We start from the raw sequence: 72,089 nt of genomic DNA, 5'->3' as shown, positions 1-72,089 counted from the left end.
CAGTAATTACTATGGTGCTTACAGGCCAGACTCTCACGCCCGCCAATGTTTTTATGCTGCTTTCGTTTATGGGCGTTTTAAAATTGAGTGGCATGTTGAGTGTGATCACTGGTTTAATGCTAACGTATGACGCCTACGTTTCGCTCGGAAGAATCGAAGAGTTCCTTCTTTTGGAAAATCTGTTGCAAGCCTCGGAGAGTGATGACAGCAACGAGCCCCAACAAAAAGCGAAAAGTACCTCAGGTAACGAAAGTTGCAGTTACTTGAAAAAAGAAGAGGGAAATACGGACGAAGTTTCCCTCTCTCGTGAAGCAACAGAATTAGGGCCTGCTATACTGTGTGTGTCAAATTTAAGCTACGCAAAAACGCATCATGAAGATGAACTTATTCTTCAGGATATCAACTTCTTTGCACCTTCAAAGAGTTTAACAGTCATCACTGGCCCGGTTGGAAGTGGAAAGTCTACTCTCCTCTCAGCGATCGCTGGTGAAATTCCGAACGCCAGTGGGACGATTGATTATCAAGGTTCTGTCATTTACTTGCCTCAGATTGCTTGGGTGTTCTCGGGAACGATAAAAGAAAACATTCTGTTTGGTCAACCCTTCGAGGAGTCCAAGTACGAAAGAATAATTGACGTCTGCGCTCTAAAAGAAGACTTTCAGCGGTTACCTGATGGTGACCAAACAGTTGTTGGAGAACGCGGCGAGGTTCTGAGTGGAGGACAACAGGCGAGAATAAGTTTAGCTCGCGCTGTTTATGCTGACGGAGATATTTATCTATTGGATGATCCACTGAGTGCTGTCGATGTTAAAGTTGGCCAACACATCTTTCACGAGTGCATCAAAGATCTCCTAGGCGAAAAAATCGTTTTGTTTGCATCTCATCAGCAACAGCACATGGAAAATGCTGATCAAGTGATTGTGTTGTACAAAGGGCGTGTCCTCGACAAGGGACGTTTTACTGAGCTGCACGAAAAAGGTGTAATCAATTCAACTGTTGACCCACTCTATAAGGCAGCTCTCAAGGACAAAACAGACTCATCTTGGCCGTTCGGCTGCGAAGATAAGGAGGAACACGATGTTGTTGAAAAGTGCCAGAAAATACATGCTCTGCCCAATGAAGCAAGGAGTTTGCAAATAGCAAAGGAGGATCGCACAATCGGAGTTGTGACAACCAAGCTTTATTGGGACTACTTCAGAAGTGGAGCACATCCTTTGATGATAACTGGAATGGTTAGTTTAAGCCTCATTATTCAAGGTAAACTTATTGTTAGAGTGAGTTACAAACCTTGGGTCAGGCCCTAACAGGGAATACAGCAACCTTTTTTTTCTATATTTCCTTCATCCTATTTCTTGCAAATAACTTCACAATGGCTATGCTTTTAACCAACAATACACGTTGTTTTTAGATTACATGGCAAAGGTAAGAGACAATGCACAAATTTCTGACCATGTTCCCGATATCGCGCTCTCTCGTAGAATCGCGAGGCAAGCGCAAGTGAATGGAGAGTCACGCGCGAAAGGAAGAGCTGGTGTTTTTCTCTCCGCGTTTCCCTTGCACTTGCCTCCACTCGCCTGAAAAAGGTTAAAAAACGCTCGCTCTACAAACTAACTTCTGAAATCAAACGCAGTTGTCTAACAATATCTATGGGTAACATGGTTGACTGCTTCATCTATTCTGTGACGTTGTGGTGCTTACATAAACATCCCTAAGATACTAACGGTAGTGGCTAATCCAGGCGAGTTGTGCCTTGGCCCAATAAATCTTATAATCTTCAACTGAGTGATTATATAGAAACACATTTCAACCACTACATATTAAAGATGTTTTTTTCAGCCATCATAGCTGCTCCAGACTTGTGGCTCTCGTTTCTTGCAAGGCTAAACCCAGAGGATCAGAAGAACAAGACTTATATATCTGTCTTCGCCTGTCTGGTTGGCGTGTGTTTAATATTTACTATCGTTTGGGCTTATGGATTCTTCCATGTTTGTCTAAAGTGCGCCGAGCGTCTTCACGATAAAATGGTTGTAGCCATTTTACAAGCACCTGTCCTGTTCTTTGATTCAAATCCAGTGGGAAGAATCCTAAATCGCTTCTCGAATGACATTGGCTGTGTAGATGAGATGTTACCCAAAACATTCCTGGCGGCAATGCAGATGCTCTTGGTGATATTTACCCAAATTCTGGTTACAGTTTCCACAAATGTTTGGCTGATGTTTCTTGTTGTTCCAATTTCCGTGCTGGTCGTTTTTCTATCCGACTATTACTTGAAGACTGCCAGAGAACTAAAGAGGTTAGAGTCGATATCCCGAAGCCCAGTTTTCGCTCATTTTTCGGAGACCCTGATAGGACTTGACACGATTCGAACGAGAGGAAGACAGACAGATTTTGTGGATGCACTTTACAGGTATGTTGGGGACATTGATCCAGTCTGTGGTACCAGAGCCAATAAATGTACAGGGCACAAATGACTCATGATTGCCTATTTTTTGTGAGCCATTAATTTTCTTATTTAGCGGCAATACACGACAAGCGGAAAGACTACAGTAATTGCTCTGTGCGGTTTTCGTCCTTCTGATAGGATTTCAACAGAACCATAATAAGAACGGTAAATCAACAAGATCGCGTGACGTAGAAATTTCATGATTTGTCAAAAATGAAACAAATGTATCGAACGTGATTGGTTATCACCAGCCCGATTAGAGCACTAATAGCACAGTGTCAGTGTCGTGCTTATAATTGGACAGTGTAGTAGGACAGTTGACAATTCATGTCTGCGTGTAAGTGTATGCCCGCGCTGTTGTCGGGAATTTCGCCGAGTTTTTTTTATGAAAACGTATAACTGATGTCTAGTTTCTTTCTCTAATTTTGTCATAGTTTTGATCAATTAGTAAGAGAACGTCATGTCGTCCAATTCTGTAATAACAGTACCACAATAATAACCACAATAATACGCGTGGTTTAAAAAATCAGACTCCTGCTTCGCAGTCGTCCGCTTTTGTTAATCGCTCTGATGATTTCTGACCGAATTGGACTCCATTATGAGTTTCACAGGAAATGCAGATAAGTGCCACTCTTGTCTTGTGAACAATTAAGAGCTGGCTTGTTTTGGAGAGTTTAGCATTTTTAATGAAAAAATACCCATATCGTTAACAAATTCGGCTCTAGCGGCTCTTACGCTATCTGGGCGAATGGAGAATACCTAAGAATGCTATTTGGTTACGGAGGTGATCTTTCGGACAGTTAGCTAGAAGCTTACGGATGCTTCTTCTTGTTTCTACCGTTAATAACATGTATGATTACGGACCGAATTGGACTCCACTCAGTCCTATTATCAATATGAGTTCAAAGGAAATACAGACAAGTGCCACTCGTCTTCTCCTTCTGATAAATTTTATCCTTAGTATACAATATGTAGTTGCGATAGTGAACAATTAAGAATTTTTTTTCTTTGAGGTGGCAGGGGGGGGGGGATTTATCATTTTTAGTGGAAAAGTACCCATATCGTAAACAAACTTGGCTCCAGCGGCTCTCACTTCATCTGGACGAATGGAGCATACCTAAGACTGAGATGTGGTTACGGAAGTGATCTTTCGGATACTTAGCTAGAAGCTTGTGGATGTTTCTCTTGAGAGTAATATCTTTTTGAGAGGGTGGGGTCGGGCGGAATTTCTTGAAAGACTACGTTATATTGTCAGGCCAAAGGAGACACTGGTCTCACTTCAATGTGCAGACCCGATGTAATCTCCTTAGAGTGTTTTTTGGAGTGATTGTGGGAAAAAAAACAGTTTGAGAACAACAAGCCAGTCGGAACAAAAGAAAAGATTACAAGTAGTGAAAGAAGACTTAACATAAAAACAAGGAAACGGCATTGAGTGCGGGAAAACGCGCACGACCATTAAGCTGTTTGTTTTGCGCGAGTTTGTCGGGCCCATCACGAACTAAAGTAATACAAAGCTTCTACAATCCGGTTTATTTTCGACAGTCAGCTAAAAAATCACTCCATTATTATAACACATTGTGATAAAAACTCATCCCTTCAGATATGAAGATGTTCATAATCAGGCGTACATTATGGTGATGGCCAGCGGTAGGTGGCTCGGTGCACGTTTGGATTGTCTCGCTTCCTTGTTAGTCGGTGCAGTTGCTGTGGCTGCAATCTTGGTATCTCAAGATGCCGGTAAGCTCAAGATTCTTAGTAACGTTTTTGGTTTTCTATGTAAAGTAAGAATTTATATAGTCGTGTATTGACACAGCATGAACTAATAAATAAAAAATAAGTGTGAAAATACGTGCACTCCTATTATCAACGGGTGGTTTCTATATGCGACAGAAACGTGAGAGTCACTCGGGTAGCTTAACTGCTAAGCAAACGTTGAAGTGTCTATTATGATTCAAGTTGGGAAACTTGTGTTGATAACTCCTCTGCACTTACTTAGCCAGGAGTCAAAACAACAACACTAAGAAAGACGTAAAACCTAAGTTTTCGTTATATGTTTTGAGCCAACAAGAGAAAACTAGTCCGGAATTTATAAATTCAAGGTCTAGTTTTTTTTTCAGCTTACGCTGGTCTCGCTCTTGTTTACGTCATCCAAACTCTGAGCTCCACTCAATACGCTGTTAGAAAAACCTCTGAAGTGGAAAACTACATGACGTCAGTTGAGCGAGTTATAACCTACACCAAACTTGACCGTGAACCTGGATACGCGGAAGAACGAACACCCCCACAAGACTGGCCTCGGAGAGGAAGTATTGTGTTTAGAGATGTATTACTGACGTACTATCCGGGAGGACCTCAAGTGTTGAAAAACATCAATATTATCATCAAAGGAGGAGCGAAGATTGGAGTTGTCGGCCGTACGGGAGCTGGGAAGTCATCTTTTGTAGCAGCTCTTATGCGCATGCCTGATGCTGATGGAGAGATAATCATTGACAATGTTCCAATTAAAGACATAGGTCTCCAACAAGCTCGACGAGGTATCTCGGTTCTTGGCCAAAGTCCTGTTCTTTTTAGCGGATCATTGAGGAAAAATCTAGATATTTTTGACAAGTTTCAAGACGCTGAATTATGGCAAGCTTTAGAGGACGTGCAACTGAAAGATTTTGTCGAGACACTTGAGGCCAAGCTGGATCACGAACTGCTGGAGCATGGCGCTAATGTCAGTGTTGGAGAGCAGCAGTTAATTTGCTTGGCTCGTGTGCTGCTACAGCGAAGTAAAATTGTCGTCTTGGACGAGCCAACTGCGCATGTTGACCCAGACACAGAGCAGACGATTTGGAATGTAGTGCGGGACAAACTGAAGGAGTCCACTGTCATCACTATAGCTCACCGTTTGAACACGATAAAAGACTGCGAGAAGATTTTGGTCTTGAAAGGTGGAAAAGTTAAAGGATTTGACAAATCTGATTCAATAATAAACATCAATTGAGACGCGGTCTAAGGTTAAAATATCTTGATTGTAACGCAGTTTATTCAGAAATAGGAAACCGTTCAACGGCCTCGGTATTTTCAGATTTAGGGTCTAATATTAGAGAGTAACAGGTTATCATGTCAACATTCACGTTGAGTATAAATTTAGATTTCGGACAAGCAGAAAGAATGAGAGGAACTACAGGCCTACAAGATAGCGGCACAGCTTAATTAAGTTCCATGTAAGATCAACAACTCTATAACAGTCTCTTCCAAACATATTACCTCGTAAAGTAAAGTAAAGTAAAACCTTTATTTAAATGTCAATGTGTTAAGGCCAGATGGACTAATTGAGGACACCAATAAAATAGCAACACTAATTAACATATGATACTTATATTATATGGTATATTATACTACACTTATATATATGGTACCATTTAACAATAGAACTAATTCTATTGGTTACAAAGATTACAGCCCTTGCTGTTGTTGGTTAAAATGTCTGCAAGATCCAATTTTCTATTTTTGTCAATAAAAACGGGTAAACAGGGGGAATTCCTTTGATTTACGGTAAGTTTTTGCCATAAGAATGGCCCAAGATATCTAACAGAGTGTTGGTAGCGTGTAGTCACACTAAAAACGTGGTAATGCGAAGTCACGATTCCGCAGCGAGTAGAACCTTTGCGCAAAAATATATTGGAAACGCAATCAGGTACGAGACCATGTTTAACTTTGTACATAAGTGCAGTGATATCTTGAAGCCGTTTGTTATATAAAGAAAGTATATCAGCACGTCGTAAAAGTTCTTCAAATTTGTCAGAGTGGGGTTTATATATCACCCTTAGGGCTCTTTCTTGTATTCGTTCTAGCTTCCTTTTGTCGGATGACTTGCAAAAATGCCAAGTTAAATGGCAGTAAGTTAAATAGGGTATTATAAAAGATTTATACAGTGGCAGCGTAGCCTTGCAGGGTATTAAGTTTCGAAGACGAGAGAGTACTCCGACTTTCTGTCCTGCCTTATTACATAATTTGCTAATATGCTCAATAAAGTTAAGATTATCATCTATGTGAACTCCTAATAATTTGATTAGTTCCGTGTTCACAATGTCCAGATCGATTATATTCAGCATCTTGTCTCTCTTGTCCTTATTGAGTTTCCACGGATAAATGTTCAGAGACTGAAACTTGTCTGGATTAGCCAGTAGAAAAATAATTGTAAACCACAACAGTGTTTGCTGGCCATGAATTTTCATTCTACTTACCGGGGGTGAAGATGGGAAATTTGAACCGGTGTCACAGCGGATTTGGACTCCCCTCCGCAGATTTGGACCCCCAGAAAAACTGAGTGAAACATCATCCTTGACGTTCTAGTAGAAATATTTGACGTTCCAGTGCGTATCAAAGTACGTTTTTGATTTAAAACATGCAATTGGCAGCTGGAAATGACCCTTTTTGCGAAAGTCGAACACCGTTAGATTCAATAATAGACAAACTTTTGACTTTAATTTATTTTGTTATTGTTCAGTGCCCGAGTGTTTGGACGACATGGTACAGTGCGAGTTGTGCGAGGAATGGTTGCACATGAGCTGCGAGGGATATAAGGCTGCCCTGGAGGGCAAGTGGCTCTGCATTGTCTGCAAACCGCTAGACTCTAAACGTCTTCGTAATTGTTAAGGTGTTATTTCCTAACGGTTAATATTCGTTGAAATTAGAAAGGAAGATTGAGTTCGATGTAATAGTCACCACTTTTGTTAGGACGTAGACATTAATGTTGATTTTCCTTTGAAAATAAGCTGAGAGTTCCAATCGCTCAGAATAGAAACATTTTTACTTACCATAGGCTTTACGAACGACTTTTAGTAGGAGTTGTTACTTTGTTCTTGTTCAGAAACTGTTTAATGCTATTTAATTAGAAAATCAGACTGAGTTATTTTTGTGACGGGATGCAACAGTCTCCACTAATGTTATGACGTTTCGTATTAATGTTGATTCGCATCAGAAGAAGCAAAGATTTACTGAAACAATTTCAAGAGTTCGAATGCAGTAGTTTGTTCGCATTTCATTATTGCGTATACTGGACGACTCGCTATAATACATACGGCGGAATTGGAACGAAATGGCTGTTTTTCTTTACCTTTACTGAGGAATGTTGTTTTGTGATGGAAAAGAATATCGGCAAAAAGCTTCCAAATAGAATTAGTGACCAAGTATGATACAAACGATACTTAAAAGGAACTTTTGGTAGGGGGGGTTCAAATCTGCGAAGGGGGTCCATATCCGCTAGCGGATTTGGACCGGGAGTCCAAATCCGCTGTGACACCGGTATTCCAGGAGAGAAATCAGGGCTGAAATACCCAAAGCCACTCCGATCTTTGCTTTCCATGAATTAAGTAAACCTTTTTAAAAGTTAAAATTCTCTTTAAAATGTAATTCAGTCCACTTTAATAACTTTCGATTCTAATTCGTTACACAAACTAATTTTGGTTTCAATTTGTAGAACCCGTGAAACAGGCTATAAGGCAAGAGGAAAAATTTGCACAATCACCTCACGTAATATATCAAGCTGGGTTTGTCGAATTGATTTTGATGGTCGCAGGGGAATGTCGAGTTTGTCCCTTAAAACCGTTGTGGTCCATAAGAGCGTTAAACATCATTAGTGATGAAAAAAAATCTGCGGAAAGGAGGGTTAATTAGTTCATCGAGTTTCGTATACTAAATCTCGGGAGAAACTGCAAGAATGATTTCATAGTGTATGTGTGTTGTTTTGTAAATATAAACACTGTAACCTATTAAACTTGTTTTTGTGTCCTTTTAAGCGACGCGGCAGGTCTGTTATGACCAGTCTGCCAGATTTTATTCTTTAATTTTGATCTTCTCCACACTGTGCATTGTTCGTGACCTGATATTTCAACGTAAATTATCGAGAAGGCGCCTTCCGATCACCTTTGTCTACTTTGTAAGCGTTACGACCGATCACGTTTACGCAACGTTTTAGGAAAACTCGGCATCTAATCTCTATTCAGTTGCTGTGAAAACGTAAAATCCTCAATGTAGAGGATAAACGAACGAAGTTTGAACGGTCAAAAGGAGATCTTGGTCAATTCTAAGAATCATGCAAATGATCTTTGACACGAGCGCAATTGAGCAAACACGTGAATTTACGTTGTTTTTAAGAAGTTGGTGGATGGAAGCTAGAGATATACCCGCGGGTTTGAGACAATCCGTGACCTCACTGGTGTATAAACTATGCACTGATATGCTTTTTCAGCCCGATTAACGCCTGCATTTTGAGAATTCTTTCGTACAAAGCAAGGAATTTTTGATATGCAAATTAAGGTCGAAGAGAAGGGTCTCCTCTGATCACGCTAGTATGAAAAATATTTCAGCTGAAGTTTCCATATTTTGTCTATGAACTAACTGAATACACCTTGTAACTTGTTGCAAGATAGAATTCCGTGAGCTACATTGTTGCAGTTGTTGCGCGCCAGACAAAATCTTTGAAATTTACACTTTCGATCGCTGTTCACAAGGGTGGTCTGGCCAAAAATCATTTTTGGCTTGTGGCGACGCAAAAAAAGAGAATCGGAGAACAACTAATCTATTTTTGAAACACGTGTCCTAAACCCTTTTCATGGGCAAAAAATGAAAGAAAACTTTTTCCCGACGGGAAGTCGAGAGGACCGCTCTTAGCGAGAGTGGCACTTAAATAACATAATTCAGTAGGCCAATGGTTACTACCAACAAACCTGACGTTGAGTGACGCATGAGTTAAGTTACCGAGTTATCAACACTATTTTGCGACCTGAAGGCGGTACTCAGAAGTCTTATCACGATAGGAAAAAGGTCCACTATGTTTTTTTGGGTTTTCATCCAAAATTTTATTTCTGGCGACTTCGTGATATTTCATAAATTCAGAAGAAAGGACCTTAAGATAAATTAGTTCGCGTGGTAAAATATTATTTGATTACATGTCACATACATCAACTGGAAAGGACTTCACTTCAAGTACCACGAGTACGAAAACTTCGACTTAATGTTATTCTGAATAAACTTGAATCTCGTCATAGCTATCCTACCTCTGAAGTTTTTTCCCTTTCCTCATTAATTGAGTGATAAACGAAGCAATAGGTCACCTAGAGCTAAGAGTCTACTTTCGGCGGCAGTATTTTTTCTAGATGGAGATAAAGATTTTTCGTTACTTAATGATGTTTTATCCCATTGGGAGTTTTAAAAAGGCTCTTTTGGACTCAAATCACTTGTTAAACTTAAGTTGGCCGTATAAGTTTCGTTATTTTTTAGATCGCTCCATGTTAATTGTAAGGTCGAATTTTCGAGTTTTCGAAAATGCACGTAATTTGATGGCCGGTTATTCTAGAAGTTCGCCGAAACCACATCATGTTTTTATGTTTTTATGCCCTTCTACCCTATTTTAGTCAGACACTTCACACTTTATTATTTCACACTGTTTACAGAAAAAAATAACATAACATGATTTACAATGATATAGAAAAAATACAAACAGAAATTAACTAGAAAAAAGAATATTTCATCGTGAACAGTGACCAATGAGCTTTCGAACTGGTTACTGTCATGTGTAGATTTTAGTTGGGGTTAGCCGCATGTTAAGTATAATTTAAATTAATAGTTACATTAAAGACAATATTGTTATCGTAAGAGAAGAAAGACATACATAAATGCAAGTTAGAATAAAAGGAAAACTGCATATTGTGAAGCAGTATCTTATATCGCTAACAGTTAAACTATATGGTCAGTTCTGAGGACTCAATAAGGATCTTTTATAACGCTTTTTGAATAGCATGTATGGAAAACGTTTAAATTCAGGTGGTACTGATTCCCAGATTTTTATTGCAGAGAATTTAAATATATCTGTTAGAGCATATGAAAGAGCATTTATCAGTCTGGATAAAAATATCGTGGGAAAGAAGTTGGAATTTTTGCGCTGAGCCGAGATAAAAAAGTTGCATATTTCCGGTCATGACGGTAGCGTCAAAGTGGGTGTCAAACAAAATTGCATTGAAAAAAATCGTTACCTGCTTTGTTCTCGTTTAGATCAAAGGGTTTATCTAAATATGTGAAGCAAGAAAAAACCCTCGAACTCGAATTTTGTGAAAAGACGAGCTCAGCAATTTGTGCCAGTTTTGATATTCGGTGTTGATAAAAAACTAGCGTTTGAGCGCTGAAGCGATTTTCGCTTAGAAAAAAATTATTTTGCTATACTTACAAATACCAAGGTGGTCTCGATTACTTTTAGACTTACGTAGATTCCTGGGCAAAGTTTGAAAGAAATCGATTTTTCGACCCGAAACACACCGGACCGTTTTTAGAGAGACTGCGTCTTAAATGTGGAGCCTGCAAAGTTGGCTTGCTCTTGGTAAGTTTATCATCATTAACATTTTGTTGAAGAGCCCTCGCCATAATGGAAATTATCGTCGCAGGCATTAATCAAAGGGATGAATTAGCGCTTAAAGTTACGAGTCTTCTAAGTGCTTGGTTTCTAATTTGTACATTGAATTCACTTCACACTCAAGGTGCATCCCAGCGTTAGGGAGTACAATGATGTCTATGGTGTCACGGGGAAACCTTAGGAAAAGCGTTGGTTGAATTACAATCGCTCTCATGGAAAGCAGTGATACGTCTTGAGGCTCATGTCACTTTTGAGGAACGTTTTTGTTTTATGCGAGGTTAAGAGTCTCGAATCAGTGCAAGTCAAGTTAAGTGCGATTGAAATTAAGGTCCAGTTTACTCTACTCCTAGAAAGCTTTGAGCAGGACATCAGACTTTTAATGAATGATTTGTCAAACTTATTAAGAGCGAAAGAATCGATGGCGCAGAACTATTCAGACAACAAATAAAGTCGAAAATTTGAATATAAACCATTAATTGATGTCATACTGCGGTCCATTCTTCATTGGACAAAATTTCCAGACAACATTTCCAAATTATTTGTATACGAAAAAACCGAACGAATGTTTTCCGCTCACAGCAACGTTCGTCAACGGCGGCAGACAGATTTGAGTGAACCCTAATCATGGGCATACAAAGAGCTTAATTAAACCGCCAAAAAATTGAAAGAGCATTGAAGTTATCTTTTTCACTAGCTCGGAGAATTTGTCCACCAAAACACCAAGTTAATTTTTAGAAACGCTTGACACTTGAAAATTAAGTCATTGTCTGCGACATTTGCCCATCCAGTGGGTCGCATGACCAGGGAAAACACAAAGAAAATTTTTTACACAGGAGTAGCACTGAGAGCCTTAAGGCTTTTCGAGTCATAGACTACGTTTTCGAGCTCAGTGCTTTCGAGGTCTGAGTTTTCAAGGTTTGCTTTTTTCAACGTCTTACAGAAGTCAATGGGACACCAGCAGGTAGTCGGAGATTTAATGAGGTTGCGTAAAATAACATCAGGGGTGATGTGTTTCAGGGAAATCCGAGTAATCCTAACCATCTGAAATTGCTTCAAATCGGGCTGCGGAGCGAGCGTACAACACAGAAAAATAAAACAGTTTTATAATAAGTTGGTACATTATTCAGAGAAAAAAATGAAATTGACTGAGAATAGGAAACCACGGAAAGCACAGTGACATTTGGAGCGATGTGTGATAAACAGAACTTGCAAATCTCGCAAGATGCATGTAGCTTATAGCCTCCCTAAAATTACCGCACTTAAAAGCGGCATCCTTACGAGTCCCAAACGTGAAAAAGATCGAGTCAATCAGCTCTCGGAACCTACGACATGCTGGCATTAATTTGTTCCGATTTTAGTTCTTGGCTTACCCTATTGTCTGCCGTGAGTGCCAGAGGTTTTTCATGCGCGGTTTCCAGTTTCGGTTAGTCTTGACCCGCGCGAAAAGCCTGTGGAAAGGAGCGCCGTTCATTCGACGGAGGGCGCTTACCAGTTAATATTTCAAATCGATCGAAGGCTCAAGTATTTTCAGAAATTATTGATTGTAGGTGGTTTTAGGTGGTTTTAGGTCACCCATATTTTAGTGCTTACGCTTCTCGAGACCGTGTCCGGCTACCGGGCATTTAGTCATAGCGTTTTCGAAAAGTTCCTTTTTCAACTCGTTTCTGTCCCCAGAGTTTTGAAATTTATTTTGAAAGTGCGCTTTCAAAACTTCCAAAATAAGTCCCCTTTAGTTCAGCGTGGTGAAGACAGGACTCTTGGGAAATTTTGTTATCCTCTCGTTTCAAAATACGATATCTGTCTTATTATACAGGAACATCGTTTAGTCGATTTTTCTTTTCTATATTTAGAATTCTCTCAAAACCTATTCGCTCGTGCAATAGATATGGCTTGCAAATAGCAAGGAACGGCAATATTACTGGTGTCTTGGTGAATTCCTGTTTAATGAGACAAAGTTGCAAGGTAAGCTAGATAGAGTTGCAGCTTCCTTAAATTGTTATCGCACGACCACTTGCAAACGTAATACTTTTTACACGAAATTGTCAGTACGATTCCATCCACATAGATTTTAATTACAAGGTCGATTACAGGCTGTGTTGACATTTTGTATATGTATAGTTTCGCTAAAAGCTTTGATTGAGTGGGCTAGATCACAGGAGATGTCGTGATAAAACGCAGACTGCAGACCGTGAAGACCGTGCAGAATGTGCAGACCGTGCAGACCGTACAAACCGTGCAAACCGCGCTCTGTTGGCTCGAGAATTTCGACTGTTACGTTTTGTGAGACACTGACGAGTTCATTCATGACCTACCACGCAATCCACTTCGATAGGTATCCAATTTTTATAGTATTATGCGGTTTTTTTCAACCTAAGAAAAAAATGACGTTTTCTCGCGTTTGAAATTTTATTTTACGTTTCGGTGGCCGTTAAACGACCAATGAAACCTATTCGGTGTCTGTGGCTTCTCAGGTCAAAAGTGATTCGAACTCGTGGTCCAAGGTGAAGAAATAGAAGACCAGGTGTCGACGCAGGAAACAAAAAAGTTCAATGTTTGCACTTTATATTAACAAAAAATCAAAAATTCTGGTCCGCTCTTCTCCTGGTAATGTTCGCGTTGATTGGTTACAATTATTGATTTTTTGACCATTCTGTTTTAGGCTACATAATTTTAGGCTATATAAAAGTCATGAGGTTCTACAAAACACCATAACTTATTGGATTTTATGCAAGTTTACAATCCTTAGAAGACAACTTGGTTCTGGAATACTGGAACAACATGCGGAGACGTTTGACAATTGCGTTGAACATGCTAGTAACGGTTAACTATTTTGTAGGTCTGAAGTGATGGCATCAAAAGGCGGTTACAGGAAAATCTCTGGTGATGAAGATAAAAATTTCAGTTTTGGATCTTTCCCTTTTTTTTTGGTCATCATCATTTTGATGGGGAATATATTGTCTACAACTTCTCACCTTCTCTTTCCACTGTTTCTCGGGTATCTTGTTTCTAAGCTTATGTCAACTGAAGCAGAAAATACTTATCAGCTCTACGCCTGCGCATTAGCTATGTGTCTCAATGGTTTGATCGGTGGTCTTGGTATGCACCAGCAAGACTACAGATATGAAATATTGGGGATCAAAATAGCAAGCGCCATGAGGGGACTGGCGTACCACAAGGTAGGCACGATCTTAAGGCTCGCACCTTTTACACATTTAAAGAAAATTCGGTAGAGGTTTCGATGCTGTCGTCTCGAAACGCAATCACGGTTATCTTTATGCCGGAGATTTAAATCGTATGGTTTATGGAACAAACTTCTTCTCTTATGTCTAATCTGTACTCTCTTTTAGACGCAGATGCTAATACTAAGCTGCGCTTGGGCACAGCTACAGTGTCCGATCAGCGAATCTCCCTAATGAATCAAGTAGTTTCGGGGATCGGCACGTAGGAGGACGAATATGGACAAAAGATAAAACATATAAGAAGGTAAGGTAAATTATCATTTTTATTCAGAAGTAGGCTCCAACAACTAGCATTATATATTCCCGTAATTGTTGACCCAAATTATTAAAAACTCGGAAATAGATAACCACATATCGTACTGGGAGATTTGTTAGCTAGGCCGTTTAAACATACCCTCCCCCCCCCAAAAAAAAGGTCTAATCTCTTTACCAGTACTGATCAGTAGCCCATTTCATAACCGGAGGACTGGCCGGTCGATTAAACAATCTCAGTATATACTTAGTCGATAGTGTTAAAATGAGGAAGGGTGCGCTTGCTACCCGCTCACCTCGTTGATATTTCAAACTAGAGAGAACACTGACGACGAGTCGGTTCGACAGAATGCCCACATAACTTATGATAACCCTTTATCTTCAGAAATGAAACCAGCGTCATTTCGAGGAGGGCAGCCATTCAGTCAAGCATCGATGCCTTGTCATACAGTGCAACGCCACTGGCCACACTGGTGTCAGTAATTACTATGGTGCTTACAGGGCAGACCCTCACGCCCGCCAATATTTTTACTCTCCTGTCGTTTATGGGTGTTTTAAAAGTGAGTGGCATGTTGAATATGACTCCTGGTTTAATGTTAACGTATGACGCCTACGTTTCACTCGGAAGAATCGAAGAATTCCTTCTTTTGGAAAATCTGTTGGAAGCCTCGGAGAGTGGTGAAAGAAACGAGCCCCCACAAAAAGCGAAAAGTACCTCAAGTGACCAAAGTCGCAGTTACTTGAGAAAAGAAGGGGGAAATATTAGGAATGTTTCCCTGTCTCGTGAAGCAACAGAATTAGGGCCTACTATACTATGTGTGTCAAGTTTAAGCTGCGCAAAAACGCATCGTGAAGATGAGTTTATTCTTCAGGATATCAACTTCTTTGCACCTTTAAAGAGTTTAACAGTCATCACTGGCCCGGTTGGAAGTGGGAAGTCTACTCTTCTCTCAGCGATCACTGGTGAAATTTCGAACGCCAGTGGGACGATTGATTATGAAGGTGCCGTCATTTACTTGCCTCAAACTGCTTGGGTGTTCTCGGGAACGATAAAAGAAAACATTCTGTTTGGCCAGCCTTACGAGGAGTCTAAGAACAAAAGAATAATCAACGTCTGTGTTCTGAAAGAAGACTTTCAGCGGTTACCTGATGGTGACCAAACAGTTGTTGGAGAACGCGGCGAGGTTCTGAGTGGAGGACAACAGGCGAAAGTAAGTTTAGCTCATGCAGTTTATGCTGACGGAGATATTTATCTATTGGATGATCCACTAAATGCTGTCGATTTTAAAGTTGGCCAACACATCTTTAACAAATGCATCAAAGATCTACTAAGCAATAAAATCGTTCTGTTTGCCTCTCATCAGCAAAAGCACATCGAAAATGCTGAAATTCGGGCTTATGGATTCCTCCTACTTTTTCTAAAGTGCGCCGAGCGTCTTCACGATAAAATGGTTGTGGCCATTTTACAAGCACTTGTCCTGTTCTTTGATTCAAACCCAGTAGGAAGAATCCTAAATCGCTTCTCCAATGATAATGGCTGCGTAGATGAGTTGTTAGCCAAAACATTCCTGGGGGCAATGCAGAGCCTCTGCATTGCCGCCAGGAATGTTTTTGGAATGATAGTAACTATAAAAACACGCGCAAACCAGACAGGCGAAGACAAATAGATAAGTCTTGTTCTTCTGATCCTCTGGGCTTAGCTTTGCAAGAAACGAGAGTCACAAGTCTGGAGCAGCTATGATGGCTGAAAGAGATAAGATCAAGGCGTGGTGGTTGAAAAGTATTTCTATATGATCATTCAGTTAAACATTATAAGATTTATTGGGCCTAGACACAACTCCCTTGGGTTAGCTACTTTCGTTTGTATCTTGGAGATGTTTATGTAAGTATCACAGAATAGATTTCAGGGAGTAGATGAGGCAGTCAACCATGTTACACATAAATATTGTTAGAAAACTGCATTCGGTCTCAGAAAATTAGTCAGAAAGGAGTTTTTTGGCCTTTTTTAGGCGAGTGCAGGCAAGTGCAAGGGAAACACAAGGAGCAAGGCTTCAGCTCTTCCTTTCGCGCGTGACTCGCCATTCACGTTCGACTCGCACTTACCTCGCGCTTGTACGAGCAAGTGAGATATCGGGAACATGGTCAGAATTTTGTGAAGCGTCTCTCAACTCTACCATCTAATCTAAAAGCAAAGCGTATTGTTGGTTAAAAGCATAACCATTGCGAAATGATTTGCACGAAATAGAATAAAAGAAATGTAGAAAAAAGATTCCTGTCTTCCCTTTTAGGGCCTGACCCAAGGTTTGAAACTCACCCTAACAACAAGTTTACCTTGAGTAATGAGACTTAAACCAACCATTCCAGTTATCAACAAAGGATGTGCTCCACTTCTGAAATAGTCCCAATAAAGCCTGGATGTCGCAACTCCGATTGCACGATCCTCCTTTGCCATCTCCAAACTCCTCGCTTCATCGGGCACAGCATATGTTCTATAGCACTTTTCAACATCATTGTGTTCCTCCTTATCTTCCCAGGAGAGTGGCCAAGATAAGACTGAGATTCAGAGCTGCCTTATAGAGCGGGTCAACAGTTCAACTAATTACACCTTTTTCGTGCAGCGCAGTAAAGCGTCCCTTGTCGAGGACACGCCCTTTGTACAACACAATCACTTGATCAGCATTTTCCATGTGCTTTTGCTGATGAGAGGCAAACAGAACCATTTTATCGCCTAGTAGATCTTTGATGCACTTGTTAAAGATGTGTTGGCCAACTTTAAAATCGACAGCATTTAGTGGATCATCCAATAGATAAATATCTCCGTCAGCATAAACTGCATGAGCTAAACTTACTTTCGCCTGTTGTCCTCCACTCAGAACCTCGCTGCGTTCTCCAAAAACTGTTTGGTCACCATCAGGTAACCGCTGAAAGTCTTCTCTCAGAGCACAGACGTCGATTTATCTTTTGTACTAAGACTCCTCGTAGGGCTGGCCAAACAGAATGTTTTCTTTTATCGTTCCCGAGAACACCCAAGCAGTCTGAGGCAATTAAACGATAGCACCTTCATAATCAATCGTCCCACTGGCGTTCGAAATTTCACCAGTGATCGCTGAGAGAAGAGTAGACTTCCCACTTCCAACCGGGCCAGTGATGACTGTTAAACTCTTTAAAGGTGCAAAGAAGTTGATATCCTGAAGAATAAACTCATCTTCACGATGCGTTTTTGCGCAGCTTAAACTTGACACACATAGTATAGTAGGCCCTAATTCTGTTGCTTCATGAGACAGGGAAACATTCCTAATATTTCCCCCTTCTTTTCTCAAGTAACTGCGACTTTGGTCACTTGAGGTACTTTTCGCTTTTTGTGGGGGCTCGTTGCTTTCACCACTCTCCGAGGCTTCCAACAGATTTTCCAAAAGAAGGAATTCTTCGATTCTTCCGAGTGAAACGTAGGCGTCATACGTTAACATTAAACCAGGAGTCATATTCAACATGCCACTCACTTTTAAAACACCCATAAACGACAGGAGAGTAAAAATATTGGCGGGCGTGAGTGTCTGCCCTGTAAGCACCATAGTAATTACTGACACCAGTGTGGCCAGTGGCGTTGCACTGTATGACAAGGCATCGATGCTTGACTAAATGGCTGCCCTCCTCGAAATGACGCTGGTTTCATTTCTGAAGATAAAGGGTTATCATAAGTTATGTGGGCATTCTGTCGAACCGACTCGTCGTCAGTGTTCTCTCTAGTTTGACATATCAACGAGGTGAGCGGGTAGCAAGCGCACCCTTCCTCATTTTAACACTATCGACTAAGTATATACTGAGATTGTTTAATCGACCGGCCAGTCCTCCGGTTATGAAATGGGCTACTGATCAGTACTGGTAAAGAGATTAGACCTTTTTTGGGGGGGGGGAGGGCATGTTTAAACGGCCTAGCTAACAAATCTCCCAGTACGATATGTGGTTATCTATTTCCGAGTTTTTAATAATTTGGGTCAACAATTACGGGAATATATAATGCTAGTTGTTGGAGCCTACTTCTGAATAAAAATGATAATTTACCTTACCTTCTTATATGTTTTATCTTTTGTCCATATTCGTCCTCCTACGCATGCATTTTGACCGTGCCGATCCCCGAAACTACTTGATTCATTAGGGAGATTCGCTGATCGGACACTGTAGCTGTGCCCAAGCGCAGCTTAGTATTAGCATCTGCGTCTGAAAGAGAGTACAGATTAGACATAAGAGAAGAAGTTTGTTCCATAAACCATACGATTTAAATCTCCGGTATAAAGATAACCGTGACTGCGTTTCGAGACGACAGCATCGAAACCTCTACCGAATTTTCTTTAAATGTGTAAAAAGTGCGACAACTCCGGCACCGTTTTAAGTCTCGCTTAGAAGCGCGGCTGTATATGTTATGGTTTCTGTGGCCTACTTCTACGTTAACGGCAGGCTAAATAGCTGTTTGTTCCTTCGAATCTTTTGTTGGTGAGCAGGATTGCTCACTCTCGTATAGGCCGCAACTGGCGATGATGTTTAATTAGTCTCTCCTTCCGGGTCTCCACGTAGCATAGGTCGATTGAAATTGATAAGATTTCTAAAAAAAAATCATTCTTTATCGGATAGATAAACGTGTTCAAGTTTGTCCGGCTTAATTTGGAGTGTTAAGGGCATTGGAGAAATCGGTTGAGCCTTAAGATCGTGCCTACCTTGTGGTAAGCCAGTCCCCTCAGGGCGATTTCACATCTGTAGTCTTGCTGGTGCATACCAAGACCACCGATCAAACCATTGAGACATATAGCTAATGCGCAGGCGTAGAGCTGATAAGTATTCCCTGCCTCAGTTGACATAAGCTTAGAAACAAGATACCCGAGAAACAGTGGAAAGAGAAGGCGAGAAGTTGTACACAATATATTCCCCATCAAAATGATGATGACATCTTTGACAGAAAGCATATCAAACACGCTTTTCCAAAGTCTGGGCCTTTTCCCATTTATCTTTCAGTCATGTTTCTCGCTCTTCAGATCTTCTGAAGCTTGTCGGTGACAAAACGGCCAGAGTTCTCGTCTGAGAGGGGTAAAAAGTCATTTTGATCTAAAGGTATTTGGCTGCCCTCCTTAAGGACTCCGTTCATCTAACGAAAAAAAGGGAAAGATCCAAAACTTAAATTTTTATCTTCATCACCAGAGATTTTCCTGTAACCGCCTTTTGATGCCATCACTTCAGACCTACAAAATAGTTAGCCGTTATTAGCATGTTCAACGCAATTGTCAAACGTCTCCGCATGTTGTTCCAGTATTCCAGAACCAAGTTGCCTTCTAGGGATTGTAAACTCACATAAAATCCAATAAGTTATGGTGTTTTGTAGAACCTCATGACTTTTATATAGCCTAAAATTATGTAGCCTAAAACAGAATGGTCAAAAAATCAATAATTGTAACCAATCAACGCGAATATTACCAGGAGAAGAGCGGGCCAGAATTTTTGATTTTTTGTTAATATAAAGTGCAAACATTGAACTTTTCTGTTTCCTGCGTCGACGCCTGGTCTTCTATTTCTTCACCTTGGACCACGAGTTCGAATCACTTTTTGACCTGAGAAGCCACAGACACCGAATAGGTTTCATTGGTCGTTTAACGTCCACCGAAACGTAAAATAAAATTCCATTAGCGAGAAAACGTCATTTTTTTCTTAGGTTGAAAAAAACCGCATAATACTGTAAAAATTGGAAATCTATCGAAGTGGATTGCGTGATAGGTCATGAATGAACTCGTCAGTGTCTCACAAAACGTAACAGTCGAAATACTCGAGCCAACAGAGCGCGGTTTGCACGGTTTGTACGGTCTGCACGGTCTGCACGGTCTGCACGGTCTGCACGGTCTGCACATTCTGCACGGTCTTCACGGTCTGCAGCCTGCGTTTTAACACGACATCTCCTGTGATCTAGCCCACTCAATCAAAGCTTTTAGCGAAACTATACATATAAAAAATGTCAACACAGCCCGTAATCGACGTTGTAGTTAAAATCTATATGGATGGAATCGAACTGACAATTTCGTGTAAAAAGTATTACGTTTGCAAGTGGCCGTGCGATAACAATTTGAGGAAGCTGCAACTCTATCTAGCTTACCTTGCAACTTTGTCTCATTAAACAGGAATTCACCAAGACACCAGTAATACTGACGTTCCTTGCTATTTGCAAGCCATATCTATTGCACGAGCGAATAGGTTTTGAGAGAATTCTAAATATAGAAAAGAAAAATCGACTAAACGATGTTCCTGCATAATAAGACAGATATCGTATTTTGAAACGAGAGGATCACAAAATTTCCCAAGAGTCCTGGCTTCACCACGTTGAATTAAAGGGGACTTATTTTGAAAGTTTTGAAAGCGCACTTTCAAAATAAATTTCAAAACTCTGGGGACAGAAACGAGTTGAAAAAGGAACTTTTCGAAAACGCTATGATAAATGCCCGGTAGCCGGACACGGTCTCGAGAAGCGTAAGCACTAAAATATGGATGACTTAGAACCACCTAAAACCACCTACAATCAATAATTTCTGAAAATACTTGAGCCTTCGATCGATTTGAAACATTAACTCAATAACTGGTAAGCGCCCTCCATCAAAGGAACGGCGCTCCTTTCCACAGGCTTTTCGCGCGGGTCAAGACTAACCGAAACTGGAAACCGCGCATGAAAAACCTCTGGCACACACGGTAGACAGGGTAAGCCAAGAACTAAAATCGGAACAAATTAATGCCAGCATGTCGTAGGTTCCGAGAGCTGATTGACTCGATCCGCGCCATCGATTCTTTCGCTCTAAATAAGTTTGACAAATCATTCATTAAAAGTCTGAAGTCCTGCTCAAAGCTTTCTAGGAGTAGAGTAAACTGGACCTTAATTTCAATCGCACTTAACTTGACTTGCACTGATTCGAGACTCTTAACCTCGCATAAAACAAAAACGTTCCTCAAAAGTGACATGAGCCTCAAGACGTATCACTGCTTTCCATGAGAGCGATTGTAAATCAATCAACGCTTTTCCTAAGGTTTCCTCGTCATACCATAGACATCATTGTACTCCCTAACGCTGGGATGCACCTTGAGTGTGAAGTGAATTCAATGTACAAATTAGAAACCAAGCACTTGGAAGACCCGTAACTTTAAGCGCTAATTCATCCCTTTGATTAATGCCTGCGACGATAATTTTCATTATGGCGAGGGCTCTTCAACAAAATGTTAATGATGATAAACTTACCAAGAGCAAGCCAACTTTGCAGGCTCCGCATGTAAGACGCAGTCTCTCTAAAAACGGTCCGGTGTGTTTCGGGTCGAAAAATCGATTTCTTTCAAACTTTGCCCAGGAATCTACGTTAGTCTAAAAGTAATCGAAACCACCTTGGTTTTTGTAAGTATGACAAAATGATTTTTTTCTAAGCGAAAATCGCTTCAGCGCTCAAACGCTAGTTTTTTGATCAACACCGAATATCAAAACTGGCACAAATTGCCGAGCTCGTCTTTTCACAAATTTCGAGTTTGAGGGTTTTTTCTTGCTTCGCATATTTAGATAAACCCTTTGGTCTTAATGAGAACAAAGCACGTAACGGTTTTTTTTCAATGCAATTTTGTTTGACGCCTACTTTGACGCTACCGTCATGACCGGAAATATACAACTTTTTATCTCGGCTCAGCGCAAAACTCCAACTTCTTTCCCACGATATTTTTATCCAGACTGATAAATGCTCTTTAATATGCTTAAACAGATATATTATACCTTATTTATCCATACTAAAACTATGGTCTTGCCAGCTGGGGTGCTGCTTACAAAACTAGATTGAATAAAATCTGCGGTAAGCAGAATAGATGTATACGAAGCATGTTCTTTGCTCATGGCGGAAAACATGTCAACCCCTATTATAATCTTCTTGGAATCTTGAAACTTGAAAATATTTACAGACTAAAAGTATTACTTTTTACATATAAACTTAAGAATGACAAAAGTAACACCCCAGCTGTACTACTCAATATTCTCACACCTGCATCAGAGATTCACAATACCAGGTATGTTACGAATCAAAACTTCTTTAAGCCATCAGTACGCACTAATTATGGTATGTCTACATTAAAATTCTCTGCAATAAAAATCTGGGAATCTGTACCACCTGAATTTAAACGTTTTCCATACATGCTATTCAAAAAGCGGTATAAAAGATTCTTACTGAGTACTCAAAACTGACCATAGTTTAACCGTTAGCTATATGAGATACTGCTTCACAGTATGCAGTTTTCCTTTTATTCTAACTTGCATTTATGTATGTCTTTCTTCTCTTACGATATCAATGTCGTCTTTAGTGTAACTATTAATTTAAATTATACTTGACATGCGGCTAACCCCAACTCATATCTACACATGACAGTAACCAACTCGAAAGCTCATTGGCTACTGTGGTCACTGTACACGATGAAATATTCTTTCTTCTAGTTAATTTCTGTTTGTATTTTTTTCTATATCATTGTAAATCATTTTATGTGAAGTTATTTTTTTCTGTAAACAGTGTGAAATAATAAAGTGTGAAGTGTGAAGTGTCTGACTAAAATAGGGTAGAAGAGCATGGAAATATAAAAACATGTTGTGGTTTCGGCGAACTTTTAGAATAGCCGGCCATCAAGTTGCGTGCTTTATCGAAAATTCGACCTTACAATGCACATGGAGCGGTTTAAAAATAAACGAAACTTATACGGCCAACTTATGTTTAGCGAGTGATTTGAGTCCAAAAAATCTTTTTTTAAAACTCGTAATGGGATAAAACATCATTAAGTAACGAAAAATCTTTATCTCCATCTAGAAAAGTACAGCCGCCAAAAGTTGACTCTTAGCTCTAGGCGACCTTTTGTTTCGTTTATCACTCAATTAACGAGGAAGAGGAAAAAACTTCAGAGGTAGTATAGCTATGACGAGATTCCGGTTTATTCAGAATAAAACTAAGTCGAAGTTTTCGTATTCGTGGTACTTAAAGTGAAGTCCTTTCCAGTTGATGCAAGTGACATGTAATCAAATAATATTTTACCACGCGAACTAATTTATCTTAGGGTCCTTTCTTCTGAATTTATGAAACATCACGAAGTCGCCAGAAATAAAATATTGGATGAAAACCCAAAAAAAACATGGTGGACCTTTTTCCTATCACGATAAGACTTCTGAGTACCGCCGTCAGGTCGCAAAGTAGTGTTGATAACTCGGTAACTTAACTCATGCGTCACACAACGTCAGGTTTGTTAGTAGTAACCATTAGCGTATTGAACTATGTTATTTAAGTTCCTTCTTGATCCTTCGTCCACGTCGATAAACCACAAGTTTCCAAATAGTCGTCTACGATTTACGATTTGACCAGAACATATAGTAAATCAACCAGGTATAACAGTTCGAAAGACTTCAAAGTATACCAGACTTGGTTTTTCTTTTTCCCGCAATTTGTTCACGCACCCATTGAGAAAAAATCTCCGGCAACATTTTAGACAAATTTCAAGACCCTGAAATATGGCAGGCTTTAGATGATGTGCTACTGAGAGACTTTTTCGAGACACTTGAGGTCAAGCTGGATCACGAACTGCTAGAACATGGCGCTGTTGTCAGTGTTGTAGAGCGCAGTTAATTTGCTTGGCTCGTGTGCTGCCACAGTGGAGTAAAATCGTCGTCTTGGACGAGCCAACTGCGCATGTCGACCCAGACACAAAGCAGACAATTTGGAATGTAGTGCGGGACAAACTGAAGGAGTCCACTTTCATCTCTATAGCCCACCGTTGAACTCGATAAAAGACTGCCAGAATATTTTGGTCTTGAAAGATGGAAAAGTTAAAGGATTTGACAAATTTGTTTCAATAATGAACACTAAGTGAGATGCAGCCTAAAGTTGAAATACCTCGATTGTCACGTAGGTCTGATCCTGCACAGCTTTATATGCTATAAAGTTTGTAACCTTCTCTAGAGCTCTATTTCTGCACCTCGTGGAAAAAAATGACATTTGATGTTTTTGCTCGGTTTTGGCTCCAATGCACTCTATGCATCTTTAAAATCTCTCTCGCTGTCATGTTTCAGGGTGTCACGCAACGTCCATTTTGCCGTGAGTCTGTTCAGTAATAGATCACAGATGAAGTCATAATGTTATAAGAACAGAAAAACCTGCGCACTAGGCGCAAGCGTGTGTGTCACTGATGTTCCAACTGCTCTATGACATCCTCTGTGATCTTTTAAGGAACAGAGCCACCGTACCGTAGTTTACATTTGCGTTATGTAATCGATATTAAGTTGGTTTTTTCATCTTTTAAAAAAGGCAATATGTTTGGTGTGAAAGATCCTGTCCTTCGTGAACTCCATTCGTGTGTGGCTTACAAGTTTTTATGTGCGGGCTGTAATACCTGCTATGTCGGCGAAACCTCTCGACATTTATCCACACGCGTACGTAAGCACTTGGTCAGTGATACGGCTTGTCACATTTTCAGCCATCTACACAATTCTCCACAATTTCGCACTTTTTGTTCTGATGAGTGTTTTAATATCCTAAATCAGGCTTCCACAACTTTTCAGCTTAAAATCAAAGAAGCTATCCATATTCAATGGGAGAAACCTCCTCTTAATCACCAACTTTATCATGTTAATTTAAAACTTTCCTTGTAAATGCATACATTGATCTGTTACTATTGTTTGTTATTGTTTGCATTTTGTTACGCACTTTAAATTCAACTTTTTTTAATTTCAAAAGTGTCGTTCATTATCTTAAATTTGTTCCATATCTGCTTCTATCCAGACCTTTTGGCAAAGTTAGACGGGTCTCAAGAGCAAACAGCCCCATGTCACGCATCGGCGTTGTCGTCAACAAAATGATGTAAATTAATGGTGAAAGGATCATTGTAAATTATTTCGTGGTTTTGCTTAAGGTTTTTAGATGAAAAAAAAACTTTTGAAAGATATTGTTGCTGATGAGCATGAGCCATGCCAAAGCATGGCGCATGCGAAAGATCATTTGTTGAAAGGTGGGAAGTGGGTAGGTAAATCTTGCACAATTTTGAGTGCCTACAGATGTAATATATAAGTTTCCAGGGAGAAAGCATGTGATCTCCACACTCTGTAAGAACGCTGGAATTACAATCGCAAACAATATGATGGCGTGCTCTTTTGAGGACAACTGAATAAGTGACACAAAGCTCGCTGTTCGAAGGGGGGTGGGGTGTGGTGGGGTAAGGGGGAAAGGTCTGCTGGAGCCTTTGAACTCCCCTTTGAGGTATTATGTTTGGGAGAGACTGTAACAGTTATTTATCTTACATGGACTCAAACTAATCTGTGCCGTTATCTCATAGCCCTGTATCTCCTCTCATTCTTTCCGCTTGTCCGAGAACATCTAAATTTATACCCAACGTGAATTAGTGTTGACATGCTCATCCAGGGAGATTTAAATTTACGCCTAAAGTGAATGTTGATATGACAACCTGTTACTCTCTGATATCGGACTCTAAATCTGCACATAGCTAAGCTGCTGAACAGTTTCCTATTTCTGAATAAACTGCTCTCTTGTCTCTTGTGTGCATTGCGTTGGGTGGTAAATGGCGCACGTAAGTCGTTCTCAGGGCATCTCCTTTGGTTTTTTACTTATGATCAGCTGGGGAACAGACGGATAAGTGACGCCCACACGAGAAACATTTTGCTTTATTTATTACAGAGGACGTCATAGAGCAGTAGGAACATCAGTAACTGACTTCATCTGTGATCTATCACTGAACAGACTTACGGCAAAATGGAGCTTGCGTAACATCCCGAAAAATGACAGCGACAGAGATTTTAAAGATGCATAGCAGTATATAGAAGCCAAAACCGTGCAACTAACCCTAACCCTAACCCTAAGCAAATGTCATTCTTTCCACGATGTGCAGAATTAGAGCTCTGGAGAAGATTATAAACTGTATAACATCTAAACCTCTGCAGGATCAGACTTGCGAGAAAATCGAGGTATTTCAACCTTAGACCGCATCTCACTTTATGTTCATAACTGAATCAAATTTGTCAAATCCCATAACTTTTCCATCTTTTAAGACCAAAATCTTCTGGCACTCTTTTATCGTGTTCAAACGGTGAGCTATAGTGATGACAGTGGAGTCCTTCAGTTTGTCCCGCACTACATTCCAAATCGTCTGCTCTGTGTCTGGGTCAACATGTGCAGTTGGCTCGTCCAAGACGACGATTTTACTTCGCTGTAGCAGCACACGAGCCAAGCAAATTAACTGCTGCTCTCCAACACTGACATTAGCGCCATGTTCCAGCAGTTCGTGATCCAGTTTGGCCTCAAGTCTCTCGACAAAATCTTTCAGTTGCACGTCCTCTAAAGCTTGCCATAATTCAGCGTCTTGAAACTTGTCAAAAATGTCTAGATTTTTCCTCAATGATCCGCTAAAAAGAACAGGACTTTGGCCAAGAACCGAGATACCTCGTCGAGCTTGTTGGAGACCTATGTCTTTAATTGGAACATTGTCAATGATTATCTCTCCATCAGCATCAGGCATGCGCATAAGAGCTGCTAAGAAAGATGACTTCCCAGCTCCCGTACGGCCGACAATTCCAATCTTTGCTCCTCCTTTGATGCTAAGATTGATGTTCTTTAGCACTTGAGGTCCTCCCGAATAGTACGTCAGTGATACATCTCTCAACACAATACTTCCTCTCCGAGGCCAGTCCTGTGGAGGTGTTCGTTCTTCCTCGTATCCAGGCTCACGGTCAAGTTTGATGTAGGTCATGACTCGCTCAACTGACGTCATGTAGTTTTCCACTTCAGAGGCTTTTCTAACAGCGTATTGAGTAGAGTTCAGAGTTTGGATGACGTAAACAAGAGCGAGACCAGCGTAAGCTGAAAAGAACAATTAGACCTTGAATTAATAAATTCCGGACTAGTTTTCTCTTGATGGCTCAAAATATAGAACGAAAACTTAGCAAGGCTAGGTTACTTAGCCTGGTCCAGGCAGTCACCTAATGGGAGGGAATTAGTAAAGCATCTCTTTTACATCTTCCTCAATGTCGTTGTTTTGACTCCAAGCTAAGTAGGTGCAGAAGAGTTATCAACTCAAGTTTCCCGTTTTGGATCATAAAACACACTTGAACGTTTCCTCAGCACCTAAGCCACCCAAGTGACTCTCACGTTTCTGTCGTGTACAGCACCCGTTGATAATAAGAGTGCACGTATTTTCACTCCTATTTTTTTTATGTAGTAGTTCATGTTGTGTTAATACACGGCTATAGATTCTTAATCTTCATAGAAAGACTCAAAATCGTTACTAAGAATCTTGAGCTTACCGGCATCTTGAGATACCAAGATTGCAGCCAGAGCAACTGCACCGACTAGCAAAGAAGCGAGACAATCCAAACGTGCACCGAGCCACCTACCGCTGGCCATCACCATGACGTACGCCTGATTATGAACATCTTGATATCTGAGGGGGCGAGTTTTAATCATAAGTTTTAATAATTGAGTGATTTTTTTGGTTGACTGTTGACAATAAACCGGATTTTATGAGCTTTGTATTAGTTTGCTAAGTCATTGGTCCAGCAAACTTGCTCAAAACCAGCCACCTATTAGTTGAACGTGTTTGTCAACGTTCAATGCCGTTTCCTTGTTTTTATGTTAAGTCCTATTTCACTACTTCTGATCTTTTCTTTCGTTATAACTGGCTTGTTATTATCAAATTGTATCTTTTTTACGATAATCATTCCAAAAAACACTTCAAGGAGATTACATCGGGTCCACACACTGAAGTGAGACCAGTGTCTTCTTTGGCCTGACAATGTAACGGAGACAAATTCCGCCCGACACACTACCCTCTTAAAAAGACGTTACTCTCCAAGAAACATCCACAAGCTTCTAGCTAAGTACCCAAAAGATCACTTCCGTAACCACACCTGAATCTTAGGTATACTCCATTCGTCTAGATGAAGAGAGAGCCGCTAGAGCCGAATTTTCTAACGATGTGGATACTTTCCCATTAAAAATGGTAAATTCTCCAAAAGGTATAACATTTATCAGAAGGAGAAGACGAGTTACGATTGTCTGCATTTCCTTTTAAACTCAATAGGACTTAGTGGAATCCATTTTGGTCCGTAGTCATACGTAGTCATTAACAAAATCGGATGCAAAGCGGGAGTCTGAGTATGATTGAAGACAGAATTGGACGACATGAAGTTCTCTAACCAAATTGATCAACAATTGGAAAAAATTAGAAAAAAAACTAGACTTTAGTCATGCGTAAAAAATGCATAATACATAAAAAACTCCGCGAAATGTGCGACGACGGCGCGCGCATACACTTACACGCAGGTATGACTTGTCAACTGTCCTATTACACTATCTAATTACACGCATGACGCTTACACTCTCTTGTCAGAGCTCAAATCGGGCTGGTGATAACCAATCACGTTCGATAAATTTGTTACAGTTTTGATTAATCGTGAAATTTCGGGGCCACGCGATCTTGTTGATGGACCGATCGTATAATGGGTCTGTTTAAATCATGTCAGAAGAACGAAAACCACACAGAGCAATTACTGTTGTCTTACCACTAGTAATGCCTTTATTTCTCTTTCGGATAGCTTCGTTTCGTGACCGTGCCTCGTATACGAAAAGGTCCACTTGCTGACTAGTGTCTCAGCACATACCACAAAGGATTACAAAAGACGCGTGATGCAATTGCGTGTATTGCCGGTAAATAAAAAATAAACAGCTGACAGAAAATGATCAATTATGACTCATTTGGGGCCTGTGCATTCATTGGCTCTGGCACAACACACTACATCAATGTCTCTAACATACCTGTAAAATGTATCCACAAAATCTGTCTGTTTTCCTCTGGTACGAATCGTATTTAGTCCTATCAAGGTCTCCGAAAAATGAGCCAACACTGGGCTTCGGGATATCGACTCTAACCTCTTAAGTTCTCTGGCAGTCTTCAAGTAATAATTGGATAATAAAACAACCAGCACGGAGATTGGAACAACAAGAAACATCAGCCAGACATTTGTAACAACTGTTACCAGAATTTGGGAAAATATCACCAAGAGCCTCTGCATTTCCGCCAGGCATGTTTTTGGTAACAACTCATCAACGCAGCCAATATCATTGGAGAAGCGATTTAGGATTCTTCCCACTGGATTTGAATCAAAGAACAGGACTGGTGCTTGTAAAATGGCCACAACCATTTTATCGTGAAGACGTTCGGCGCACTTTAGAGAAACTAGGAGGAATCCATAAGCCCGAATGATGGTAAATATAAAACACACGCCAACCAAACAGGCGAAGACAGATATATAAGTCTTGTTATTCTGATCCTCAGGGTTTAGCCTTGCAAGAAACGAGAGCCACAAGTCTGGAGCAGCTATGATGGCTGAAAGAAATAAGATCAACATGCGGTGGTTGAAAAGTATTTCTATATGATCATTCAGTTGAACAGTGTAAGATTTATTGGGCCCAGGCACAACTCTCCAGGGTTAGCTATTTACGTTTGTATCTTGGGAATGTTTATGTAAGCACCACAACGTCACAGAATAGACGAAGCAGTCAACCATGTTACATATAAATATTGTTAGAAAACTGCATTCGGTCTCAGAAAGTTAGTTAGAAACGAGTTTTCTTATATTTTCGGGCGAGTGGAGGCGAGTGCAAGACAAACGCGAGGAGCAAGACACCAGTTCTTCCTTCCGCGCGTCGATCGCCATTCACGTTCCACTCACGCTTGCCTTGAAACATGGTCGAAATTTGTGCAGTGTCTCTTACCTCTACTATCTAATCTAAAAACAACGCGTATTGTTGGTTAAAAGCATAGCCATTGTAAAATGATTTGCACGAAATAGAATGAAAGAAATATCGAAAAAAGGTTGCTGTATTCCCTGTTAGGGCCTGACCCAAGGTTTGTGACTCACTCAAACAATAAGTTTACCTTGTGTAATGAGACTTAAACCAACCATTCCAGTTATCATCAAAGGATGTGCCCCACTTCTGAAATAGTCCCAATAAAGCCTGGATGTCACAACTCCGATTGTACGATCCTCCTTTGCTATCTCCAAACTCCTCGCTTTATTGGGCAGAGGATGTATTTTTTGGCACTTTTCAACACCATCGTGTTTCTCCTTATCTTCCCAACGGAACGGCTGAGATGAGTCTGTTTTGTCCTTCGGAGCTGCTTTATAGAGCGGGTCAACAGTTGAGCTGATTACACCCTTGTCGTGCAGCTCAGTAAAGCGTCCCTTGTCGAGGACATGCCCTTTGTACAACACAATCACTTGATCAGCATTTTCCATGTGCTGTTGCTGATGAGAGGCTAACAGAACGATTTTATTGCCTAAAAGATCTTTGACGCACTTGGTAAAGATGTGTTGGCCAACTTCAACATCGACAGCACTCAGTGGATCATCTAATAGATAAATGTCTCCGTCAGCATAAACTGCACGAGCTAAACTTACTCTCGCCTGTTGTCCTCCACTCAGAACCTCGCCGCGTTCTCCAACAACTGTTTGGTCACCATCAGGTAACCGCTTAAAGTCTTCTTTCAGAGCGCAGACGTCGATTATTCTTTCGTACTTGGACTCCTCGAGGGGCTGGCCGAATAATATATTTTCTTTTATCGTTCCCGAGAACACCCAAGCAGTCTGAGGCAAGTAAATGAAAGAACCTTGATGATCAATCGTCCCACTAGCGTTCGAAGTTTCACCAGCGATCACAGCGAGAAGAGTAGACTTCCCACTTCCAACCGGGCCGGTAATGACTGTTAAACTCTTTGAAGGTGCAAAGAAGTTGATATCCTGAAGAATAAACTCATCTTTACAATGCGTTTTCGCGCAGCTCAAATTTGACACACATAACATAGTAGGGTTGAATACTGTTGCTTCACAAGAGAGGAAAACTTTCTCCGTATTTTCCTCTTCTTTTTCCAAGTAACTGCGACTTTGGTTACTTGAGGTACTTTTCGCTTTTTTGGGCGGCTCACTGCTTTCACCACTCTCTGAGGCTTCCAACAGATTTTCCGACAGGAGGAGTTCTTCGATTCTTCCGAGCGAAACGAAGGCGTCATACGTTACCATTAAACCAGATGTCATATTCACCATGCCACTCGATCTTAAAACACCCATAAATGACAGCAGCATAAAAGCATTGGCGGGTGTGAGTGTCTGGGCTGTGAGCACCATAGTAGTTACTGACACCAGAGTGGCCATTAGCGTTGCACTGTATGACAAGGCATCGATACTTGACTGAATGGGTGCCCTCTTCGAAATGACGCTGATTTCATTTCTGAAGATGAAAGGTTATCATAAGTTATGTGGGTATTCTGTCGAGTCGACCCGTCCTCAGTGTCCTCTCTAATTTGAAATATTATCGAGGTGAGCGGGCGTCAAGCACACCCTTCCTCATCGTTCACTTCTTTGTGAAAGTGCGTCTTTTGCGACCCCACGACAGCGTATGAAAAGTAATACCAACCAAAGACAAGTTAGACTCAATGAGATGTTCTACCGATATCTACTCAGTATATACTAATATTGTTTAACTGATCGGCCAGTCCTTCGGTTATGAAATGGGTGACATGAGACACTTACTCTTTGTGAAAAGAGGCATTTTTATTGGCTCGTACAGATGTCCAAAGAATTTCCGAGTTTTTGGTAATTTGGGTGAACAATTATGGGATTAAATAAAGCGAGTTGTTTAAGCTTACTTCTGGTCAAAAATGATCATTTGCCTTACCTTCTTACATGTTTTATCCTTTGTCCATATTCGTCTTCCCACGCATGCATTTTGACTGCGCGGATGCCGGAAACTACTTGATTCATTAAAGAGATTCGCTGATCGGACACTGTAGCTGTGCGCAAGCGCAGCTTAGCATTAGTGTAGGACAAGACGGCATAGTATGGCATGAGACTACACAAGAGGAACACACCCGTAACAGCCTGCCAACCAATCAAATTGTAGATAAGGAATATTGCCCCTGCATAATCTGGGACTACGAAAGCGGCTGAGAAAAAATACTTGACTGTCTCCTCTTCCATTCTTTTAACATCATTGGATATTAGATCGAATAACCGTCCTGCAGTGAATTTCAGTAACGTCTGCTTGCTGAGTAGAAGCGTCTGAAAGAGAGTACAGATTAGACATTAAAGAAGATGCACGTTCAATAAAACATCTGGTTTTTATATCCTGCATAAAGATATCTGCGACTGCGTTTCGAGACGAGAGTAGCCAAACCTCTACCAAATTATTTTTGAATGTGGGAAAAGAGTGAAAACCCAGGCTCCATCTTTAATCTCGTTCAGAAGCGCGGCCGTGTACTGTAGCCTACTTCCCCGTTAACTGCTGGTTACACAACTGTTTGTTTCTTCGATTGTTCGGAAGCGATAACGGAAATTTCTTAAATGCAATTAAAACTTAAAAAAAAAAAAACAAGCGATAACGAATATCTCCCAAATGCGACTAAAACTGCCAAAACACACACGCTAGAAATCATACACGTAACTCACTTACGAACTGATTAACGTTAAATGTCTCAGCGCGCGCGCGCTAATTGCACGACACGCCACTCCGGTACTTTCCTCTTAACATCGATTCTTTTTTTGGTGAGCAGGATTGCTTGCTTTCGCAGAAACAGCAACTAACGATGATGTTTAATAACCCTCTCTTCTTGGGTCTCCACGTGGCATAAGCCAGTTGCAATCAAACAGATTTCTAGAGAAAAATAATTCTTTATCGGATAGATAAACGTGTTCAAGTTTGTTCGGCTTAATTTAGAGTGTTTAGGGTATTAGAAAAATCGGTTGAGCCTTGAAAAAATGCATAGAATACTCTTTAGGATCGTGCCTACCTTTTGGTACACCAGTCCCCTCAGGGCGCTTGCTATTTTGATCCCCAATATTTCACATCTGTAGTCGTGCTGGTGCATACCAAGACCACCGATCAAACCAATAAGACACAAAACTAATACGCAGGCGTAGAGCTGATAAGTATTCTCTGCCTCGGTTGACATAAGACTAGAAACAAGATACCCGAGAAACAGTGGAAAGAGAAGGCGAGAGGTTGTACACAATATATTCCCCGTCAAAATGATGATAACATCTTTGGCAGACAGCATATAAAACATGCTTTTCCAAAGTTTGGGCCTTTTCCCATTTATTTTGCAATGATGTTTCTCGCTTTCCCAGCTTTTTCGAAGCTTGTCGGTGACAAAACGGCCAGAGTTCTCCTCTGACAAGGGTAAAAAGTCATTTTGATCTAAAGGTCTTTGACTGCCCTCTTTAAGGACTCCGTTCATCCAACAAAAAAAAAGTGAAGATACAAAACTGACTTTTTTATCTTCATCACCAGAGATTCTCCAGTAACCGCCCTTTGGTGCCATCACTTGAGACCTACAAAATACTTAGCCATTATTAGCATGTTCAACACAATTGTCAAATGTCTTTGCGTGTTGTTCCAGGATTGAAGAACCAACTTGCCTCCTAAGAGTTGTAAACTCACATAAAATCCAATAAGTCATGGTGTTTTGTAGAGCCTCATAACTTTTATATAGCCTAAAATGATATAGCCTAAAACAAAATGGTAAATGATCAAGATATATGCCCGTCATTAAATAAGCTTTGTGCTCAAAGAGTGTCGAGTTTTCCTTTCGCTACTTTTATGAAAGTTTAATTTTCTTGGCATAGTTAGCGTGACTACCCTAGTTTTTGTTTAAAATTTTGCGCGGGATATTTGCGCACGCGGCCGGCCAAAATTGATCCCCTTGCTTAGGTGAGCCTGTTGAGTTCCAGACTCCCTCTTGATAGAAACCAAATAACAGGTGAACAGCATTTCTCAATTATTTGAGGAAGCGGCGTGGAACCAACTTTTCATTCCGAATAGAGTTTCCACAATTTTTCGCCATCCGGCTTTCCTTCATGTCTCCTCTAAGCAAGAACTTGTCGCATACATGACAAACTTATTAGTCGTAAAAATAAATCAGATCTTTTTTACTTTCATTTCACGTCCATTAAGGCGTAAAATAAAATTTCATAGGCAAGAAAACGTTATTTTTCTTCTCAGGCTAAAAATAACCGCATAATACTGTAAAATTGGATACCTACCGAAGTCGATTGCGTGGTAGGTCATGAATGAATTTGCCAGTTTCTCGCGAAATGAAGCAGTCGAAATTCTGGAGCCAACAAAGCGAAGTCTGGACGGTCTGCGTGGTTTGCACGATTTGCAGTCTTCATTCTGCGTTTTAGCATAACATCTCCTGTTATCTAGCCCACTCAATCGAAGATTTTTACAAACGATGCATATACAAGATTTCAACACAGCGCTGTTATCGGCCTTGTAATTACAATCGATTTGGATGGAATCCTACTTACAATTTCGTGTAAAAGGTATTAAGCTTGCAAGTGGCTGTGTGATAAAAATTTGAGGAAGCTGCAACTCTATATAGCTTACCTTGCAACTTTGTTTCATTATACAGGAATTCACCAAGACACCGGTAATATTGCCGTTCCTTGCTATTTGCAAGCCATATCTATTGCAAGAGCGAATAAGTTTCGAGACATTTCTAAATATAGGAAAAAAAATCGACTGAACGATGTTCCTGTATAATAGGACAGATATCGTATTTTAAAACGAGAGGATTATGAAATTTCCCAAGAGCCCTGTTTTCATTACGCTGAATAAAAGAGGACTTAAATTTCAAAACTCTGGGGACAGAAAACAAGGTGAAGACGGAGCTTTTCGAAAACGCTATGACTAAATGCCCGGCAGCCGGACACGGTCTCAAGAAGACTAAGTGCCCGGCAGTCAGAATTTTTCACACAATTTCGACCGAAATCAAGGCTGTTTCAAACTTCGTATGAATATCAGATGTTTGGTCTTTTAATATACAAATTCTTCGAGCACGATAATATTGCTCGGTTGTCGACGCTTCTTATCAGACTGCCGCGAACGGTCTCGAAAAGGTTTAATGCCCGGCAGTCAGAAATTTTCTCGGAAGTGCCACTGATTGGTTCCTTGAAACCTCTGAAGAGCATAAGAGTGTTTGTTTAGATGTGTCAAGCGATTTCAGAAATTAACTTGGCTTTTTAGTGGACAAATCCTACCAGCTTGTAAAAACGATAACGTCAATGCCCATGATTAAGCTCCATCCACATCTGTCTGCCGCTGTTGACAACCTTTGTAGTGTGAGCGGAAAAAATTCGTTCCTTTTCTTTTTGTTTAGAAATAATTTGGAAATGTTGTCTGAAAATTTTTTCCAATGAAGAATGGACCGCAGCATGACTTTAATAAATGGTTCATATTCAAATTTTCGACTTCAGTTGTTATCTGAATAGTCTCGCGCCATAGATTCTTTCCCTCCAAATGAGTTTGACGAGTCATTCATTAAAAGTCTGAAGTCCTGCTCAAAGTTTTCTAGGAGTGGAGTAAACTGGACCTTAATTTCAATAGCACCTAACTTGACTTTACCCGCATTGTTCTCCCTAATGCTGGTATGCACTTTGAGTCTGAAGTGAATTCAATGTACAAACACAGAAACCAAGCACTTAGAAGACCCTTAACTTTAAGCGCTAATTCATCCCTTTGATTAATGCCTGCGACAATGATTTTCGTTCTGGCGAGGGCTCTTCAACAAAATGTTAATGATGATAAACTTATCAAAAGCAAGCCAACTTTGCAGACTCCGCATTTAAGACGCAGTCTCTCTAAAAACGGTCCGGTGCGTTTCGGATCGAGAGATGGATTTCTTTCAAACTTTGCCCAGGAATCTATCGTAGTCTAAAAGTAATCGAAACCACCTTGGTTTTTGTAAATATAGCAAAATAATTTTTTTCTAAGAGAAAATCGCTTCAGCGCTCAAACGCTAGTTTTTATCAACACCGGGTTTTTCTTCCTGCTTCGCATATTTAGATCAACTCTTCGATCTAAATGAGAACGAAGCACTGACGGTTTTTTTCAATGCAATTTTGTCTGACACCTACGCTACCGTCATGATCGGAAATGTACAACTTTTTATCTCGACCCAGCGCAAAATTCCAACTTCTTTCCCACGATAATTTTATCCAGACTGATAAATGCTCTTTCATATGCTAAAACAGATATATTATACCCTTATTCATCCATACTTAAACTATGGTCTTGCCAGCTGGGGTGCTGCTTACAAAACTAGATTGAATAAAATCTGCACTAAGCAGAATAGATGTATACGAAGCATATTCTTTGCTCATGGCAGAGAACATGTCAACCCCTATTATAATCTTCTTGGAATCTTGAAACTTGAAAATATTTACAGACTAAAAGTATCACTTTTTGCAGATAAACTCAAGAATGACAAAAGTAACACCCCAGCTGTACTACTCAATATTCTCACACCTACATCAGAGATTCACACATATAATACCAAGTATGTTACCAATCAAAACTTCTTTAAGCCATCAGCACGCACTAATTATGGTATGTCTACATTTAAATTCTCTGTAATAAAAATCTGGGAATCTGTACCACCTGAATTTAAACGTTTTCCATACATGCTATTCAAAAAGCGGTATAAAAGATTCTTATTGAGTACTAAGAACTGACCATAGTTTAACAGTTATAAGAAAATGCTTCACAATATGCATTTTTCCTTTTATTCTAACTTGCATTTATGTATGTCTTTCTTCTCTAACGATAACAATATCGTCTTTAATGTAACTATTAACTTAAATTATACTTAATATGCAGCTAACTCGTATCTACAGATGACAGTGACCAACTCGAAAGCTCATTGACTACTTTGGTCACTGTTCACGATGAAATATTCTTTCTTCTAGTTAATTTCTGTTTTCTACATCCTTGTAAATCATGTTATGGTAAGTTATTTTTTTCTGGAAACAGTGTGAAATAATAAAGTGTGAAGTGTGAAGTGTCTGACTAAAATAGGGTAGAAGAGCATGGAAATATAAAAACATGTTGTGGTTTCGGCGAACTTGTAGAAGAGCCGGCCATCAAATGGCGTGCATTAACGAAAATTCGACCTTACAATGCACATGGAGCGGTCTAAAAAATAAACGAAACTTATACGGCCAACTAATGTTTAATGAGTGATTTGAGTAAAAAAAAAGGTTTTTTAAAACTCGTAATGGGATAAAACATCATTAAGTAACGAAAAATCTTCATCTCCTTCTAAAAAAGTACAGCCGCCGAAAGTAGACTCTAGGTAGTTATAGAGGAAAAAACTTCAGAGGCAGGATAGCTATGACGAGATTTAGGTTTATTCAGAATAACAACAAGTCGAAGTTTTCGTATTTGTGGTACTTAAAGTGGAGTCCTTTCCAGTTGATGCATGTGACATGTAATCAAATAATATTTTACCACGTGAACTAATTTATCTTAAGGTCCTTTCTTCTGAATTTATGAGACATCACGAAGTCGCCAGAAATAAAATATTGGATGAAAACCCAAAAAAAACATAGTGGAATTTTTTCCTAACACGATAAGACTTCTGAGTACCGCCTTCAGGTCGTAAAGTAGAGTTGATAACTCGGTAACTTAACTCACGCGTCACGCAACGTCAGGTTTGTTAGTAGTAACCATTGGCGCATTGAACTGAGTGTTTGACTCGATAGCTCAGCAAATAAGCGCAGCGAATGAGTGAGATGTCGAGTTGAGCACGAGAAGAGAAATCCCATATGTGCAAGCAACCATGCATTAGTTTATTTATGATATAAACACAATAGCCCTTCACTGAGAAGAAAAGCCGACTTCACTCAGGAATGAATATAACTGAATCGACAATCCCCGAATAACAATCGTAGAGTGCGTTGGCGCTAACTCCCAGGATGGAAAAATGCTTTGAATCACGATTACAAAAACAACAATGCTCGTAATTTCCAATTTACAAAATTACTGGTTTATTGACTTTGTCCTTACCGACAGAAGAAGTCGTTCAGGTAAACGGCAAAAATGTTGAAAATCTCCCAGTTGTCGATTTTCATTCTCAGCTGAGAGAAATTCCAACACTAAAGCCACTGAATAGTAACTTTCGGTTTTTCTCTCAGCATATTGGTTTTCTTCGCCTCCTAGGAAAGTTTCAACCTCACTGTCAGTCAGCGAAATGGATTTTTTAGTGTTTTAGCTGCCGTAATTTGAGAAAGCTCCGACAAGCAACTTGTATTGAGAATCGTGAACGCTTTGCCATTCATTCATCAACCTGACCGAGTGGCGCCAAAGGCGAGTGACGTATCAGCAGCTGATTGGCTATATCAACACACGTGAAAAAATACGATATTTTTTCACGCGTGTTGTTACAGCTTTTCTCTGGGCCGGAAATCCCAGTATAGCACCGCAGTCTATGTGATAAATTAATTTTTTTTTTACATAACCTTAGGCCAAACCCCCATATCATAGAAGAAGGACGTATTTTATTCAGTATCCCGTGTCGGTCCTGGCGTTTCAGAAAGCTCTAATAAATGTAAATCTTTTCAATTCTTCATATTTTTCTCACTTCATCCGGCAGTTCCTTCCATTAGGTCTGCTTCGCATGATCCATAATCCAAACAATCCAGAACCGTCACGAATGTCACCATGGACAAAGTTGTGGAATTTCAATTTACCAAAATAGTTGTTTGAAACGTTCATTGCGTAATTTGATTCTTTCATGCAAGAGCATTCGACCATTTGTGATAGTTTCTTAACCAAACTTGATTTGGTGTCTCTTAAGTTAGATGGGATTTCAAATTGCTTGCACATTTCCCTGATCGTCTTAACCTTGAAAAATGAAAGCCTGTTTACAAATGCCATTTCGCAAAGGTTGTAGAAATCATACATCACTGGATGCTCAACACCAATTTCAGACTGTACGGCTACACTTGTTTTCTCGAGCATTTGTTCATCTGTTAGCGAGGTATACTCTTCAGCTAGCTCTGGAAGCTAAAATGGAAGCTATGTTTTTTTCGGTTATATAGTTCTTATCAAATGTAAATAACGTGACATTCGGTCTAACAAGCATTTCAGGCTTCGGTTTCGATGATCGGCAAACTGGTTTCCCGCTGATTACTGAAAAAGATTCAACGCAATGAAGCTTAATTTATTTGGAGGCTTCTAGAATCTAAACAATTACAGCCGTGAAGATCTGGCAAGTTCCAGTAGTAGCTCCGAAGGTCAAATAGTACTGGTAATAATGGTACTTCTCCAAATTACTTCTACCTTCCCGGGTGCCTTTCGAGAAGAATTCTTACATTTCGTGTTTCCGCGCTACACGTTTGGCTTGATTTTTGATCAAAATAATTCAAGCAACATTTCATTTAAGGATTTCCCTGAGCCGGTGAAGCCCAAACCACCGAGGGTTTTTTTTAATGTTGTTTTGTTAATCGGGTTTCATACGCCAGCGTTTGGCGTCAGATTATAATAATTACCATTACTAGTGACCAGGAAGCTTCCAAGGTTGAAAAAACCGCGACAAAATGCGATCCGAGTACACTGTTTCAAAATATTATGAGCTATCAAGACAACTGGGAGCTGGTCACGTTGTGAGTTCGTAATATACCCGTAGATGGTGAAGAAACAAGTGAAGAGATGAAAGATCACATACTTGAACTGTGGAACTGTACTCCTCTCAAGTAGAAAGCTTGCGACGATAAACATGATAAGGAGTTAACCTATAAACGAAAGGCTTGTCATGGAGCTTCGTGCGTTTTCCAGATAATACATACACCTCCAAAACAGTTACAGGCTGAACTGTTGAAAAATGACTGAAGCCAGAGGTAAGGATGTTTCAACCTGTTTGTTTTAACCATATCATAACTGATTTATCGTTTATATATGTATAAAAAAACAACTACAAAGGAGGATTAACGAAATTTCGAGCAATCGAGCACATGTTAACGAGAATGCGAGCATGCGAGCAGTTACAAAAAATTTGTGAGCACCAGCAAGCGAGCACCCTTGTAATTTTTGCGAGCAATAATTGGAGCAAAGGCCAAAATTTGCGAGCACTTTTAAATTGAATGGAACCATTCGATACCCCTAAAATTGTGTAGTGCGCTGATTTAGGGATCTTCTGTAACTTCAGAGTTACATTCTTGTCGTTCATGCAAAATACTCCTGCTGTCGTTCCTCGTACTGGTCTTTCTGTTAGGGCAGTCTGCATGTCTTTAGCCGTCAAAATATCATGACCTTCCTATTATTAGTTTGGCCAGTGGCGTTGCACAGTGTGACAAGGCATCGATACTTGACTGAATGGCTGCTCTCTTCGAAATAACGCTGATCTCATTTCTGAAGATAAAAGGTTATCACAAGTTATGTGGACATTCTGTCGAACCAACTCGTCCTTAGTGTCTCTAATTTGAAATACTAACGAGGTGAGCGGGCAGCAAGCGCACCCTTTCTCATCGTTCACTTCTTTATGAAAGTGTGTCTCTTGCGACCCCACGACAGCGTATGAAAAATAATACGAACTGAAGACAGGTTAGACTCATCTCACTGGGTCTAACCATTGATAATGTGTTAAAAGAGCGACAGCCCAGGCGCCATCATTAATCTCGTTCAGAAGCGCGGCCATATACGTTATGGTTTCTGTAGCCTACTTCCCCGTTACTTGCAGGCTAAATACCTGTTTCTTTCTTCGATTCTTTTTTTGGTGAGCAGGACTGCTTGCTCTTGCAGAAGCAGCAACCAGCGATGATGTTTAATAACCCTCTCCTCCTGGGTCTCCATATGGCATGAGCCGATTGCGATCGTTCAGATTTCTAGAGAGAAATAATTCCTCATCGGGTAGATAAATGTGTTCAGGTTTGTTCGGCTTAATTTGGGGTGTTTGATGGTATTAATGCATAGAATACTCTTAAGGATCGTGCCTACCTTGTGGTACACCAGTCCCCTCAGGGCGCTTCCCATTTTGACCCCCAGTATTTCACATCTGTAGTCTTGCTGGTGCATACCAAGACCACCGATCAAACCATTGAGACACATAGCTAACGCGCAGGCGTAGAGCTGAAAAGTATTCTCTGCCTCAGATGACATTAGCTTGGAAACGAGATACCCGAGAAACAGTGGAAAGAGAAGGCGAGAAGTTGTAATCAATACATTCCCCGTCAAAATGATGATAACATCTTTGACAGAAAGCATATCAAACACGCTTCTCCAAAGTTTGGGCCTTCATCTTGCAATGATGTTTCTCGCTCTCCCAGATCTTCTGAAGCTTGTCGGTGACAAAACGGCCAGAGTTCTCGTCTGACAGGGGAAATGTTTGCGCGGCCGGCCAAAATTGATCCCCTTGCTTGGGTGAGCCTGTTGAGTTCCAGAAAGAAGCCAAATAACGGGTGAACATTATCTTGCAATTATTTGAGGAAACGGCGTGGAAACAACTTTTCATTCCGAATGGAGTTTCCACCATTTTTTTGCCGCTTTTCTTTTTGTCACATACATGACAAACTTAATAATCACAAAAATAAATCAATAATTGTAACCAATCACGCACGAGATCTTTTCGACCTGAGAAGCCAGAGAAACCGAATAGGTTTCATCGGTCATTTAACGTCCACTGAGGCGTAAAATAAAATTTCGTAAGCGAGAAAACGCATTTTTTTTTTCCTCAGGCTGAAAATAACCGTATAATGCTGTAAAAATTGGATACCTATCTAAGTCGATTGCGTGATAGTCATGAATGAACCTGTGTCTCGCGAACTGTCACAGTCGGAGGAGGAGTATAGGAGTATAGTAAACTGGACGTTAATTTCAGTCGCACTTAGCTTGACTTGCACTGATTCGGGACTCTGCACCTTGCATAAGAATAATTTAAAACAAAAACGTTCCTCAAAAGTGACATGAGCGTCTCGACGTTTTCCCTTTATTCTGAGGTATCACTGCTTTCCAGAGCAAGCCAACTTTACAGTCTCCGCATTTAACCTTGTATGCGTAAAGATCCCTCTCTGTAATGGCGCTTGCTACGACAAAAGCGACGGCACTGTTTTTCTATTGTTTGCGGTTGAATGAAGTTCCGAATGAATTAATTTTCCGCGAGTTTTTACTCATTGTCCATCGGCTTGATTTTGAGTATAAAATCTTTATAAGTGAGCTACGCACGCGACTGCGATCAGTTTATCATTTGATCACCGAGTCCAGCTATATGTAACCAAATCAGAAACTGCGAAAAGAAGTTAATTCTTTCACTGATCGCGCGTTTTTAAACTGTGGGTTGTTTACATTACATAAATAATGTTCACTCTCGACGGATCATGTCATGTTATCTGTTCACGAAATAGGCATCAAAATGCAGCTTGCATACTTCCATGAAAGCTTAACACATTGAATTTGAAATTCAAGATACCGAGTCAAACTAATCCACGCAAACAGCGCCATGTCACGCATCGGCGCTGTTGTCAACAACATGATGCAAATTAAAGAAAGATGTTTTTCTCACTCCACGGTGAGCGAGCTCTATTACGAAGTTCATATAACACGCATCCTGCGTACTGCTCGGATCAGCAATGTCGATGGCATAATGTTTGTAGATAGAAAAATAAGAGAGATGGTAGGTTTAGAGCTCAGTAAAGAAAAAAAGAAAGATGTTTTTCGTCTTGTCACGAGCATGGAACAATGAAAAAATTATGAGTGACTCAATTCGAAGCCTCAACATCCCCCCCTAAGCACCCCCCTGGACATTTTAACTTTTGAAGATTGTTTCGTTCAATTGCCAATTTCTTTGTAAAACGCAAGATTAGTGACAGTGACTTTCTTGAGGACCTTAAAACAACTCCATATCAAAAGATATAACACGTTTATTCCGTTAGAAAGACTTGACAGTTCCGGTTCAAATTTCCCGTCTTCACCCCCGGGCAGGAAAGACAGTCATATATCCGAACAAAACGTGGGGATCACATAAGAAAGTATGGCGCATGCGAAAGATGATTTTTTAAAAGGTTGGATGAGAGAAGGACACGATCTTAAGTGTCTAGAGATGCTTAGATAAGTTACCAAATATAGTAAAATATAATAAAAACTTTGGAGTTTGAGTCCATTGGCAAACTATGCCAGCTGGTCTCTTGAGCAGATCAAGCGCTGACGAAATTTGACAGTTTTGAAATTTTGAGCGGATGCAAAAATCGAGACAAAAACTCGTCTTGACACAATTTGTCCTTTGATTTTGTCAAGAGAATTCTGGTTTTGTCTGCTAGTGCAGATAGCCCAGATAGCCACTTACGAATCCATTTTTAGTTTAATAATAGCCTTCACTCTCGAGAAATGGCAAATATATTACCCATGTGATCCGACTACAACTTTAATTCCGAAAACTTCGAGAACATCTCCGGTCAGTCTGGCTTCCTTTCACTTCCTCACATTTTCCCTTGTGCTGTGGCTGTTAACACGTACTTTCACTCCATTTCCAATATTTCCTAAAGTGTTAGGATGTTTAGAACATACCAATAACTGCTATATTTTTTCCATGGTCAAAATGACCGGAACGAAACAAAATTAACTTGTACTCGAGGATTTCGCTGGAGAGCTGGTAGTACTTCAAATGACTTGATACGTCGTCCCGGTATTCTAGGAGAGAAATCAGGGCCGAAATACCCAAAGCCACTCCAATCTTTGCTTTCCATGAATCAAGTAAACCTTCTTAAAAGTTAAAATTCTCACTAAAATGTAAAATTCTTCAGTCCATTTTAATAACTTTCGATTCTAATTCGTTACACTAACTAATATTAGTTTCAATTTGTAGAACCCGCGAAACAGGCCATATGGCAAGGGGAAAACTTAGCACAATCACGTCACGCAATATATCAAGCCGGGTTTGTCCAGTTGATTTTGATGGCGGCAAGATAATGTCGAGTATGTCGCTCAAAACCGCTGTGCTCCATAAGAGCGTAACATCATTGATGATGGAAACAAATTTGCGGAAAGGAGGTTTAGTTCATCGGGTTCCGTGAAGCTTGCTCTCCAATGCAAACCATCCAGTGTGGTGTCCCTCAAGGTTCGATTTTAGGCCCTCTATTGTTCATTCTATACATAAATGACTTCCCTAATGCCTCTGAATTAAAAGACCCTCTGCTTTTCGATGATGATACCAGTATCTTTTATTCTCACTCAAACCCAAATTGCTTAGAATCCGTACTTAATGAAATTGCTAAAATGCTAAAATGCAATAAGCTCTGCAATAAGCTCTAACTACGTAATTTTTAAACCCAGACAGAAGAAACTTAACTCCAGCATTTCTCTCTCCTTTGGAGGTAAATTCCAACAACAATCTAACATAACTAAATTCCTTGGGGTCTATATTGATGATCATCTCTCCTGGAAACACCATATCAGCTATGTCAGTAAACAAATCGTTAAATCAATAGGTATTATATTCAGGTCTCGCTTTTTCCCATCCTCTACAAATAAACTCACTTTGTACTACACCTCAATTTATCCTTATATCGTCTATTGTAACTGCGCCTGGTTGTCCACATACGTATCTAACTTAAATAGAATTTATTACTTGCAAAAGTGAGCTGTGCGGGCTATCACCAACTCAGACTACCTAGCTGAATTGGCCTCAATCTTTTGGTAACGAATAGCCAAATTCACAACTATGGTACCGGAACAGCGAGTAATTATCGAACGCATTTGTGCCGTACAAATCTCAAGCAATTCACAATTCTCTACCAAGGTACTAAACTTTGGATCTCTCTTCCTGTTTCAGTCACTCGTTCGTCAAACCTTCCTGGTTTTAAGACGAAAATGCAAGAGGTTTTACTTAGATAATTTCTGAATTGGCCTAGCCGCACATTCGCAGTAATTTTTCTTTACTTTATTTATTAATATAAGTGAGGTGGCACTCTCATAAGCCCGGTGGCTTCCTAGGTCTCCTCGCCTTCTTGCTATAACCGCTGTTAATAAATTTTTTGTATTGTGTAAATAAGGCAAATAAAATATGATGATGATGATAAAGATGATGCGCGCACTTTACTTCTGCATAATTATGATAAGCTATCTCGTATTTTTTTAACATATTTCATTATATTAATTTTTTCAAGGACCACAAATTGTAAGTCTGTAAAAAAAATTAACCCTTGCTTATTTATTCCAAATTGCACGCGAAATCATGTGATTACCCATACTACTATGTTGAGCTCTGCAGGATCAGACCTGCGTGACATTCGAGGTATTTCAACCTTAAACCGCATATCAGTTCATGTTCATTATTGAATCAAATTTATAAAATCCTTTAACTTTTCCATCTTTCAAGACCAAAATCTTCTCGCAGTCTTTTATCGTGTTCAAACGGTGAGCTATAGTGATGACAGTTGACTCTTTCAGTTTGTCCCGCACTACATTCCAAACCGTCTGCTCTGTGTCTGGATCAACATGCGCAGTTGGCTCGTCCAAGACGACGATTTTACTTCGCTGTAGCAGCACACGAGCCAAGCAAACTAACTGCCGCTCTCCAACACTCACATTAGCGCCATGCTCCAGCAGTTTGTGATCCAGCTTGGCCTCAAGTGTCTCGACGAAATCTTTCAGTTGCACATCCTCTAAAGCCTGCCATAATTCAGCGTCTTGAAACTTGTCAAAAATGTCTAGATTTTTCCTCAATGATCCGCTAAAAAGAACAGGACTTTGGCCAAGAACCGAGATACCTCGTCGAGCTTGTTGGAGGCCTATGTCTTTAATTGGAACATCGTCGATGGTTATCTCTCCATCAGCATCAGGCATGCGCATAAGAGCTGCTACGAAAGATGACTTCCCGGCTCCCGTACGGCCGACAACTCCAATCTTTGCTCCTCCTTTGATGCTAAGATTGATGTTCTTCAGCACTTTAGGTCCTCCCGGATAGTACGTCAGTGATACATCTCTCAACACAATACTTCCTCTCCGAGGCCAGTCTTGTGGGGGTTTTCGTTCTTCCTCGTATCCAGGCTCCCGGTCAAGTTTGGTGTAGGTCATAACTCGCTCAACTGACGTCATGTAGTTTTCCACTTCAGAGGTTTTTCTAACAGCGTATTGAGTCGAGCTCAGAGTTTGGATGACGTAAACAAGAGCAAGACCGGCGTAAGCTGAAAAGAAAACTTGGAACTTAAATGTATAAATTCTGGACTTGTTATCTCTTTACCGCTCAAAAAATTTAACAAAAACTTTACAGTCTAGGGTACCTAGTCTGGTCCAGGCAGTCACTTAATAGAAGGGATTAAAATAACGCGTCTTTCTTACGTCTTCCTCAGTATCGCTGTTTTAACTCCAAGCTAAGTAGGTGCAGAGGAGTTATCAACACAAGTTCCCCTTTTTAAATCATAGAAGACACTTCAAAGTTTGTATAGCACTTAAGCCACCCGAGTGACTCTCACGTTTTTGTCGTTTTTAGAAACCACCCGTTAATGAGAGAGCACGTATAGTCACACTTATCTTATAAAATTATTCAGTTGTTCATTCTGTGTTGATACACGACTATATAGATTCCAACATTACATAGAAAGACTCAAAGTCGTTACTAAGAATCCTGAACTTACCGGCATCTTGAGTTACCAAGATTGCAGCCAGAGCAACTGCACCGACTAACAAGGAAGCGAGACAATCCAAACGTGCACCGAGCCACCTACCACTGGCCATCACCATAATGTACGCCTGATTATGAACATCTTGATATCTGAGGGGACGAATGTTTATCACAATAAGTTTTAATAATGGGATAATTTTTTAGTTGACTGTTGAAAATAGACCGGATTGTATAAACTTTGTATTACTTTGCTAAGTGATTTGTCAAGCAAACTTGTGAAAAACCAACCGCCTATTGGCCGAATGCCTTTGCCAGCGTTCAATACGGTTTCCATGATTTTACGTTAAGTCCTCTGTCACTACTTGTGATCTTTTATTTTGTTTTGATTGGCTTTTATTATTATATTGCATTTTTTTTACGACAATCACTCCAAAACAATTCTTAAAGAGATTACACCGGGTCTCCACACTGAAGTGAGACCAGTGTCTCCTTCGGCCTGACAATGTAACGGAGCCCTTCAACAAATTCTACCCGACACCCCACCCTCTCAAAAAGATGTTACTCTCAAATCAAAATCCGTAAGCTTCTAGCTAACTGTCCGAAAGATCACTTCCGTAGCCTCATCTAAGTCTTAGGTATGCACCATTCGTCGAGATGAAGTGAGAGCCGCAAGAGCCGAATTTGTTAACGATGTGGATATTTTCCATTAAAAATGGTGAATTCTCCCAAAAAAGGCCAATTCTTAACTGTTCACTATCACAACTACATCTCTTATATCAAGTATAAAATTTATCAGAAAGAGGAGACGATTGGCACTTGTCTGTATTCCCTGTTAAACTCGTAATGGAGTCCAATTCGGTCAGTAATCATACGAGTTATTAACAAAATCGGACGACCGCGAAGCGGGAGTCTGATTTTTTTAATCACGTGTATTATTAAAAACATAATTCGACGACATGACGTTCTCTTACCAATTAATCAAAGCTATGACAAAATCAGAGAAAGAAACTAGACAACAGTTATACGTTTTCGTAGAAGAAAAGAAACTCAGCGAAACTCGCGACAACAGCGCGCGCATACACTTACACACAGGCATGACTTCTCACTGTCCAGTTACAAGCATGACACTTACACTGCGTTATTGGTGCTCAACTCGGGCCGGTGATAACCAGTCATGCTCGATAAATTTGTTAGTTTTGACTTATCGTGAAATTTCTGCGTCACGTGATCTTGTCGATTGAACGTTCATATTATGCGTCTGTTGAAATCCTATTAGAAGGACGAAAACCGCACAGAGCAATTACTGTAGTCTTACCACTGGTAATGCCCTTCGTGCCTCTTTCGGACAGCTTCGTTTCGAAGCCGTGCCTCGTACGGAAAAGTCCACTTGCTGACCAGTGTCTCAGCACATACCACATAGGATTACAAAAGAGACGTGATGCAATTTCGTGTATTACCGGTAAATCAAAAATAAATAACTGACAGAAAATGAGCAATTACAACTCATTTCTGCCCTGTGCATTTATCGGCTCTGGCACCACACACTAAAGCATTGTCTCCAACATACCTGTAAAGTGCATCCACAAAATCTGTATGTCTTCGTCTCGTACGAATCGTGTCCAGTCCTATCAGGCTCTCTGAAAAATGAGCCAACACTGGGCTTCGGGATATCGACTCTAACCTCTTAAGGTCTCTGGCAGTCTTCAAGTAATAACTGGATAGAAAAACGACCAGCATGGAAATTGGAACAATAAGAAACATGAGCCAAACATTTGTGGCTACTGTTATTAGAATTTGGATAAATATCATCAATAGCATCTGCACTGCCGCCAGGAATGTTTTGGGTAACATCTCATCTACGCAGCCAATGTCATTGGAGAAGCGATTTAGGATTCTTCCCACCGGATTGGAATGAAAGAATAGGACAGGTGCTTGTAAAATGGCCACAACCATTTTATCGTGAAGACGCTCGGCGCACTTTAGACAAACATGGAAGAATCCATAAGCCCGAATGATAGTAAATATAAAACACGCGCCAACCAGACAGGCGAGGACAGATAGATAAGTCTTGTTCTTCTGATCCTCTTGGTTTAGTTTTGCAAGAAACGAGAGCCACAAGTCTGGAGCAGCTATGATGGCTGAAAGAAACACCATTAACATGTAACGGTTGAAACACAGTTGTACATTGATATATATGTATATTGTACAAGATTTGTTGGGCCTAGAGACAACCCGCCTGGATTAGCTACTACCGCTAGTATCATGGGGATGTCTATGTAAGCACTAAAATGTCACAGAATAGATGAAGCAGTCAACCATGTTACCCATAAATATGGTTAGAAAACAGCTTTTGGTCTCAGAAAGTTAGTTCGTAGAGCGAGTGGTTTTTTCATCTTGTTCAGGCGAGTCGAGGCAAGTTCAAGGCAAACGTGAGGAGAAAAACACCAGCTCTTCCTTTTGCGCGTGACTCACCATTCACTCGCACTTGCCTCGTGCTTGTACGAACAAGTGAGATATCGGGGACATGGTCAGACATTTGTACAATTTCTCGTAACTCTACCATATAATCTTAAAAGAACGTGTATTGTTTGTTCAAAGCATAGCCATTGTGACATGATTTGCACGAAGTAGGAAAAAACGAAATATAGAAAAAAGGTTGCTATATTCCCTTTGAAGACTTGAGCCAAGCTTTGTAACTCTCTCTAACGATAAGTTTACCTTGTGTAATGAGACTTAAACCGACCATTCCAGTTATCATCAAAGGATGGGCTCCACTTCTGAAATAGTCCCAATAAAGCCTGGATGTCACAACTCCGATTGTACGATCCTCCTTTGCTATCTCCAAACTCTTCGCTTCATTGGGCAAAGAATGCATTTTCAGGTAATTTTCAGCATTATCTTCTTCCTCCTTATTTTCCCACGAGAACGGCTCAGATGAACCCGTTTTGTCCTTCAGAGCCACTTTATGGAGCGGGTCAACAGTTGAACTGATTACACCTTTGTCGTGCAGCTCAGCAAATCGTCCCTTGTCGAGGACACGCCCTTTGTACAACACAATCACTTCATCAGCATTTTCCATGTGCTGTTGCTGATGAGAGGCAAACAGAACGATTTTATCGCCTAGCAGATCTTTGATGCATTTGTTAAAGATGTGTTGGCCAACTTTAACATCGACAGCACTCAGTGGATCATCCAATAGATAAATATCTCCGTCAGCATAAACTGCACGAGCTAAACTTACTCTCGCCTGTTGCCCTCCACTCAGAACCTCGCCGCGTTCTCCAACAACTGTTTGGTCACCATCAGGTAAGCGCTGAAAGTCTTCTTTCAGAGCGCAGACGTCAATTATTCTTTCGTACTTGGACTCCTCGTAGGGTTGGCCAAATAGAATGTTTTCTTTTATCGTTCCCGAGAACACCCAAGCAGTCTGAGGCAAGTAAATGACAGAACCTTGATAATCAATCGTGCCACTGGCGTTCGAGATTTCACCAGCGATCGCTGAGAGAAGAGTAGACTTCCCACTTCCAACCGGGCCGGTAATGACCGTTAAACTCTTTGAGGGTGCAAAGAAGTTGATATCCTCAAGAATAAATTCATCTTCACGATGCGTTTTTGCGTAGCTTAAATTTGACACACGTAGAATAGTAGGTCCTAATTCTTTTACTTCACGGGAGAGGGAAACTTTCTGCATATTTTCCTCTTCTTTTTTCAAGTAATTGGGACTTTGGTTACTTGAGGTACTTTTCGCTTTTTGTTGGGGCTCGTTGCTTTCATCACTCTCTAAGACTTCCAACAGATTTTCCAAAAGAAGAAATTCTTCGATTCTTCCGAGCGAAACATAGGCGTCATACGTTACCATTAAACCAGGTGTCAAATTCAACATGCCAATAAATTTTAAAACACCCATAAACGACAGCAGCATGAAAACATTGGCGGGCGTGATGGTCTGGCCTGTAAGCACCATAGTAATTACTGACACCAGAGTGGCCAGTGGCGTTGCACTGTATGTCAAGGCATCGATACTTGACTGAATGGCTGTCCTCTTCGAAATGACGCTGATTTCATTTCTGAAGATAAAAGGTTATCATAAGTTCATAAGTTATGTGGGCATTCTGTCAAACTGTCAGTGTCCTCTCTAAATTGAAATATTAAAGAGGTGAGCGGGCGTCAAGCGCACCCTTCCTCATCATTCACTTCTTTGTGAAAGTGTGTCTCTTGCTACCCCACGACAGCGTATGAGAAATAATACCAACTGAAGACAGGTTAGGCTGTTTGAGATGTTCTACCTCTAATAATAAACGATTATTCTCCGAAGTGGAGGTGATAACCACCCTCTTTCACCGACACTGAGGTGAAAACGATTACAATATCTTCTGGCGCAAATCTCTCAAGAGTCGCTCGAGGGTGAATTCCAAAGGATACTGGGAGTTTAAGTAACCAGCTAGAGCGCTCTTTTAACACTATCTACTCAGTAGGTACTGCTATTTTTTTTAACTGACTGGCCAGTCCTCCGGTTATGGAATGGGTTACATGAGACACTTATTCTTTGTGAAAAGAGGCATTCTAATTGGCTCATACAGCGGTCCAAAGATCTCCCTTTTGGTGATAAGGGGGTATATTTAAACAGCCTAGCTAATAAAGCTCTCAGTGGAGACGAAACAGATTTGTGGCTATATATTTCCCAGTTTTGAATAATAAGGGTCAAAATTTACGGGAATGAATAAAGTATTTGTTTGAGCCTACTTCTGATTAAAAAATATAATTTACCTTACCTTCTCACATGTTTTATCTTTCGTTCATATTCGTCTTCCCATGCATGCGTTTTAACCGCGCGGATCCCGGAAACTACTTGATTCATTAGGGAGATTCGCTGATCCGACACTGTAGCTGTGCGCAAGCGCAGCTTACCATTAACATAGGACAAGACGGCATAGTATGGCATGAGAATACACAGGAAGAACACACCCGTAACAGCCTGCCAACCAATCAAATTGTAGATAAGGAATATTGCCGCTGCATAAGCAGGAACTGCGAAAACAGCTAAGGCAAAAAACTTGACTGTCTCTTCTTCCATTCTTTTAACATCATTGGATATCAGGTCAAATAAGCGTCCTGCAGTGAATTTCAGTAACGTCTGCTTGCTGAGTAGAAGCGTCTGAAAGAAGGTAGAGATTAGACATTAAAGAAGAAGTCTGTTCCATAAACCATATTATTTTAATGTCCTGCATTAAGATATCCGTGGCTCCGTTTCGAGACGAGAGTATTCAAAGCTCTACAAATTATCTTTAGATGTGTTAAAAGAGCGACAACTCAGGCGCCATTTTGAATATCGTTCAGAAGCACGGCCGTATACGTACGTTATGGTTTCTGTAGCCTGCTTCCCCGTTTACTGCAGGCTAAACAACTGTTTGTTTCTTCAATTTTTTTTGTTAGAGAGCAGGATTGCTTGTTCTCGAAAAAGAAGCAACCAGAAATGAAATTGAATAATCCTCTCCTCCTGGGTCTCCATATGGCATAAGCCGATAGCAATCGATCAGATTTGTAGAAAAAAACCATTCTATATCGGATAGATAAATGTGTTCACGTTTGTTCGGCTTAATTTGGGATGTTTAGGGTGTTAGAAAAATCAGTTAAGCCTTCGACAACTGCATAGAATGCTCTTTAGAATCGTGCCTACCTTGTGGTACACCAGTCCCCTCAGGGCGCTTCCTATTTTGATTCCCAATATTTCACATCTGTAGTCTTGCTGGTGCATACTAAGATTACCGATCAAACCATTTAGACACATAGCTAATGCGCAGGCGTAGAGCCGATAAGTATTTTCTGCCTCAGTTGACATAAGCTTAGAAACAAGATACCCGAGAAACAGTGGAAAGAGAAGGCGAGAAGTTGCAAACAATATATTCCCCGTCAAAATGATGATAACATCTTTGACAGAAAGCATATAAAACACGCTTCTCCAAAGTTTGGGCCTTTTCCCATTTATCTTGCAATGATGTTTCTCGCTTTCCCAGCTTTTTTGAAGCTTGTCGGTGACAAAACGGCCAGAGTTCTCGTCTGACAAGGGTAAAAAGTCATTTTGATCCAAAGGTCTCTGACTGCCCTCCTTAAGGACTCCGTTCATCCAACGATAAAAAAGTGAAGATACAAAACTGACTTCATTATCTTCATCACCAGGAATTTTCCTGTAACCGCCTTTTGGTGCCATCACTTGAGACCTACAAAATACTTAGCCATTATTATTAGCACGTTTAACGCAATAGTCAAACATCTTTGCATGTTGTTCCAGGATTCCAGAACCAACTTGCTATCGAAGAGTTGTAAACTTACATTAAATCCAGTAAGTCACGGCGTTTGAAGAACCTCATAACTTTTATATAGCCTAAAATAATATAGCCTAAAACAAAACGGTGAATAATCAGGATACCCGTCATTGAATAAGCTTTACGCTCGGAGAGTGTCGAGTTTTCCTTTCTCTACTTTTATGAACGTTTAATTTTCTTGGCATAGTTGCCATGGCAGCGGTTCCTACCGATGTTTTTGTCTAAAATTTTGCGCAGGAAATTTACGCGCTGCCGGCCAAAATTGATCACCTTGCTTAGGTGAGCCTGTTGACTTCCAGGCTCCCTTTAGATAGAAACCAAATAACGGGTGAACAATATCTCTCAATTATTTGAGGAAGCGGTGTGGAACCAACTTTTCATTCCGAATGGAGTTTCCACAATTTTTGTGCGATAAAAATTTGAGGAAGCTGCAACTCTATGTAGCTTACCTTGCAACTTTGTCTCATACAGAAATTCACCAAGATACCGGTAATATTGCCGTTCTTTTCTATTTGCAAGTCATATCTTCTGCACGAGCGAATAGGTTATGAGAGATTTCAAAATATACAAAAAAATCTTTCTCTATAATAAGACAGATGTCGTATTTTGAAACGAGAGGATTTCAAATTTCTCAAGAGCCCTCTATTCACCACGCTGAATAAAAGGGGACTTGTTTTGAAAGTTTTGAACTGCATTTCCAAATAAATTTCAAAACTCTGTGGAAAGAAAACAAGTTGAAAATGGAGATTTTCGAAAACCATATGACTAAATGCCCGGAAATACCTCGGAAACGTAGTCTACGTATTACTCGAAAAGCCTTAAGGCTCTTGGTGCTGCTCTTGTGTAAACAATTTTCTTTCTGTTTTTCCCTGGTCATGCGAGCCATTGGATGGGCAAATGTCGCAGATAGTGACTTAATTTTCAGGGGTATTAATTTTTGTTATGGATGGGAACCCGCAAAACAAGACAACATTTCCTGTGTGTATTTACATTTGTCAACAAAATTGTTACAAAATGATTAAAATAGTATTCTGAAGGTGGTTGGTGTAGGTGGTTGTAGGTGGTTGTAGGTGATTGTAGGTGGTTTTAGGTGGTTTTAGGTCGATTTAGGTGGTTGTAGGTGGTTGTAGGTGATTGTAGGTGGTTGTAGGTGGTTGTAGGTGGTTGTAGGTGTAATGACCTCTCAAGAGGACGAAATACCTGGCAGTCTGAATTTTTCACAGTAATTTCACCGAAATTAAGGTTCTTTCAAACTTCGTAGGAACATGAGATGTTTGCTTAGAAATGTTAAGCGATTCCAAAAATTAACTTGGTATTTTAGTAAACAAATTCTTCGAGCTTGGGCACACCATGATGTTGCTCGGTTGTCGATGTTTCTGATCAGACTGCCGGGCACGGTCTCGAAAGGCTAATGCCCGGCAGTCAGAAATTTTCTCCAAAGTGCCACCAAATGGTTCCTTGAAACCTCTGAAGAGTATTAGAGTGTTTGTTTAGAAATGTCAAGCGATTCCAAAAATAAACATGGTTTTTCAAGAGGACAAATTATCTGAGCTAGCCACGTTAACATCAATGCTCCTTCAATTTTTTGGCGGTTTAATTAAGCTCTTGGTATGCCCACGATTAAGGTCCATCCAAATCTGTCTGCCGCCGCTGATGAACGTTGTAGCGTGAGTGGAAAACATTCGTTGCGTTTTTTTTTTGTTTAGAAATAGTTTTGAAATGTTGTCTGGAAATTTTGTCCAACGAAGAATGGACCGCAGTATAATTTTAATTAATGGTTCTTTTTCAAATATTTTACTTCAGTTGTTAACTGAATAGTTCCGCGCCAAAGATTCTTTCGTTCTAAATAAGTTTGAGCAATCATTCATTTAAAGTCTGAAGTCCTGCTCAAAGTTTTCCAGGAGTATAGTAAACTGGACCTTAATTTCAATCGTATTTAATTTGACTTGCACTAGTCCGGGGCCCTTAACCTCGCATAAGAATAATTTCTGACATGATTAGTGACATAAGCCTCTAAACGTATCACTGCCTTCCATGAGTATGATTGTAACTCAGCCTACGCTTTTCCTAAGGTTTCTCTGTCATACCATAGATATGCACCTTGAGTGTGAAGCGCATTCAATGTACAAACACAGAAACCAAGCACCTTGAAGATCCGTCACTTTAAGCGCTTATTCATCCCTTTGATTAATACTTGCGAGAATAATTTTTATTATGGCGAGGGCTCTTCAACAAAATGTTAACGATGATAAACTTACCAAGAGCAAGCCAACTTAAAAGCGGTCCAGTGCGTTTCGGGTCCAAAAATGGATTTCTATCAAACTTTGCCTAGGAATCTACTTTAGTCTAAAAGTAATCGAAACCACCTTGGTTTTTGCAAATATAGCAGAATAATTTTTTCCTGAGCGAAAATCGCTTCAGCGCTAGTTTTTATCAATAACGAACATCAAATTTCTTTTCACAAAATTCGAGTTTGAGGGTTTTTTTTGCTTTGCATATTTAGATCAACCCTTTGATTTAAATGAGAACAAAGTACGTAACGGTTTTTTTCAATGCAATTTTGTTTGACACCTACTTTGATGCTACCGTCATGACCGGAAATATGCAACTTTTTATCTCGGCTCAGCGCAAAATTTCAACCTCTTTCCCACGATATTTTTTATCCAGACTGATTAAAATAGGGTAGAGGAGTATGCAAATATAAAAACATGTTGTGGTTTCGGCGAACTTCTAGAATAGCTGGCCATGAAATTGCGTGTACTTTCGAAAATTCGACCTTACGGTGCACATGGAGCGGTCTAAAAAATAAACGAAACTTATACGGCCAAGTTATGTTTGACGAGTGATTTGAGTCCAAAACAGCTTTTTTCAAATTCGTAATGGGATAAAAAATCATTAAGTAAAGAAAAATCTCTATATCCATCTAGCTAATGAAAACGATAACAATAAAGATATCAATACTCTTTCATTTTTTTGGCGGTTTAATTAAGCGCTTGGTATGCCCATGATTAAGCTCCATCTAAATCTGTCCACCGCCTTTGACGACCGTTGTAGTGTGAGCGGAAAACATTCGTTCCTTTTCTTTTTGTTTAGAAATAATTTGGAAATGTTGTCTGGAAATTTTGTCCAATGAAGAATGGACCGCAGCATGACTGTAATAAATGGTTCATGTTCAAATTTTCGACTTCTGTTGTTATCTGAATAGTCCTGTGCCATAGATTCTTTCGTTTTAAATGAGTTTGACAAATCATTCGTTAAAAGTCTGAAGTCCTGCTCAAAGTTTTCTAGAAGTATAGTAAACTGGATCTTAATTTCAGTAGCAATTAACTTGACTTGCACTGATTCAGGGCTCTTAACCTCGCATAAGAATAATTTAAAACAAAAACGTTCCCCAAAAGTGACATAAGCCTCAAGACGTATCACTGCTTTCCATGTGAGCGATTGTAACTCACCCTACGCTTTTCCTAAGGTTTCCCCGTCATACCAAAGATATCATTGTACTCCCTAGTACTGGGATGCTCTTTGAGAGTGAAGTATATTCAATGTAAAAACACAGAAACCAAGCACCTTAAAGACCTGTAGCTTTATGCACTAATTCATCCCAACGATTAATGCCTGCGACGATAATTTTCATTCTGGGGAGAGCTCTTCAACAAAATGTTAATGATGATAAACTTACCAAGAGCAAGCCAACTTTGCAGGCTCCGCAGTCTCTCTAAAATTGGTCCAGTGTGTTTCTTTCAAACTTTGCCCAGGAATCTACTTTAGTCTAAAAATAATCGAAATCACCTTGGTTTTTGCAGATATAGAAAAATAATTTTTTTCTAAGCGAAAATCGCTTCAGCGCTCAAACGCCAGTTTGTATCAACACCAAATAACAAAAATGGCACAAAGTGCCGAGCTCGTCTTTTCACAAATCTCGACCTTGAGGTTTTTTTTTGCTTTGCATAATTATATCAACCCTTTATGAGAACAAAGCACTTAAATTATGTTTTTTTCGATACAAATTTTTTTTTGTTTGACGCCTCTTTGACGCTGACGTCATAACCTGAAATATGCAACTTTTTATCTCGGCTCAGCGCAAAATTCCAACTTCTTTTCACACGATATTTTTATCCAGACTGACTAAAATAGGGTAGAAGAGCATGAAAATACAAAAACATGTTGTGGTTTCGGCGAACTTGTAGAATAGCTGAAACTTATACAGCCAACTTATGTTTGACGAGTGATTTGAGTCCATAAAAGCTTTTTTAAAACCCGTAATGGGATAAAACATCATTAAGTTAAGAAAAATCGTTATCTCCATTTAGAAAAATAAAGCCGCCGAAAGTTGACTCTTAGCTCTAGGTGACCGATTGTTTCGTGTCTCACTCAGTTAATGAGGAAGGGGAAAAAACCTCAGAGGCAGGATAGCTATGACGAAGTTCAGGTTTATTCAGAATAACACTAAGTCGAAGTTTTCGTATTCGTGGTACTTAAAGTGAAGTCCTTTTCAGTTGATGTATGTGGCATGTAATCAAATAATATTAGAACATAGCTAGTAAATTTGTCTCATCAAATTCAATTGCGCGAGCGTGCTTCATATTCCTAGTGTGCACGCTCATGACGTCAGCAAACAAATCCCTCGCGAAAAAAAATTTTCCATCGGGTTGAAAATGTTATAAAACAATTGGTTCGTACGTCAGCGTGCGTTCATCGTGATATGAAGCACAAGGGAAGTTTGGAGAGCACGAAAGATGCGTAAGAGTTGCTCGAGGCGTCGCCCAGATGCATAAGATGTGTAAGAGTTGCTCGAGGCGTGGCCTCGAGCAACTCTTACGCAAACTTCCCGCGTGCTTCCTATCTCGATGAACACACGCTGACGTATGAACCAATTGTGAATTCTAACATAGCTAGTAAATTTGTCTAATCAAATTCAATTGCGCGAGTGTGCTTCATATTACTATTGTGCACGCTCATGCCGTCAGCAAACAAATCCCTCGAGAAAAAAACATTTTCCATCGGGTTGAAAATGTTATAAAATAATTGGTTCATACGTCAGCTGTGCGTTCATCGAGATATGAAGCACGCGGGAAGTTTGGAGAGCACGAAAGATGCGTAGGAGTTGCTCGAGGCGTGGCCTCGAACAACTTTTACGCATCTTACGCATCTTGGCGACGCCTCGAGCGACTCTTACGCATCTTTCATGCTCTCCAAACTTCCCGCGTGCTTCCTATCTCGATGAACGCACGCTGACGTATGAACCAATTGTTAATTATAACATAGCTAGTAAATTCGTCTAATCGAATTCAAACGCGCGAGTGTGCTTTATATTACCATTGTGCACGCTCATGCCGTCAGCAAACAAATCCCTCGAGAAAAAAACATTTTCCATCGGGTTGAAAATGTTATAAAACAATTGGTTCATACGTCAGCTGTGCGTTCATCGAGATATTAAGCACGCGGGAAGTTTGGAGAGCACGAAAGATGCGTAGGAGTTGCTCGAGGCGCGGCCTCGAGCAACTCTTACGCAGGTCGCAAAGTAGTGTTGATAACTTGGTAACTTAACTCATGCGTCATGCAACGTCAGGTTTGTTAGTAGTAACCATTGGCGTACTGAACTATGTTATTTAACTTCCTTCTTGATCCTTCGTCCACGTCGATAAGTTTCCAAATAGTCGTCTACGATTTAAGATTTGACCAGAACTAAAAAGTTCACCTAAAAGGTCACGGATAAGTTTTCTGTAGATTAATTTTTTTCCACAAAACCTTAGGCAGTCCCAAACCCCATCTCATAGAAGAAGGACATATTCTATTCAGTATCCTTTTTCGGTCTTGGCGTTTCAGAAAGCTCTAATAAATCTAAATCTTTTAAAATCTTTATATTTTTATCACTTCATCCGACTGTTCCTTCCTTAAGGTCTGATACGCATGATCCAGAATCCAAACAATCCAAACCGTCACGAATGTCACCATGGACCAATCTGTGAAATTTTAATTAACAAAAATAGTTCTTTGAAAACTTTCATGCATGAGCAATCCTCGGCGACCATTTCACAATGTGATAGTTTCTTAACCAAACTTGATTTGGTGTCTCTTAAGTTAGATGGGATTTCAAAATGCTTGCACATTTCCCTGAGCATCTTAAAAATAAAAGTCTGTTTTCAAATGCCATTTCGCAAAGGTTATAGACATCATATATCACTGGATGCTTGACACCAATTTCAGACTGTACGGCTACACTGGCTTTCTCGAGCATTTGTTCATCTGTTAGCGAGGCATACTCTTCAGCTAGCTCTTCGTCATCATCAGGCTCGTCGTCATCGCTGAAGGTTTGCTTCCCATCTTATTGCTTTCTCTTCGCAGAGAGTCGCGAGAAAATCCCTGGATTTGAAGCTTTGAAAGCCATTCCATTCTACTAAACACTTGTGTGCCATCGGTTTTGCGAGCATTGCGCATAGTTTTGCGAGCATTGCGCATATCGTTAGCTACTTGTGCAGGATCTTCCTTCCTCCCAGTTTTTCGACCAATGCCAAACTTTTTTTGTAAGTACCCACGCACTTTGTCAGAAAAGTGTGTTTGTCCGCCTTTTGGTTTGTGAAGTGCCCGACCCATTCGGAGCGATTTTACCTCGGCTTTAGTTTCAATTTGAACTTCTTTCTGGAGGCGAGACTTTCTTTTGGAATTCTGTGAAATACTCTGGAAACGCTGAACCCAATCGATTTGTAACTGGTCATACACGCCCCTCTGTACCGTCTTCACTGGGCTGTGATTTTCAGCTTCACTTAGATGAGTTTCCAGCTCTGCACGACTAAGGAATTCCTTTAATTTGAGCACGGGGGATGGGACATCTCTCGTGCTGAGATTGAGAAAAACGGTTTTTTCTCGCTGAGACAAATAACTTCTTGAGGACAAAATATGATGTCATTCCATGTAATTAGCTTACCAGCTCCAATTGTAAAAGCCGTCCACATCCGCCAGCGGTAAACTCAAAATTAGGGGTATCGAATGGTCTTTGCGAGCAGTGTGTTAATTTTTGCGAGCACGAGAAGTTGTCAAATTTTTATTGCGAGCAGCGAGCACTTTAGAAAAATTAATACAGATGGCGAGCAGTGAGCACTTCAAGTACTTCGTAAATTTTCCGCTGGCCGGAGTCTCTATTTTATTTATTAATAGGATACGTTGTTTTGGGCCTATTTTTAGCTAATAATCTGGCCGACACCTCCAAAACAGAACAATAGGTACCAAGCGAGGGCGGTTCAACCAGTCCCAGCATCTTACAGCCGATTGTGCCCTGCTTGATACCAAATTACTTCCCGTAGCTTCACGTGGGTCAGTCGGGGTGGACGCTCAAGAGCTTCAACAGCTCGCAAGGAGATCTACTAGATCCAAAGCCCACGATCTAAAGTTTTCCATCTCTTTTTAACCCGACGCTAAAATGGAAGCTATGTTTTTTTTGGTCATATAGTTCTTATGAAATGTAACAAATAATTATCTATGTAATAAATAACGTGAAATACGGTCTAACAAGCATTTCGGGCTTCGGTTTCGATGATCGGCAAACTGGTTTCCCGCTGATTATTGAAAAAGATTCAACGCAATGAAGCTTAATTTGTTTGAAGGCTTCTAGAATCTAATCAATTACAGCCGTAAAAATCTGAGAAGCTCTATTAGTAGCTCCGAATGTCAAATAATGCTTTAATAGTGCTACTTCTCTAAATTTACTTCTACCTTCGCGGGTGCCTTTCGAGAATAATTCTTATATTTCGTGTTTCCGCGCTACACGTTTGGCGTGGCCTTTAGTTTTTGATCAAAATAATTAAAACAACATCTCATTTAAGAATTTCCTTGAGGCGGTGAAGCGCAAACCACCGAGGGTTTTTATTATTGTTGTTTTGTTAATCGGGTTTCATATGCCACCGTTTGGCATCAGATTTTAATGGTTACTATTACTAGTGGCCGGGAAGCTCCCAAGGTTGAAAAAACCACTACGAAATGCGATCTGAGTACACTGTTTCAAAATATTATAAGCTATCAAGCCAACTGGGAGCTGGTCACGTTGTGAGTTCGTAATATACCCGTAGATGGTCAAGAAACAAGTGAATAGATGAAAGATCACATATTTGAACTGCAGAACTGCACCCCTCTCAAGTAGAAAGCCTGCGACGATAAACATGATAAGGAATCAACCTATAAACGAAATGCTTGTCATGGAGCTTCGTGCGTTTCCCCGATAATACGTACAGCGCCTCCAGAACAGTTACAGGCTGAACTGTTGAGAAAAGACTGAAGCCAGAGGTAAGGATGTTTCGACCTTTTTTTTTCAACTATATCATAACTGATTTATCGTTTACATATGTATAAAAAATAACTACAAAACAGGATTAACGAAATTTCAAGCAATCGAGCACATGTTAACAAGAATGTGAGCACGCGAGCAGTTGCAAAAATTTTGTGAGCACGAACAAGCGAGCACCCGTGTAAATTTTGCGAGCAATTTGAGCAAAGGCCAAATTTCGCGAGCACTTTTAAATTGAATGGGACCATTCGATACCCCTAAAATTGTGCAGCGCGCTGAAATTAGGGATCTTCTTTAACTTCAGAGTTATATTCTTGTCGTTCATGTCGAATACTCCTGCTGTCGTTCCTCGTACTGGTTTTCTGTTAGGGCAGTCTGCATGTCTTTAGCCGTCAAACTATCATGAACATCGTTGCAGCAACGTTTGACGGCGGCTTTCATCGGGCATAAAATCCTGTCGCAAATATCCTTACCGTGCTGTGGTTCCGAAATATTATATATCACAACGTCAATTCCCTGACGACTTCCGACACCTCGGAAGGTCGCTAAGAGACTGCTGTTGTGATGACAACCCGCTTTGCCTGATCTTAGGTGCACCTTTGTAATGGTTAGATGGTCTATTTTTATCACAGTCATGAGTTGTTCGAGGATTGAGAGAATAGCGAACCAACTCTGGCCACAACTGTTCAACAGATAAGCGTAAGAGGAGACTTCTAGCTTCCCACCTTTCTTGACAAGGACACTGCGTATGTGCCAATTTATGCCTCTCTTTGCAAACCACTCCGATTACCTTTTGCGAAACTTTATTTGCAAAAACTTCATTGCCCAGTCAGATAATATAAAAACTTCGTTCTACCGAAGAGAAAGCAAAATGCTTTTCTTGCATTTTTCCTGATCGTGGGCACTCATAATGTGTGCCTTCCACTCCTTGACTTTCTCTTCAGCAACAAGTTCATCATGTCGAAGATCATCCTCCCTCTCCTTATTATTTATCTTAGAGGAATACTTTACAATGACCGAATGAATTCGCTGAATAGCCTCCTTAAGTGCTTCACAGTCGTTACATGAAATATTATGGTCGTGGCTACAATCTGTGCAATAATCGGCGTCAGCGGGATCGCTCAGGGTGAATCCAGTACAGTGGTCGGGACACTGGTCTCCCGCTTTGCAGTTGTCTCGATGGGTCCTCTTCAAGTATAACTTAGCCTCTTTCAGCCTTGTGCACGTTTGTGCACACCACTCCTTGTTCGCCCCCACTTCTTCCAATTGGTCTAAAATCTTGTGAAGTGCTTCAAAACCATCGACGCCATCTGCCACCGTGTTATCAAGACCTTTAGGGGATTTTCTTTGGGAGGCTTCCTGAACTTCAAGAATACCCCACAAAGTGGCGCGACTCATGGGACTGAAATTTTCTTCTTTGCAGAAATCAAGGTACTGGTTAATGATGGTACATTTGGCAAAGGTACGTACTATGTTTGGCGTGACGAATTCTTCACTACTTTCAAGCTTGAGTCTTCGGCTTCCAAATGCCACTTCCTATAGAAGTAAGGGCGAGATGAAATTTCCATATAGTGATCCAAGTGACATTTATCTTATCGAACTCGATGCTGTGGTATCTTGGTTAGTGGGATACCGGGGCCTTCAGAAGAACTGTGCACTCTGGCTTTTTTATTTGCCTATCACTGATATTTTACAATGTCAACGAAGAGCCTTCAACTCGTTTACTTTAAACCTATTCGCGTATACACCAAGGATCTGTGTCCTTGGCATCTTAGATGGCGCTCACCTATAGGCCGCGACTAACGCCTTTAGACCAGGGTTAGCAGTCGTGTCGTTCACTTTTTCTCCCCGAAGACCTTGAAGCAGCTTCTCACTATTATTTGGTGCTATGACATTGTAAACCAACCTGCATGCCTCGGTAGCTTTACTAACTGAGTTATTTTTGTGACTGGACGCAATAGTCTCCACTATTGTTATGGCGTTTCGTATCAATGTTGATTCGCATCAGAAGAAGCAAAGATTTATTGTAACAATTTCAATAGTTCGAATGCAGTAGTTTGTTCACATTTAATTCTTGGGTATACTGTACGACTCGCTATAATAAATGTGGTAGAATTGGAACGAAATGGCTGGTTTTTTTTTAACCCTTATTGAGGAATGTTGTGTTGTGATTGAAAAGAACATCGACAAAAAGCTTGCAAATAGAATAAGGTACCCAATGTGATACAAAGGATGCTTTAAAAAGAAAGTGTGGTGGGGGGGGGGGGGTCCAAATCTGCGAAGGGGGGGCCATTTCCGCTAATGGATTTAGACCGGAGTTCCAAATCCGCGGGGGATCCAAATCCGCTGCGACACCGTCAGTCAGAATTTTTTACAGAATTTATAACGAAATCAAGGTTCTTTCAAACTTCGTAGGAATCAGTCAGATGTTTGCTTAGAAATGTTAAACGATTCCGAATATTAACTTGGTCTTTTAGTCGACAAATTTTTCCAGCTTGTGCACACCACAATATTATTACTTGGTTGTCGACGCTTCTGATCAGACTGCTGGGAAAGGTCTCGAAATGGCTAAATGCTCGGCAGTCATAAATTTTCTCCGAAGTGCTACTACTGAAATGATTCCTTCAAACCTTTAAAGAGTATTAGAGAGTTAGTTTACAAATGTCAAGCGATTCCAAAAATTAACATGGTTTTCTAGTAGACAAATTCTCCGAGCTAGTTAAAAAGATGACATCAATGCTCTTTCAATTTTTTGGCGTTTTTTAAAGTTAAGCACTTGGTATGTGTGCACATGATTAAGGTCCATTCGTTCTGGATAAGTTTGACGAGTCATTCATTAAAAGTCTGATGTCCTGCTTAAAGTTGCCTAAGAGTATAGTAAACTGGACCTTAATTTAAAATAATTTAAAACATAAACGTTCCTCAAAAGTGACATAGGCCCCTAGACGTATCAATGCTTTCCATGAGAGCGATTATAACTCAGCCTACGATTTTCCTAAGGATTCCCCGTCATACAATAGATATCATCGTACTCCCTTGTGCTGGGATGCTCTTTGAGAGTGAAGTGTATTCAATGCACAAACACAAAAACCAAGCACCTTGAAGAAACATAAATTTACGCGCTATTTCATCCCTTTGATAATGCTTGCGACAATTATTTTCATTGTGGCGAGGGCTCTTCAACAAAATTACCAAGAGCAAGCCAACTTTGCAGGCTCCGCATTTGACCTTGTATGCGCCAGTTCAGTTACTCACTGTCCTTAATATCGGCTTGATATTGAGGATAAAATCTTTATACGTGAGCTACGTACACGATTTCGAGCAATTTATCATTTGATCTCTGAGTTCAGCTGTATGTAACCAAAACGCGAAAAAGAGTTGATTCAGTCACTGATCACGCGTTTTTTTATATTGCGTGTTGTTTAAGTTTAAGAAATAAGGTTCATACCTGACGGATCGTGTCATGTTATCTGTTCACGAAACAGGCATCAAAATGCAGCTTGCATACTTCCGTAAAACCTTAAAGCAGTGAATTCGCTATTTAAGATATCGAGTCGAACCAGTATTTAGTGGTTATCCACGGAGAATAACGGGGTTACCGCTTGAAACAGGTTGACCGCTGAATACAGGTCCACAGAATAGAAGAATTACGGAACAAAAGAAAAAAGCGCCATGTTTTGCCATAACTGACCACTTTGTTTACAAAAACTCGCCCAAAAATACTACAAACATTGATTCTGGGAGATAAACGCGGATTTAATTTTACTTGAGAGATTTTTCTTAGTTTTATTTCAGTGGTCTCAATTTGCGCTTCAAGTGACCGTTTGATAGAGGTGGAGAACTACACAAACAGTCCTTTAGGACCTAAGAATGACCATTTCGTGGTTTTGCTCAAGGTTTTTAGATGAAAAAAAGAACTCTTGGAAGAGATTGTTGTTGATGAAATGCATATTGCCCACATCTACAAAGCCTATGGTTTTAACCTACGGTTACTATCACTCTGACTACTGTTCCATTGGTACATAAGTTTTTTGAGCAAAGTTAGTGTGGGCGAATCGCAAACCCACGCGAAAGCAGATAATGCTATGTCACGCATAGGTGATTATTCAATTTCCTGGTGAAATGAACATTTTAGCCTAAAATTTCGTTTATTTGCTCGTGGTTTTCAGATGAAAAGAGGAATTTCGTTTCATGCTAGCAATTTTTCAGCTGACAAATTAAAACAAAAGATGGTAAATAAGACGAGGATAGCAATACAAAAGATAATAAATGGAATGAGGATAAGTAGAAGTTGAGGAATTGCACGTGACTATGCAAAACCTTCCAAACCAATTCCCAACAAGTTACTCAACATCAAAATCACGCACTCGTGTTCTTTAAAAAAAAGAAAATTAAGGCAAAACAAATAGCTAGATAAGCAAGAATTAGTCATATTTCTGTTTGTCAACTTCGCTCTGACAAAGGGCTAAAACTCAAAACGTTACTGTAGAATCTTTTTTAGACGGCCAATTAATAAAACCACGGCTTACCGTTGATGAGAATACGGAAAGCTTTGCTCTTCAATCGTGCCTTTTACATAAAAATTCGCTTGCCGGCCATTTCAGCGACATCGGTTGAACGAAATGAAAAGGAACGATGCCACAGAAAACTCCGTTAAGAAAATAATGAATATCAGACTCTTAAACGCGACAAAATAAGCTTCCGATTGAACGACACTTCGATTCATCCGAATCGATGCAAATTATGCGTCGATCAATTCGAAGCTTCAACATCCCCCTTAGGCAACCTCCCGGACATTTCAACTTTTGAAGATTGTTTCGTTCCATTGCCAATTTTTTTTAAAGGCAAGATTAGTGACAGTGACTCTCTCGGAGACCTCTTCTTCTGAGCCATCTGCTCGCGAGAGTGAACTTTTAACTTTAAAATAACTCCATATCAAAAGATATAACACGTTTATTCAGACAGAAAGACTTGACAGTTCTGGTTCAAATTTCCCATTTTCACCCTCAGGCACGAAAGACAGTCATATATCCCAACAGAGCGTGGAGATCACATCAGAAAACATGGCGCATGCGAAAGATTATTTTTTAAAAGGTGAGATGTGAGAAGGAAACGATCCTAAGAGTCTAGAGATGTTTTAAATAAGTTACCAAAGGGAAAGTTTGTGATCTCTACACTATGGAAGAACGATAGGAAAAAATATGTTAGCGTGCTCGGTTGTCAAGACAACTTAATGTGGGACACAAAACTCGCTGTTCGTAACGGGGGTGGGGGTGTGGTGGGGTATGGGGGGGGGGGGCTCCTGGAGCCTTTGAACTCCTTTTTGAGGTAATATGTTAGGGATAGACTGTAATAGAGTCATTCATCTTATAATTATGGAACTTAAGTCATCTGTGCCGTTATTTCGTGGGCCTTTTTTTCCTCTCATTCTTTCTGCCCATTGGAGAAGATCTAAATTTATACCCAGCGTGAATGTATAACAACCTATTACTCTATGATATCGGACCCTAGGTCTGGCCATGGCCCCCCGCCCACTTAAAAAGTCATTGCTAAGCTGCTGCACTGTTTCCCATATCTGTATAAACTGTTATCTTGTTTCTCATGTGCATTGCGTTGGGTGGTAAGAAGCGCTCGTAAGTCGTTCCTAGGGCATCTCCATAGGTCTTTTACTTATGATCAGTTGGGGGACAGACAGATAAGTTACGTCAACATGAGAAAAATTTTGCTTTGTTTATTACCTAAAACAAACCTAATCTACTTTATGGTGGGTTTGTTCATTAACAGATCACAGAGGACGTCATAGGGCAGTAGGAACGTCGGTGACACACTCACTTGCGCCTGGTGTGCAGGTTTTTCTGTTCTTATAACATAATGGCCGACGTTTTCAGTAGGTTTTCTTTCGCCACCTCAACAACAATACAACAACTGAAAAATATCTCTAGCAACACTGCTCTAACAGCACTGCTTTTTAGTTGTCAGTTTAGAAAAAGTGGTGTTTAGAGATAGGAATTGCTAAGGAAATCGAAAATTACGAGCGGACCATGCTGAACACTTTACTCGAGCGATTTTACGCCGAAATTAAAAACAGACATGGTTAAACCTCGCAAACGACGATTCCATTTTATCGAAAGTGATTCGGGCACAGACTGAACAATTCCTTAAACTGTTTAGCCGGGCTTTGAACTTTTTTGTGCCTTAAAGATGTGAAAATTTCAGTGTATATTATTGTTTTGATCGTACGCGGTTGGTTTGAATAAATTGTTTCTACACTTGATGCGCGCTGTTTACTTCTGCATAATTATGATAAGCTATCTCGTATGTTTTCATGTATATTATTAATACATAATCACATTATTTTTCTCGTGCAATTCGGAATAAAGGAGTGCTTGTTAATTTTTTCAAAAACCACAAATTGCACTAGCCCTACGGGCTCGTGCAATTTTGTTAGTCTTTAAAAAAAATTACACGTCCTTATTTATTGCACTCGAAGTCATGTGAATACCAATACTAATATCTTGAGCTTTGCAGGATCAGACCTGCGTGACATTCGATTTATTTCAACCTTAGACGACATCTCACTTCATGTTCATTATTGAATCAAATTTGTCAAATCCTTTAACTTTTCCATCTTTCAAGACCAAAATCTTCTCGCAGTCTTTTATCGTGTTCAAACGATGGGCTATAGTGATGACAGTTGACTCCTTCAGTTTGTCCCGCACTACATTCCAAACCGTCTGCTCTGTGTCTGGGTCAACATGCGCAGTTGGCTCGTCCAAGACGACGATTTTACTTCGCTGTAGCAGCACACGGGCCAAGCAAACTAACTGGCGCTCTCCAACACTGACATTAGCGCCATGTTCCAGCAGTTCGTGATCGAGCTTGGCCGCAAGTGTCTTGACAAAATCTTTCAGTTGGACATCCTCTAAAGCCTGCCATAATTCAGCATCTTGAAACTTGTCTAAAATGTCGAGATTTTTTCTCAATGATCCACTAAAAAGAACAGGACTCTGGCCAAGAACCGAGATACCTCGTCGGGCTTGTTGGAGGCCTATCTCTTTAATTGGAACACCGTCGATGATTATCTCTCCATCAGCATCAGGCATGCGCATAAGAGCTGCTACAAAAGATGACTTTCCAGCTCCTGTCCGGCCGGCAACTCCGATCTTTGCTCCTCCTTTGATGTTAAGATTGATGTTCTTCAGCACTTGAGGTCCCCCTGGATAGTACGTCAGTGATACATCTCTCAACACAATACTTCCTCTCCGAGGCCAGTCTTTTGGCGGTGTTCGTTCTTCCTCGTATCCAGGCTCCCGGTCAAGTTTGGTGTAAGTCATAACTCGCTCAACTGACGTCATGTAGTTTTCCACTTCGGAGGTTTTTCTAACAGCGTATTGAGTCGAGCTCAGAGTTTGGATGACGTAAACAAGAGCAAGACCAGCGTAAGCTGAAAAAAATTGGAGTTTGAATTAATAAATTCTGGACTAGTTTTCTCTTGATGGCTTAAAACATTTAACGAAAACTTAACAAGGCTTGGTGACTTAGCCTGGTCCAGGGAATCACTTAATGGAAGGAAAAAATTAAGCATCTTTTTTACGTCTTTTCTTAGTGTTGTAGTTTTGACTCCAAGCTAAGTAGGTGCAGAGGAATTATCAACCCAAGTTTCCCGTTTTGAATCATAAAACACCACACGAGTGACTCTCACGTATCTGTCGTGTTTAGAAACCACCCGTTTATAACAAGAGTGCAAGTATTTTCATACTTATTTTATTTTTCATTAGTTCATGCTGTGTTATTACATGACTATATAGATTCTTTACTAAAACGTTACTAAGAATCTTGAGCTTACCGGCATCTTGAGATACCAAAATTGCAGCCAGAGCAACTGCACCGACTAACAAGGAAGCGAGACAATCCAAACGTGCACCGAGCCACCTATTGCTGGCCATCACCATAATGTACGCCTTATTATGAACATCTTGATATCTGAAGGGACGAGTGTTGATCACAATTAATTTTTTAATAATGGAGTGATTTTCCATGATTAGTTGACCAACGAAAATAAACCAGATTGTAGACGCTTTGAAACACTTTGCCTCGTGATTCGTCCGGCAAACTCGCGCAAAACCAACCGCCTCTTAGCTTGGTCGTGCGCGTTGTGATCTTTTCTTTTGTCCTGATTGGCTTGTTGTTTTCAAATTGTATTTTTTTTACCACCATCACTCCAAAATACACTCTAAGTTGATTACATCGAGTCTGCACATTGAAGTGAGACCAGTGTCTCATTTGGCCTGACAATGTAACGGAGCCTTTCAAAAAATTCCGCCCGACACCCCACCCTCTCAAAAAGATGTTTCTCTCCAAGAAACATCCACAGCCTTCTAGCTAAGTATCGGAAAGATCACTTCCGTAACCACATCTCAGTCTTAAGTACGCTTCATCTGTCCAGATGAAGGGAGCTAAAGCCGAGTTTGTTAATGATATGGATACTTTGCCATTATAAGTGCTAAATTGAAAAAAAACCAACAACAAAACAATTCTTAATTGTTCACTATCACAACTACATCTTGCATACTAAGTATAACATTTATCCAAAGGAGAAAACGAACTGCACCCGTCAGTATTTCCTGTTAAACCCATAATGGTTATAGGACTAAGTGGAGTTCAATTCGGTCCGTAATCATACAAGTAATTAACAAAGGCGGACGACTGCGAAGCGGGAGTCTGTTTTTTTTTCATTCACAAGTATGATTAAAAACAGAATTGGACGACAAGACGTTCTCTTACCAATTTATCAAAACTATGACAAAATTAAAGAAAGAAACTAGACAACAGTTATACGTTTTCTTTAAAAAAAAAAACTTGGCGAAATGCGCTACAACAGCTCGCGCATACACTTACACGCAGGCATGACTCGTCAACTGTCCTACTACACTGTCCAATTACAAGCATGACACTTACACTGTCCTGATAGTGCTCAAATCGGGCTGGTGATAATCAATCACGTTCCATAAACTTGTTGCAGTTTTGAATAATCGTGAAATTTCTGCATCCTGCGATTTTTTTGATTGACTGTTCATATTATGGGTCTGTTGAAACCCTATCAGAAGGATGTATTGGCGTTAAAGGAAAAATAAATAGCTCACAGAAAACGAGAAATTATGAGTCATTTGTGCCCTGTATATTTATCGGCTCTGGCATCACACACCGAATCAATGTCTCCCACATACCTGTAAAGTGTATCCACAAAATCTCTCTGTCTTCCTCTCGTACGAATCGTGTCCAGCCCTATCACGGTCTCCGAAAAATGAGCCAACACTGGGCTTCTGGATATCGACTCTAACCTCTTTAGTTCTCTGGCAGTCTTCAAGTAATAATTGGATAGAAAAACGACCAGCATGGAAATTGGAACAACAAGAAACATCAGCCAAACATTTGTGGCAACTGTCACCAGAATTTGGACAAATATCGCCAAGACCCTCTGCATTGCCGCCAGGAATGTTTTTGGTAACAACTCATCTACGCAGCCAATATCATTGGAGAAGCGATTTAGGATTCTTCCTACTGGGTTTGAATCAAAGAACAGGACAGGTGCTTGTAAAATGGCCACAACCATTTTATCGTGAAGACGCTGGGCGCACTTTAGAAAAACTAGGAGGAATCCATAAGCCCGAATGATAGTAAATATAAAACACGCGCCAACCAGACAGGCGAAGACAGATAGATAAGTCTTGTTCTTCTGATCCTCTGGGCTTAGCCTTGCAAGAAACGAGAGCCACAAGTCTGGAGCAGCTATGATGGCTGAAAGAGATAAGATCAAGGCGAGGTGGTTGAATGGTATTTCTATATGATCATTCAGTTAAACGTTATAAGATTTATTGGGCCTAGACACAACTCATCTGGGTTAGCTACTTTCGTTTGTATCTTGGGGAAGTTTATGTAAGCACCCATTGTCACAGAATAGATGAGGCAGTCAACCATGTTACATACAAATATTGTTAGAAAACTGCTTTCGGTCTCTTTTTGGCCTTTTTTAGGCGAGTGGAGGCAAGTGCGAGGCAAACGCGAGGAGAAAGGCTTCAGTTCTTCCTTTCGCGCGTGACTCGCCATTCACGTTCGACTCGCACTTGCCTCGCGCTTGTACGAGCAAGTGAGATATCGGGAACATGGTGAGAAATTTGTGTAGTGTCTCTCAACTCTACCATCTAATCTTAAACAAAGCGTGTTGTTGGTTAAAAGCATAGCCATTGTGAAATGATTTGCACGAAATAGAATAAAAGAAATGTAGAAAAAAGATTCCTGTCTTCCCTTTTAGGGCCTGACCCAAGGTTTGTAACTCACTCTAACAATAAGTTTACCTTGAGTAATGAGACTTAAACCAATCATTCCAGTTATCATCAAGGGATGTGCTCCACTTCTGAAATAGTCCCAATAAAGCCTGGATGTCACAACTCCGATTGCACGATCCTCCTTTGCTATCTCCAAACCCCTCGCTTCATCGGGCACAGCATATGTTCTATAGCACTTTTCAACATCATTGTGTTCCTCCTTATCTTCCCAGGAGAATGGCCAGGATAAGACTGTTTTGTCCTTCAGAGCTGTCTTATAGAGCGGGTCAACAGTTGAATTAATTACACCTTTTTCGTGCAGCTCAGTAAAGCGTCCCTTGTCGAGGACACTC

General features: G+C 40.3%; 4 protein-coding genes across 4 annotated transcripts in view; 1 reads left to right on the top strand and 3 right to left on the bottom strand.

Moving 5' to 3' along the window:
* LOC131786996 (ATP-binding cassette subfamily C member 4-like) overlaps positions 1–6,365 on the top strand; it is an 8,451-nt gene extending 2,086 nt beyond the window's left edge. Inside the window, exons 3-6 of the mRNA XM_059104066.2 lie at positions 1–1,257; positions 1,837–2,407; positions 4,044–4,180; positions 4,561–6,365. The exon at positions 1–1,257 is cut by the window's left edge and continues 92 nt beyond it. Coding sequence (XP_058960049.2) covers positions 1–1,257; positions 1,837–2,407; positions 4,044–4,180; positions 4,561–5,429 — 2,834 coding nt within the window. The 3' untranslated portion in view covers positions 5,430–6,365. The remainder of the gene's footprint in view (positions 1,258–1,836; positions 2,408–4,043; positions 4,181–4,560) is intronic.
* Positions 6,366–26,356: 19,991 nt separating this feature from the next.
* On the bottom strand, positions 26,357–33,739 carry LOC131787033 (ATP-binding cassette subfamily C member 4). The gene is made up of 6 exons (XM_059104107.2): positions 33,209–33,739; positions 32,098–32,480; positions 30,302–31,650; positions 29,179–29,749; positions 27,669–27,805; positions 26,357–27,225 (listed from the first exon to the last, which is right to left on the bottom strand). Exons 1-6 carry the CDS (start codon positions 33,737–33,739, stop codon positions 26,357–26,359), a joined length of 3,840 nt encoding a protein of 1,279 aa, XP_058960090.1.
* An 11,765-nt stretch (positions 33,740–45,504) lies between these two features.
* On the bottom strand, positions 45,505–53,018 carry LOC131776025 (ATP-binding cassette sub-family C member 4-like). Its single transcript, XM_066162362.1, has 6 exons — positions 52,488–53,018; positions 51,583–51,965; positions 49,529–50,877; positions 48,378–48,948; positions 46,824–46,960; positions 45,505–46,373 (listed from the first exon to the last, which is right to left on the bottom strand). Exons 1-6 carry the CDS (start codon positions 53,016–53,018, stop codon positions 45,505–45,507), a joined length of 3,840 nt encoding a protein of 1,279 aa, XP_066018459.1.
* A 14,104-nt stretch (positions 53,019–67,122) lies between these two features.
* Positions 67,123–72,089, bottom strand: part of LOC131776079 (ATP-binding cassette subfamily C member 4-like) — a 7,981-nt gene continuing 3,014 nt past the window's right edge. Inside the window, exons 3-6 of the mRNA XM_059092222.2 lie at positions 71,767–72,089; positions 70,639–71,209; positions 69,258–69,394; positions 67,123–68,855 (exon numbers count right to left, since the gene is read on the bottom strand). The exon at positions 71,767–72,089 is cut by the window's right edge and continues 1,026 nt beyond it. Of these exons, the coding sequence (XP_058948205.2) occupies positions 67,987–68,855; positions 69,258–69,394; positions 70,639–71,209; positions 71,767–72,089 (1,900 nt within the window). The 3' untranslated portion in view covers positions 67,123–67,986. The remainder of the gene's footprint in view (positions 68,856–69,257; positions 69,395–70,638; positions 71,210–71,766) is intronic.

The sequence above is a fragment of the Pocillopora verrucosa genome, chromosome 2 (assembly GCF_036669915.1).
Source record: "Pocillopora verrucosa isolate sample1 chromosome 2, ASM3666991v2, whole genome shotgun sequence".
NCBI lineage: Eukaryota > Metazoa > Cnidaria > Anthozoa > Scleractinia > Pocilloporidae > Pocillopora > Pocillopora verrucosa.
The sequence above is the reverse complement of the archived record's forward strand: the minus strand, read 5'-3'. Positions and strand labels throughout refer to the sequence as shown.

Coding starts and splice junctions, on each gene's coding strand:
- LOC131787033 (XM_059104107.2), bottom strand. CDS start 33,739: ATGGCACCAAAGGGCGGTTACTGGAGAATCTCTGGTGATGAAGATAAA. Junction 29,750..30,301: donor TTTAAGTCTCATTACACAAG/GTAAACTTATTG, acceptor TATTTCTTTCAG/CCATCATAGCTGCTCCAGAC. Junction 27,806..29,178: donor TTTGTGGATACATTTTACAG/GTATGTTAGAGA, acceptor TCGCCCCCTCAG/ATATCAAGATGTTCATAATC.
- LOC131776025 (XM_066162362.1), bottom strand. CDS start 53,018: ATGGCACCAAAAGGCGGTTACAGGAAAATTCCTGGTGATGAAGATAAT. Junction 51,966..52,487: donor GGGGACTGGTGTACCACAAG/GTAGGCACGATT, acceptor ACCTTCTTTCAG/ACGCTTCTACTCAGCAAGCA. Junction 46,961..48,377: donor TTTGTGGATGCACTTTACAG/GTATGTTGGAGA, acceptor TCGTCCCCTCAG/ATATCAAGATGTTCATAATC.